Raw genomic sequence first — 59,544 nt, forward strand, 5'->3', positions numbered from 1 at the left:
TCTGCTGGTGGCATCTGACTCAGATGATGAAAATGAACATGCGTTGGTCTGCTCTGCTTTGGATTGTTATCAAGCAGAACCAGTCATCAGCATGGATGCATGTCCTCTAGAATGGTGGTTGAAGCATGAAGGGACGTATGACTCTTTAGCACATCTGGCATGTAAATATCTTGCAACGCCAGTTACAGTGCCATGAGAACACCTGTTCTCACTTTCAGGTGATATTGTGAACAAGAAGCAGGCAGCATTATCTCCTGCAAATGTAAACAAATTGTTTGTCTGAGTGATTGGCTGAACAAGAAGTAGGACTGATTGGACTTGTAGGCTCTAAAGTTTTAAATACTTTTGAATGCAGGTTTTTTTATACATAATTCTACATTTGTAAGTTCAACTTTCATGATAAAGAGACTGCACTACAGTACTTGTATTAGGTGAACTGAAAAATACTATTTCTTTTGTTTTTTACAGAGCAAGTATTTGTAATAAAAAATATAAAGTGAGCACTGTACTGTAGGATTCATAAAGGTTTATGCGCTTGGCAACATTCAGGGCACACCCGGAGTGTTGTGTAGGAGTAGTGCACACACTGCTCCATCCAAGGGCATCAACCTTGGAATCTCGCCAAGATGATATGTATCATGGGAAGCCTCTCAGGACTGGGCTCAAGGCCCGAGAGCAAGGAATGCGGTAGATAGAAATTGGTAAATAAGAATGTTAAACAAAGCCAGTGTATTCCTTTTATCTGTTGGAGAATGTAATGCGCGGGGAGAGAGAGAGAATAAAGGGGAAGGTGGAAAGCTGACAGGCGGAAGCCCGTTAGCAGAGACCAGCCTGCTTGCTTGCTAAAAGCTGTGTTCTGTCTTGTCATGGAACCGCCACACTGTACACTTTGTATTCTGAGTTGTAATTGAAATCAATATTTGAAAATGTAGAGAACATCCAAAAATATTTAAATACATGGTATTCTATTATTGTTTTAACAGTGCAATTAATCGCGATTAATTTTTTTAATCGCTTGACAGCCCTAATTTTTACTGAATCAGGTCTTAAAACTCTTTAAATTCGGTTACAAAAATAAAAACAGCTGTAAAGAGACAATAACCTCGGTAAGTGAGGAACAATAACTTTATTTAATTAAATCCCTACCTTCATGCATGAGCATGATAGAACCCCCAGTTGAACTTTGGCAAAAGTCACAACAAAAACAAACCAAGCAGCCTATATAGAATGGTGATAATGCCATGGGTAAGGACACCCTACAGTTTACTGCAGAGTAAATGCATTTAGAAGCCTCGCTTTGGCTCTGTCAACTATAACCATGTATTTAAATAAAGGCAGTCTTTCAAAATCACTTCTTCACTTCTCCAAGATCTTCAATGCTGTCATCATCCACCTACAACAAACAGATATTACTTTAAGTGGGGGGAAAAAAAAGTGTGCATTCCTCACTATGCCCTGCTGTGCTAGGTTCTTTACAGAAAGTCACTCTCTGATGAGCTTCCCATTTAAGGCTCTCACCCTGTGATGAATTTTACATGAATGGATCTCTGGGTCCATATAGAGCCCCACTGAAATCAACAAGGCCAGTCACAGAATCCATTGCATAATGGGCACCAACAAATGGTCAATATACAAGGGCAGGAGAGAGACACAGATACAAGCCAATAAAAATGTCTGGTTATAATTACATCAGTAGAACTCAAACCACTTCTGAACCATCTGAATCTCAGTCCAACTACTTAAACGTTAACTAATTTCTCATAGGTAGCAACAGACATATGGTTGAGAAGGAACTTGATCTGTCGGGGAAACATTCCACATACAAGGAACAGTGTGGGAGAAGTCATGGAGATGTTTATATCTATCCAGCTATTTGTGTCTTTCATCACTGTAGTATCCAAGCACCTAGCAGCAGATACTTATGTAATTTTTTGGAAGATAAACGGATATTTGGGTGTCAGGTTCTTATGAAGGATTAGGTACTGTTTAGGAGTGGACATATCAAGGTAGACCACTGCCCTCTTAGTTTGGTATCTTACATTTCTACCTGTGGCCAGGGTGGAAATGAAAACTAAAACAATTTTCAGAATCATATCAGAAGAGCATGGGCTACAGCCTTATGACTTAACTAGTAATTTCATGACTATGATGTGATAAAAATAAGTCACATTTACCTCAGGCCACTTCTCCTGGATTACATCAATAATGTCATCTGTAAAGTCCCCCTGAATTATGATTTCATCTTCTCCTGTTACTGAGGCACCGCAAGAGAATTTCTGAGCAAAAAACCTTTGTGCTTCCTTCAGATCAATTTCTGTTTACATAGAAGAAATTTATAGAATTAAGACAGTCAGTATCATAATGTCTTCTCTAGCTTAAACACACACAATTTAAACCTGGATTTAATTAGGAAGATAACAGTAGCAACTAGTTTCATCACAGTTAAGGTTGTGCCAAGGTTTCTAGTTAAAGCAGATCTATAAGTGTGTAACATTTCAGGACCATTTATTCTCTGAATTTGGCATAACTTTTCAGAGGACATTTTAATTTTCTCTAATATTTCTTCTCTGAGTGGTCGCTACAAGTTCCCACTCTTGGGATGAAACAATGCTGCATGGTTGGGGCATCCCAAAAGTGGGACTGTGCAGAACCCATCTCAAATAACTCTGGTTAGAGATGAAAAAAAAAATTGCTTGAAGTTGATTTTTAAGGAGAGAGAGGTCTGGAGAAGCAGAGACAGGAGCACAGAAATAGCAGGACAGTAGAGTGAAATCAAAAGCAGAAAGAGAAAGTGACTCAAAAGAAGTTTAACAAATTTATTTGGGCATAAGCTTTTGTGGGCTACCATAGCAGTCCCGCTGACTTGAAGGTATAAATTGTCCCCAAATCTGAAACAGTTGTGGGTGAGGACAAAGTCAAAGTTCAGTTCACCAACGTGAACTGCAGAACTGGAATTAATTTGCAAACTGGACACCATCAAATTAGGCCTGAATAAAGACTGGGAGTGGATGAGTCATTACAAAACCTAATTTTACCATACTAATTTCCCCCTACTGTTACTCACACCTTCTTGTCAACTGTTTGAAATGGGCCACCCTCATTACCACTACAAAAGTGATTTTTCCTCCCTTGGTATTCTACTGTTAATTGAATTGTCTCATTAGACTGACCCCCCACCTGGTAAGGCAACTCCCATCTTTTCATGTACTATGTATAAATATACCTGCTACTATATTTTCTACTCCATGCATCTGATGAAGTGGGTTCTAGCCCATGAAAGCTTATGCCCAAATAAATGTGTTAGTCTCTAAGGTGCCACAAGGACTCCTCGTTGTTTTTGCTGAAACAGACTAACACGGCTACCACTCTGAAACCTGTCAAAAGAAGTTTGCTGCTGAAATTTTTCCTGCTAATATGAACCAACAAAAATGTTGAGTTAATATAACTCAATGGTCAAAAGCAAATGTGGTTAGAATAATGAAGTGTTCACTTGGCAAACTCACCAAAAGTTGCAAGGCCACACACTCTTGTGACATATTTCTTCTTTGCTCTAGGAATTTTAGCTATTGTAACTTTCTGTGGTACAGTCTTCTTCTTCTGTTTTATCTGACCCCTTCCACCTTTGAGACAGGACAAAATTAAATCAGTATCTAAGTAATCATTTCATATACTGCGCTTGCACATCAGAAAAATAAGAACCTGAAATATGCAAAAAAATTTTCACTTAGTAATTTTGAAAAAGTTGCTGTCACCCTTACCTCCATTTTAAAGCTATACATTCCCATACAACACTTAAATTATAATAAACATTACATATGTTGCCTAATATGTTATATCAATATAGCTACAACATTGCAGCGTTGTTGTAGCTATATTGATAATATAACATATCTCACAGTTGTCTTAATCATGCCATAAAGTTACAATATTACAAGAACCATTAATACACGGTCAGCTAAGGGTGAAACATTAATTTTTATTTCTTATTCCTACTTATGACAGTATTGACTAAAGGACATTAAGTCTGAGAAGGGTTAAAATATTACAGATGCAGGAAACCGGACTTCAGTACTCAGTGTTAAAACAGTTTTGTGTACTATATACACACACACCTAGCCAATCAGAGAGAGTTAATTCCTGTATTAAAATGCAGCATTTACAGCAAACCTTTGATAGTTATAAGCAGGTAACATTTTTACTATCCTAGTACTCACAGTGGATTTAGTCAACCCTGCAGTCTAATACATGACTACAAATTTTCCTGGTTTTTCAGCTTTACTGAAGCCCTTTTATCTCACGCAGACACACGGAGCCTTTAGACCAAGTTTTCTGGGCCAGAGACCGTCAGCCACGTACATCTTTGTACAGCACCCAGCACAAGGGAGCCCCAGTGTTGACTGGGCCCTTTGGATGATAATGATCTGAATGACCAGGAAATACAATTTGCATCTTTTATATGCATTTGGTATCATTACTGCCTTGACTCTTTTGCCAGGCTGCCTGACATTCTCAGCACTGTGCACCATATATCTGCACCAATTTGCAGGAATATTCACGTACAGGATTTGTTCTGTGCACCATTACCTCAACAGCTAATAAATTAGTTTTATAAAATGATCCAAGAGGTTGAGAAGTTGTGCTAGAGGTCACTGTCCCAAAGTAGACAAAGATTCTACAAACTGCATATGTAAGACAGGTTCTAAGTTTATGGGCTAGATTAATACCACAATCAGCTATTTAGACCTTGCCTCTCTTTTGCTTTTTCTTCTCCTCCTCTTCTCCTGCTGTTCCTTGACCTTCTCCAAATCCAGTCTCCTGTTTTGGTGAATTTTCTTATTACATAAAAAAAAAAAAATAAAGGTTTAATAAGTAGGACTCCCACATGTCTGACATATTGCATCTGCAAGGTGATTCTCAGGCTTAGTAAGATGTTACTTTAATGCCTATTCTATCAATGCAGTATCCCATCTGCAGACGTTTGTTTTGTGCATGGCATTATATCACCACATTTGCACAAATAAGACATCAAACATTAAGAAACCTTAGCCTCAGGCTACATTCTTTCCAAAGTAGCCTCTCCATATAATAGTTTTTAAGAGAGAGATTAGTATCAACATTGTCATTAGTGTTCCACTTATTTTCACCAGTAATACTTCTTGTTTAGAATCCCAATAGATAGCATTTATTACTTTTCCACCTATGGGTAGTTTAAAATTGAACTAACTCACCAGTCAAGTTAATAGCAATTCTAGATGTAATCTTAACTGAACAGATGACTGGGTACAATAGGAAATTTCTGTGTAGCCCTGGGAGGAAGCTGTATGTGTCATGTTAAACATTATTTGACAGAATATAGCGTATTCTCACATGTTGTCAAGCTATTATTTCACAGCACCCAAAAGTATACAAGGCCTTCACAGAAGCTGTAAAACATCATACCACCTCCCTTAGGCAGCTTAATCTAAATTTTAGACTTGACATGACCAGAGAAGGGAGATGAATAGTAGGGTGGTAAAGATTATTACAGTACAATTACATGGATCAGAGAATGGACAGAAGTAGAATGTTCAATTTCAGCAGTGTACCATAATATATAATTCTCACAGGATGTCGGGTTTTGTTTACACATGCAACCTTCTGTCTTTAGGTCACAAGCCCTGATCAACTGGAAAAATACAGAAAGATTCTTACCTACAGTAAGTTTTGCAAATTCATTTGGAAAATTCTTCTCTAACCATTGTCTGCATTTAGCCACATCAGGCATGTATTCACAGTACTAGTGGGGAAAGGCCACATATAAATTATCTGAGAAATTACAAAATATACCACTAATACACAGTGAGAATCTGATTAACAGGCAAATTAGCAGCAAGATAAAATGCAAGCTATTTCTTCATTTTCCTTGGGGACATCCACTTCAGTTGATTTCATTTGTTAACTGGCAGTAAAGTTTTAGGTCTGGATTATGGAGTGAAATGGAGCTGGTGCATAGGCAGGATTTGTGGAGAAGTTCTGATGGGGTGCAGGAAAAAAAGCAGAAGCAAGTAACATAGGATCCTGGGGGGAGGGATAGCTCAGTGGTTTGAGCATTGGCCTGCTAAACCCAGGGTTGTGAGTTCAATCCTTGAGGGGGCTATTTAGGGATCTGGGGCAAAAATTGGGGATTGGTCCTGCTTTGAGCAGGGGGTTGGACTAGATGACCTCCTGAGGTCCCTTCCAACCCCGATATTCTATGATCAGACTAATTCATTAGTGACTGTGCTGTGCACCACCTTACAAGAGACATGTTCAATTCTTCAGACCAACAGGGGCTGGGCAAGACAAACTATGAAGACTGTCCGTTTGCTACCCAGGAGGCTGGAGGACAGTCGTCCTGTATAGCTCAATGGTGTCTCCTAGATCAACACTGACTGGTTCCAAGGGAGCTCTGCACATTCTTCTTCAGCCAGATAGTGGCTGCAGCATAGAACTTTAAGGGTTGAATTATAGCAAGCGGAGAAGGGCAGCAAAAATCCCCATAGTTGGTACATGGAGGACCAGGTTGGAGGAGGGGAGAATAAATCCAAATGTGAAATGAACTCACCTCTGTTGGCAATGAACAGACTGGGGAAGGAAAAGAAGGAGATTATTAAGAAATTTAAATTCTTCACCCATTAATATTTCATATCAAAAACAATCTGTCATTTTAATCTTTGGGTGAGTTTTTATGCCATTAAGTTGACATCTATTAACGACATTGCTCTGTTAGCAACTCAGCACCCAGCCCTGAGTTCTGAAAAAGTATCAAAATGTTGTACCTCTCTGCTAAATATATCTACTAAATCATATCCTAAAAACAAGAGAAAGTATATTCTGTCTTATCAACTCTCCAAAATATTCTCACTATTGTTTTTCCCTATCCATTACATTCTAGTGGTTATCTTTCTTTACTACTGGATCATGCTGCCTACCTATAGTCCTAGTACTGGACACGCAGAAACAACAAAATGAAGATGCCACTGTGGATACACAATCTATATTCTATAATTCTGCATCTATTTTACACTAAGGCAATGCATTTGTCTCAGCCTGAATGCCCTAAATTCAAAACTTCAGGAAAGGCAGACCACAATGCATTGTAGAGACCAAACCTGCCCTAGCAAGAGGGATGGACAAAGTGATCCAGTGGGTGTTTGCCCCTCGAGCCCATCATAATACATAGCTTTCAAGAATACACACCATGCATTTTCTTCATATGTACTCTTAATACTAATAAGTAATAACATCGGTGTCTGCATAATACAGAATCAAGAATTGTGAGGTTGGATCTCTTGGAGCTACTGCAGTCGAACAGTTGGTGTCTCAACTACAATTTTTAATAGCCTTTAATATCTGATACTTTACATATAAAATCCTATAGCTATATTATGAGGCTGTAACATAAAAAGATAAAAGCCAGGAAGTTTGCACCTGAGGACAAGAAAACTTCCTTAACTCAAGAGTGCACAGAGTGACCACAACTTTGAATCTTCTCACTTGCTTAGCAATAAGAATGCCACTCTAGCATGAAGCAACCCTAGTATTGCAATCCTGACCCTCCTGAGCTGTGCCAAGCTAGGAAGTGATTCTGTGAGGTACTCCAAGATGAGTGAAAACTAAGAAGTCCAACACATTTTAATTTGTGACCAAAGTCAAGATTTAGACATCATTTAGATTTACTTGAAATGGAAACACCTCAACAGGGCATTTTCCTGTTAAGTCATAAACACATCTGTAGTGCTACAGAACTAAATCATCTTTTAAACCCAGGATCCAGAGGATAAAAGGCCAGTGAAATAACCACCAAGCCCTTGCCGCAAAAATGATGTTTATTTTGTTGAGGTCAACCAGAGTTTCAGTTTTCTCTTACTAGTCATTTGTTCAGACACTATGCATTAGAATCAAGGCTCAGCATGAGAGTAATTTCTATGGCCAGGGAGAAGAGCGAGCAGAGGGTGCGCAGATCTTTCAGGCAAAATAAGGAGACACCACTTCTCCTTGAGGCAGATGATATTTGCCACAGGAGATTACTGGATCATCTATTTAATTTTGCTGCCCCAAAGAGAAGCCAATATCCAAGGAGAAAGGTAGAGACCCAAAATATACCTAGTCAACTAGGTGATTTTTTTAAAATTAATTTTAATTTATCTATATTATATATATAGAGAGAGAGAGGTTTCAGAGTAGCAGCCGTGTTAGTCTGTATCTGCAAAAAGAACAGGAGTACTTGTGGCACCTGAGAGACTAACAAATTTATTTGAACATAAGCTTTCGTGGGCTAAAGCCCACTTCATTGGATGCATAGAATGGAACATATAGTAAGAAGTATACACATACATACACACACACACATTATATATATATATTATATATAAAAAATAGCTCATCTTAATTAGTCTCTTACTCCACCTTTTCATGTTTTCTGTGTGTGTGTAATATATATATATATACACACATACACACACACACACACAGAAAACATGAAAAGGTGGAGTAAGAGACTAATTAATTAAGATGAGCTAATTATATGTATAAACAAACTCAAAATTATTCAGTCCCTTTTTAAATCTGGCCATAATATTTGACTCTGATCTCATATAACAGTGGATAAAGCAGGCAGACCCAACTGTACAGAGAATTTCCTTCCCTTAGTTCTAGTTTTATTACTAGTATTACAGTAATACCTAGATGCCCCAGTCAGGATCAGAGCTGCTTTGCAATAGGCACTTTACTCTGTACAGAAAGGGTCTCAGCCCAGAAGCGTACACAATCCAAGTGTGATGCCCATTAATTTAAGAGAGCAACTCCTTCTTCTTGAATAGGAAGCCATAAACAGACATGCCAATTGAGAAGTCCTGTTTAACCCACCACAAATTAAAAGTACTGTCACAAATGCTCTCGGTAAACACCAGGTGACAGTACTTTGAATACCAACGCTAGGTTAAGAGTAAACTCACAGATATTGTAGCATGAAGCATTACAGAGAGGAGACTGCACAGTGCAAAAAGCAGACCCTTCCCCCAGTTCTGCAAGCTGAGACTTATGACTTGAAAGTGGATCTCTCTATCATCACCTGCACTGAGCTATCATCATTTGTACAGCACCAGAGGCATCATATGTAAGTGCCTCCTCAGCACTTGCCTCCACAGTAGAGGACCCGGAGGGGATAGTCTGCATCTGACCTGGCGTTGCTCCTTAGGTCTCCTTTGTAGTCAGGGACTGTGGACTCAGCTGTATCCGTTGCCATCTCACAAACCTGCAGGCCACAAGAGGAAAAAACATAACTACAAATTCTTGTTTTAAATTGCTGAAATATTGGAGGATGAAGAGTAAGTCATCTTCCCTAATGTGCCCATTTTAGAGGACTACAGAGGCTCAGAGATTAAAGCTCATGTAGCTACAAGGATGGGGGAGGGAGCAATTGGAAAGAGTGGAATGGGACAAGAAACAACAGGAACATATGAGCACTCGGTGTCATGAGGTTGTGGGTGCACAGAGAATGAAATATAAGGAGGGGCATAGATACACAGCATATAAAGGAGGGGTGCGGAAGTGAAACATGCAGACTGGGGTGGAGTGAAGTGAGATGTGGGGTGTTGTGCTGTGACAGTCGAGATGAATAGTGGGTGCGTTGAGGGGACTATAGGTCCATCAAGAGATGGAGTGGTTATAGTCAGCATTAGAGGGATTGGGACAAATGTCAGGGTGCTTGTAGGAAACATGAAGCATCCAGGAATTGAGGGCATATGGGTTAGAGGGGCAGTGGAAAACAACGTGGGGCCTGGGCACGTTGGTGGAAATGTGGAACATGCCAGGGAGGGTGGAGCAGACATAGGGTGACCCGATATCCTGATTTTATAGGGACAGTCCCAATATTCGGGGCTTTGTCTTATATAGGCACCTATTACCCCCTACCCTGTCCCAATTTTTCACACTTGCTATCTGGTCACCCTAAGCAGACAGGATGAGCCATACCTGGGGGATCACACCAAGTTGGGGGGGGGGGGTGAGGAGTGCCAGTAGAGGGAGGATCAGAGAGATCAGGATGCGGAGTACCGAGGGTCAGGTACTGACAGGGCAGAAGCAGGATCAGATCAGATGAATGTGGGGGTGGAGATGGAGTCAAGGGGAAGAGCTGGCAGTGGTGGAGAGTGCTGGGGGGAGGGGGAGTGTTAGACAGAACCAGGGTGGGAAGGGGCTAGGGGGTGAGGAGCTTCTGAAGGGGCAAAGGTGCTGGGGGGTGATCAGAAGCGTCTGAAGGGGAGTGGTGCTGGGGGCTCACAGGAAGTCAGGGTGGGGAGGGATGCCGGAGGGGTGAAAGTCAGGGTGGGGAGGAGGTGCCGGGGGGGGGGGGGTCAGAGGGAGCGAGGGGTGTCTCAGAGGGAGGGGTGTCAGCGAGGGTGTCTGAAGGGCAGGGGTTCCGGGGGGGGGTTTGTCAGAGGGAGTGAGGGGTGTCTGAAGGGGAGGGGTCCCGGGAGGGGTCAGAGAGAGTGAGGGGTATCTGACAGGGATGGACGCCGGGGGGGGGGTCAGAGGGAGTGAGGGGTGCTGGGGGAAGGGAGGAGTCAGAGGGAGTGAGCGGTGTCTGACGGGGTGAGGGGGGCCGGGAGGGGTCAGAGGGAGTGAGGGGGCCCGGGAGGCGGAAGGGTGTCTGACGGAGTGAGGGGTGCCGGGAGGGGTCAGAGGGAGTGAGGGGGGCCGGGAGGCTGAGGGGTGCCGGGAGGGGTCAGACGGAGTGAGGAGGGTCAGACGGGGAAGGGTGCCGGATATCGCGCGGGGTGGGAAGGAGTGCGGTGCAGACTGGGGGAAGGGCCCGGCGGGGAGCCCCCGCGGCTCGCAGGGCTCATTACCCGGTTGGCCCCTCACGCCGCAGTCTCGGGGGGAGGGGGCGGCTCCTCCTCCTGCTGCTGCCTCCGACCCCAACAGCACATGCAGCTTCCCGACCAGCACCGCGAGAACGTCCCGGGGCGCCGCCGCCGCTACCTTATCGCGAGAGCTCGAGGGAGAGGCGCCGCCAAGCTTCGCTCTGTGTGACGTTAAGGAAGGGAGGAGCCTGGTTTTGGAGGGGACGACGTGCGGGTGAGACGCTCGCCATGGGAAGTTACTGAGCTACTAGGGCCTCCGTAGAGTGAACTTGGGTGGGGGCGGTGTAGGAAGCTAAGGTGCATTCTCTAGGTTCGGCACCTGGAGGGGAGACACTTGTTGATACCAGAGGGAGTTAGCTGGGGGCGCTTCTTTCAGTGCTGGGTCTATTGGCACCGCAAGGCGGGAGAAGGGATGTGTGCTGTGCCCCCCACCTTGGGTAAGAGTGGGATCTAGCACCCTACAGGATCAGCATACCTGTGATCTCTGCACCCTCCTGTTCCCTTGTGAGTGTGGATAACTACAGTCTGACCCACTCAGACTTTTAAAAAGTCAAGCAGAGTGTTGCCATAGTAAACAATACACAAAAAGGTTTCAGAATAGCAGCCGTGTTAGTCTGTATTCGCAAAAAGAAAAAAGGAGTACTGGTGGCACCTTAGAGACTAACCAATTTATTTGAGCATAAGCTTTCGTGAGCTACAGCTCACTTCCTCTGATAGATAATCATCTATCCAGGATAAATGAATCATCTATCTATCCTGAATAGATAGATGATTCATTCCTGTAGCTCACAAAAACTTATGCTCAAATAAATTGGTTAGTCTCTAAGGTGCCATAAGTACTCCTTTTCTTTTTCCGAATACACAAAAACTTCTCTCTGGCACGTTTTGTCCACAGGTCTCAATACACTTTACAAAGCAGGTAAAGTATCGTCATCCTCCTTTTACAGAAGGAGGCAGGGGCTGGTGAAGTGACTTTCCCAAAGCCGTTAAAAGTCTCCTCGGCAGTGCTGTCCAGCTAAGGCAAGGCTAGTCCATACCTGTTCTGATACCACACTGCACCCTAGAAGCAGCCAGCAGCAGGTCCCGCTCCCAGGTGGGGGGCCACTGGAATCAGCGCACTGCCCCTGCCCTGAGCACCAGCTCCGCACTCCCAATGGCCAGTTCCTGGCCAATGGGAGCTGGGGGGGCGGTGCCTGCAGGCAAGAGCTGCGGAGAGCCGCTTGCGTGCCTCTGCCTAGGAGCCAGACCTGCTGGCCGCTTCCAGGGCACAGCGTGGTCCATGGTGCCAGGACAGGCAGAAATCTGCCTTAGCACCCGTGCTGTGCCACTGATTGGGAGCCACCGCAAGTAAGCCTGTGCCCCAGCCCCACACCCCAATCCCCTACCCCAGTCCTGAGACCACCCCAAACCTGGAGTCTCCTCCTGCACCCCAAAGCCCACCCCCACAGCCTGCACCCCCAGCCCAGAGCCCTGACCCCTTCCCGCACCCCAACTCCATGCCTCAGCTCAGAGCCCTTCCCACACCCCAAGCCCCTCACCCTCAGCTCCGTTGGGTCGTGGGCATCAACAATTTTCTTCAACTCGTTGCCAGACCACTGTAGTAAGGTATATCTCTGACTCTCTTTTATAGGAGAGATATATAGCATGTGGCGGGGTGGGGCGTGGCTAAGGGGCAGAGGTAAGCTTGCTTGGCGTGCTAGATTGTTCAGTGAGCTCCCTCCGGTAGCAGTGTGCACGTGAGCTAAAAGGGAGGGTGGTAGATGGCAGACCCAGCTCCCAGCAGAATTGCCAATGGGAACAAAGGAGGCTATAAGGATCTTCCTAGTCAAGGTGTCTGTTTTAGGGGGCCTGATCTTGTAAATCTTTACTCACATGAATATTCCTTACCCAGGCAATTCGCTTCATTGTACAAACTACTTAGATGAGTAAAACCTTGTGGGATTGGGTCCCAAGTGCGTATATAGAAGACAGGTATGGAGAGCTGCCCGAAGGATGTATCAGAAATTCATCAAAGCAAGGCAAAACACTGAGCCAAATCCAGCTCGCCTAACTCATGTGAGCAGTCCTGCTGAAGCCAATGAGTCTCAGCCCATGGGATTTGGCTCATTCTTTACATTCAAATACCCCCAGTATAACACAGTTACTGGAACCACTTAGTGATGTATTGATAAGAGGAACCTGGCGAAATCCCCTGCTCTCTATCCCCCGCGGCCCTGGGCTCTAGATGTTCAGTGACTTTCAGTCAGGGGGATGTACAGTCTCGCATAGGTTTCAGAGTAACAGCCGTGTTAGTCTGTATTCACAAAAAGAAAAGGAGTACTTGTGGCACCTGTCAAGGTTCCTCCCCCACTCTGAACTCTAGGGTACAGATGTGGGGACCTGCATGAAAAACCTCCTAAGCTTATCTTTACCAGCTTAGGTCAAAACTTCCCCAAGGTACAAAATATTCCACCCTTTGTCCTTGGATTGGCCGCTACCACCACCAAACAAATACTGGTTACTGGGGAAGAGCTGTTTGGACACGTCTTTCCCCCCAAAATACTTCCCAAAACCTTGCACCCCACTTTCTGGACAAGGTTTGGTAAAAAGCCTCACCAATTTGCCTAGGTGACTACAGACCCAGACCCTTGGATCCTAAGAACAATGAACAATCCTCCCAACACTTGTACCCCCCCTTTCCTGGGAAATGTTGGATAAAAAGCCTCACCAATTTGCATAGGTGACCACAGACCCAAACCCTTGGATCTGAGAACAATGAAAAAGCATTCAGTTTTCTTACAAGAAGACTTTTAATAAAAATAGAAGTAATTAGAAATAAGAAATCCCCCCTGTAAAATCAGGATGGTAGATACCTTACAGGGTAATTAGATTCAAAACATAGAGAACCCCTCTAGGCAAAACCTTAAGTTACAAAAAAGATACAGACAGAAATAGTTATTCTATTCAGCACAATTCTTTTCTCAGCCATTTAAAGAAATCATAATCTAACATGTACCTAGCTAGATCACTTACTAAAAGTTCTAAGACTCCATTCCTGGTCTATCCCCGGCAAAGACAGAATATAGACAGACACACAGACCCTTTGTTTCTCTCCCTCCTCCCAGCTTTTGAAAGTATCTTGTCTCCTCATTGGTCATTTTGGTCAGGTGCCAGCGAGGTTACCTTTAGCTTCTTAACCCTTTACAGGTGAGAGGAGATTTCCTCTGGCCAGGAGGGATTTTAAAGGGGTTTACCCTTCCCTTTATATTTATGACAGCACCTTAGAGACTAACCAATTTATTTGAGCATAAGCTTTCGTGAGCTACAGCTCACTTCATCCGATGCATACTGTGGAAAATACAGAAGATGTTTTTATATACACAAACCGTGAAAAAATGGGTGTTTATCACTACAAAAGGTTTTCTCTCCCCCCACCCCACTCTCCTGCTGCTAATAGCTTATCTAAAGTGATCACTCTCCTTACAATGTGTATGATAATCAAGGTGGGCCATTTCCAGCACAAATCCAGCATGCAGTGCTGTGCAGTCAGTTTACACTGACATTTGCTGAACAAACCTGTGACTCACTGGGCTGAGCACAAGCCGGGGACCCAGGAGCTCGGAGGCTAAGGCTGGCTCTGCCAACAGCCATAAAGGCCTTGGCTGTTTCACCTTCCAGGCAAGTCACCAAACTATCCCCCTCTGCCAGCAAAGATATCAGTTCAGCGGGCCTCGGGCTCCTCCGCAGGGGCGAACTGGGCTGAGCAGCGCGATTCAGCCTCTGCAGGAAGCTTGAGCCCAGCGAGCCTCCGTATACTAGGAACTGCGTGTGTGTGCAGTGTCTGTCCGCCACGCTACGGGATCGCGGAATAGCCAATTCCTGCCGCTCGGTCGCTGTCTCTGCGTTGCGCTGGGCTCGGGGAACGGAGCAGGCAGCCATGCCTCGCTTCGCTCAGCTGGTCATGGGTCCGGCGGGCAGTGGGAAGGTGAGACCGGCCCCTGCCTGCCTTGTACCGGGGGGGTATTTGGGGGTGTAACTGGGGAGTGTGGGGGTAAGGGGTAGTTGGGGGTAATTGGGGGCATGGGTGTAACGGGGTTTGGGGTAACTGAAGTGGAAGTTGCCATGTGCCATTGTCGGAGATTGTTGCAATTTAAAATGATGTAAAGCGGTGGTGGCTCTTCAGATAAAATAATCCTTTGAAGTAACCTACAAATAACCCTTTGCATTGCACTTGCATCGCTCCTTCTGAGGATTGGAAGGTGCTATACAGTGGAGGTATTATCCCCATTTCATAGCCAGGAAAACTGAGGCATAGAGGGGCAGTAACTTTCCAACATATGCAGCAAGACAGGCAGAGTTGGGAGTGGAACCTGGGAGGAGTTCTGATTCCCAGACCCTTGCTTTGACTGCTATACAGTTGCCTCGCCTTTCAGGTGTAAAATTGCAACACCTTTTAGGTACTTTCAGCTGTGTAATAAGGTTTCTATTTAAATTGCAGAGCACTTACTGTTCCACCATGGTCCAGCATTGTGCAGCCATAAACCGCTCTGTGCAAGTTGTTAACCTAGACCCTGCAGCAGAATTCTTCAATTATCCTCTGATGGCCGGTGAGTTGTGCTTGGGATCACTTTCTTAATTTCCCATACTCTCAGAACTGCCAAAAACAGGTAAAAAATATAACACTTCTTACTCAGGATGAATCAGGCTTGAAGATTGAGTTTTCCTACCTTTTAATAAGATACTTTCAGATTTAGTTGTCTAAATTTAACCTGTCTTGATATCAAAGCTGTTCTGGTTTTATTGACAGTGTTCTCCAGGTTCTAAATCTGTTTGTTTGTTTTTTAAATCTAAGTCAAGAAGCAATATATACGTATTTTAGGCATTTGGAGACTGTATTAGTAGGACCTACAAAAATACTTTTCCTGAATCTACAGCAGTATTTAACAAATTTCTTAGAAATAGTCAGCTTTACTGTTTCCCCTGTATATTCAGTGAGTTTCTCTTGTTTGTTTGAGGGGTTTCTCACATGGCAAAGGGAAAAGAAAAACCCTTTTCAACAAAAAAGTAGGAATTTGTGACTGTAAAATCACAAAAATTGTGAAAAAGCTTGTGGGGATGGGGGAGCTGGTATAGCACCTGAAACAAATTTAGTTGGTCATGTTTGTTTTGAGAATTACATTTGTTGTAGGAATTTACCTCTGGAACGTATGTACCCAGTGTTGAAAAAACAAACACACACAACATGCATCTTTTATTGTAGACATTCGAGAATTAATTGAAGTGGATGATGTTATGGAAGATGACTCCTTAAGGTTTGGCCCCAATGGTGGTTTAGTATTTTGCATGGAATACTTTGCCAATAACTTTGACTGGCTTGAGGATTGTCTTGGCCATGTGGAGGATGACTACATACTCTTTGATTGCCCAGGTAAGCAAAATTCTGTACTCTGGTGCCCTCATTTTTTCTTATCTGATGTGTAATTTTAGATGATTTTTGCTTGTAATAGTAATTTGCAGATAAAGTCTTTTTTGTACTGTTGTGTTGTTCAGTGCCAAAAAGTCACTTATTATTTTTATATAAATCTATCCAAGATCAAGTAGAATTATCTAAAAAGAAAGATCACACATTCTGTGCTAGATTTCACTAATGTTAATAGCAATATCCCGTGTCTATCTGTTATAATGATATTTGATTATGAACTAACGTACTGGCACTGTCTCTGCATTAGCGTTACATTCCTACAGACTAATCATGGATGTGTCCTAGGTCAGATTGAACTCTATACTCATTTGCCAGTGATGAAACAGCTGGTGGAACAGCTGCAGCAGTGGGAATTCCGTGTCTGTGGAGTTTTTCTTGTTGATTCTCAGTTTATGGTGGAATCTTTTAAGGTATCAGTTTTAAATCGATTGTAACAATGAAGTTTATAATTTATAGAAGAACAATTAATCTGGGGAAGTGAATAACTATATTCAAAAGCAATCATAATGTTTTTTCACCTATCTGTAACTCTCCATTGTTACATTTCTGTAAACCTGAATATTGTTTATGGCGTAATGGTTCAGGGGCGGGGGGTTTGGGAAGTGGGAGTCAGGCATTCTGGGTTTTTTTTCCCAGATCTCATATTGCTTGCAGTGTGACACTGTCACTTGCTTAACCTGTAAAATGAGGAAAATTGGCACTTGGAAAAATGAGGCTCTGGAAGTAAGGTTCAGGGACACGCTGAGATAGGAATCGAACCCCTGCCCCTCCAGGAGTGGGTTGACTTCTGACCTGGCAATGTTCTTGGACAAACAAATGTCTCCTAAGTTTCATATCTATCTGTAGCTAGTTTTGCCTCTCTGGTAAAAATATCCAGTTCCTGTAAATGAGGGTGTAGGGGTGAGCTGTGTGGAGATGCATAGGGTTGGGTGGAAAAGACTGACGGGGTAAGTTAAAAAGATATCGTGCAGAATGGAGGGGAAGTGAGATTGGGGACTGGAGACACTGGCTATCTCTACGCTACAAGCTAAGGATGTGATTCCCCTGCTCATGTACATGTACTCGCGCCAGCTCTCACCAAGTTAACGCCGATATAAATAGCAGTGTAAACTCAGTAGCACAGGTAGCAGCAGCGGAGACATGGCTGAGCCATGCCGAGTGCATACTCACCAACTTTAGGTGGGTTTAGACTTGGCACTGTTCAGCTGTGCCTCTGTTCATAGTCATGCTAGCTTGATGAGAACTAGGGTGAGCGTGTGTATGTGAGCAAGGGAATCACATCCCTAGCTTATAGTGTAGATGTAGCCAAAGTATAGGGAAGGAGGCTAAGAATACAAAGCAGGAAAAGAGGGCTAATGGGTGTAGGAAAAGAGAAGAAAAAGAGGAAACACACAGAATTAACTATCCTAGGGAAGGAAAAGAGAGAGCATAGTATAGTCACTTTATATGTGGGGCTTAGAGGAGTAAGGGTCGTTTTATCCTGGCTAGAAGGTGTCTGCTATATTTTTTTCAAGTCCTTAGGATACCACTTACATTCTGCACTTGTAAGATCTTCAGACAGAAGGTATTAAAGTGCTTTACAAAGGAGCTTGCCCTTTTAAAAATAAATAACATTTAGAGCATACACCTGTGCTCATCATTTATTTAACTATTTCAAAGATTCTAGACCTGGGGAAGGTGGGGTTGTTACGGTTTTGTTGCGACACCAAAGCTCTATGAGGGCAGCATCACTAACTGCTTCCTTATATCATGAAGTTTAGTGCACTGTTGCAATGCAGTAGCAGTATATTTACTGCAGTGTTTACTGGGTACCTTTTAAAAACTCTTAAGGTATTGCTGTATATTTGTGTGTCTGTATTTAATTTAGCCACTTTTCTTATTTTGTCAGTTTATTTCTGGTGTCTTGGCAGCCCTCAGTGCAATGATATCGTTAGAGATTCCACAGATCAACATCATGACCAAAATGGATTTGTTGAGCAAGAAAGCTAAAACGGAAATTGAAAAGTAAGTTTTTTGAAAAGTATGTATTCTGTGTTTTGACACCATGAGGCAAGATTCAGGACAAATTCAATCTTATGTCCTCCCAAAGTGAAAATGGAATCTCTGGGGACAGCTTGTGGGGAGCAGAAGCCAGACGGAGTTGTTAAATTGTTGAGACATTTACCGTGTAGCCTCTAATAATTTGCAGCTAACTTTGTTGGATGATCTTCTGCATCTATATGTGTATACGCATGGATAGAAAATTGTCTTGGAGAACTGTAAGATCCTTCTGAATCCATTTACAGAGGATTTTGCCTATGTAGTTCAAATCCTAAATTAGAGGTCCTCCTGCTTCATCATATTGTAACTGTTTATAGCAATGAAAATATAGTCCCTTTTCTTTATATGCAAATACCAAGAGCTACATTTCTCCTATAGTCTCTCCAAAAATGTTTTAAATATTCATAGAGCTTTCGTGTGGGTAAAAAACCCACTTCTTTAGCCTAAATAAATCTGTTGCATCTGAAGAAGTGGGTTTTTTACTCACAAAAGCTTATGCCCAAATAAATCTGCTAGTCTTTAAGGTGCCACCAGGCTCCTCGTTGTTTTTATGGATACAGACTAACACGGCTACCCCCTAATACTTAAATATTCATCTAACCTATAAGTAGAAAATTAAAAGTTTAGTGAGCTTGATACTAGAAATCATAATCTTGTAAACTATGATGTTTATACATGTAAGAAAACTCTATTTTTAAAATAGCATCTGCAAATATGTTCCCACCTAAAATTAATTAATTAAAAGTACAAAACCACAAGCAATGGTGGCAATGATTTGAAGGTACCATGCATTATTCAAAGTCTTGACAGATGTTTTTCTAACGTTTTTTCAGGTATTTAGATCCCGATATGTATTCTGTGATCGAAGATTCTGCAAATATACTAAAAAGTACAATGTTTAAGAAACTGACTAAAGCTATATGTGGATTGGTAAGTGATATGTTGGTGTTCTATCCTAACTGGTGCAATATACTTTTTGAAATTCAATCCTTTATGATTTACAAATATTACAGTATCAGGGTTAATTTTTCTGAACATGCTTATTTTTATAGTTTCTAAAATATTTAGATCTTTCTCAAAAATGATGTTGTGATACAACTGATTTACTAGTATTGCTGGGAACTAGAGCAGTGGTTCCCAAACTTTTTTCCATCAAGGACCTCTTTAGCATCCAACCCTAAATGTCCTCAACCCCTTCCGTTTTCAGTGCTCCTGGAACACACCTGTCAGCGTGACCTCTCTCACACACTGCATGGGAGGTTACACTGTGCAGAGGATGCTATTTTGAGAACAAAATGGCATCCTCCATGCTGCAAGAGTGCCAGAATGCTATTTCGGTGCATTCCAGCCTTAGCTTTAGGGACTGACCCCCGAATAATGCATGATGAACCCCGAAAGGTCCAGGGACCCCACATTGGAGACCACTGACCTAGGGAATTCTCAGATTTATGAGTGAAAATGCTGACAAATTGGATTTTTTTAAGCCTAGTCTCTCACCATCACTGGATGCTAGACTGAAACTCAGACTCTCTCATAAGTTAAGCATATAGTCAAGATAACATCTAAGTGATCCTGATGTGTAAGCAGTGTAGTGGATTGAACTGAGGACAGGCAGCCAGGAGCGCCAGAATTCTAATCTTGACTCTGTCACTGGTTTGCTATGTGGCCTTTTATCTTGCTTTCCCCATCGGTAAAGCAACTGATCTGTTAGCATCCCTGTCTTGTTAGAGTTTGTGTGGATTAATGCTTGTTGTTTTGAAGTATTGAGTGTTCTTTATTATTTATTTAACACATCCTCTAAGAGTCATCCTTTTGAAACCTTCCTGCAGATTGATGACTACAGCATGGTTCGATTTTTACCTTATGATCACTCTGACGAGGAAAGCATAAATATTGTGCTACAGCACATAGACTTCGCCATTCAGTACGGGGAAGATCTGGAATTTAAAGAACCAAAGGTAAAGCCCTTTTGTCTTTTAAAATGTAAAGTTTAAAAAAAACTCAACCCAACCAATTACATGTAATTCTTTGAGTTTAAGAGGGTTGGTGTTACTTTGAAGCATGGGCACTGACACTGCCGAGAAGGATTTGTGCAGCAGAAGAGGAGCTGGCCAGCATTTTCAGCACTGAGCAGGGCAGAGTTTAGTTGATGAATTAACTGTGACATTTAACCCCTGCAATGAAAATGGATGGGTATGGAAAAGCTCTCTTGGCATGGTTCTGCAAGTTTGAAAAATGCATTCTGTGGGCTGCATTATTCATCAAACTAGGTTTCAAATTAATGGAATCCTAGGTTTTTAAAGCCGGAAGTGACCCTTGGGATCTTCTAGTTTGACTTCTTGCATGACACTGGCCAAAGGATCCCACCCAACAATTTCTGCATCAAGCCCATACCTTTTGTTTGAGCTATAGAATAATATCTAAAATATAGATTCTAATGACACAGATGCATTAAACTCAGATCAAAGCCATACTTAGTTTTATTACTATTCAGATATTCATGAATCCTGAAGAAATAAATATCTGCCCTTCTTATTCCATTTTGAAATCAGTTGTTCAGTACTCTTTAAATATACAGGGTTTCAGAGTAGCAGCCGTGTTAGTCTGTATCCGCAAAAAGAAAAGGAGTACTTATGGCACCTTAGAGACTAACAAATTTATTTGAGCATAAGCTTTCGTGAGCTACAGCTCACTTCATCAGACGCATGCAGTGGAAAATACAGTGGGGAGATTTTATATACACAGAGAACATGAAACAATGGGTGTTACCATACACACTGTAACAAAATATACAGTATGCCTGGATTCAGATTTGTTACACTCTAATCCTTGGATCTATAGTATCTAAGAGGACTGCAGAAACCAGATTGCTTCTTGGTATTCCTTATTACCTGTTTTAAGGAATGTTGTGATGCCTGTTGCAATAAAAATGCCATAGAATAGATGTAATCATAGAAAAAAAATTGAACCAATATTTACTTCGTTTATTTTGTGGCAGGAAAATGAAGAAGATAAACCTGCTACCTTAGATGAATATTTTCAAGACCAAGTGGATGAGTAAAGGGTGTATATGCCAAAAGAAGAGAGAAAATAGCCTGGTTGTAAAATATGCCTAATTAAGGAATCCTTCTCTGAATATTTGTGTGTTTTTTGTTTTTTTTTTTTTTTTTAAATATCAAAACTAAAACTTGAATAAATGGGTAGAGGAAGCCAGTCATGCATTTCCACATTATTACTTCAAGAAATATTGTCATTATTGTATATAAAATACTTAGCCACAGTCACAATAAATTAAATTCCATGCAGATAATTACAGTTCTTCTTTAAATGCTAGATTGCTTGAAAAATCTGGTGGTTGTAGAGGGGCACTGTCAAAATAAAAATCATATATATTTTTTTCTTCCCCCATTACTAGTAGCTTATTAGTAGGGAGAAAGTTTAAAAAAAAATCTAGTTTATTTACCATTTATGCTGTTGGTTCATATTTTGCATTTCATTCATCTTAGACAACTAAAGGTGGAGTAGTCATTTTCACTTTCTGGTTAGTTGTGTATTAATTTAGTGTTGTTGGGTTTTGGTTCCCAGCACTGCAGAAAAATGTTTAAATGCCCCCAATAACATGTTTTTGTAAACCTCATGAAAATGTTGTGATTGATATATCAGTCACCAAATTCATACCTGTTATAAATTGATGTAGCTCTGTTGAAGTCAATGCAATTGTACCTGGTTATGCCACGTATGAATTTGGTCCATTAGGTTTTTGTTAATCTGCTCACCAATTATTTAATTTCATTTTAAACAACCTACATCATAGACCTATGCAACCTGGCAGTGTCGATCTATCCTCCAAGAGATGTTTTGAAATCCTTAGCCAATGGCAAGTTCTCTGAAAGAGAAATCTGACTTTTAAGCATTGAGTTAATACTTCAGATTTACACAACTGTTCAGAAAGGTGTGAAAAGCTGTTCTTTGAAGGAAACTCTGGCTACTGCTGTAGTACTCTGTACAATATTTAAATATGAAAAAATACGTTTTCAGATGTTTATATTTCATTCCTTGACTATCACAATGTTTAATAAATTGTATGTATAGGAAAACCAACAATTCCCTTGTTTATCCTTCTAACTTCCTTGGGATTTCTAGTTGGAAGATTTGTTGATTTTAGGAGTTCTTGCCTCATTTTAGCATAACTTTCAGACTAGAACACTTGCATGGTATATTTTAAAGGGGCACTCTTAGGTTGTTTAGGTCTGACACTGTTTGACGAAGCGTGTAAAAAATGTGACGGTCACATGACTAATGTGACGGTCACATGACTGCTCCACGGTCGTATATGCACACCAGACAGAATGGTAGTGATATTCATGTGACAAAGTTCATCCTTACCTCATCTGTATTCTGCCCCCTAATCTGTCTCCCCAGGGACTATTTCTAGCGTTCCAAATTGCTGAGCAGCTTCAAAGAGCTGTCACTTTAAAACCAACAAAACAAACGCAGTGAGATATAACTTTTTCCTCCAAAATTAATTACACTGGTTTGGGTTGCAGCACGTGCATCCCGTCCCTTCGCAGCAGAAAAGTCATAGCTTGGAGATATTCGATTTTGAACCTATCACAGGTAGTAAGCTTTACACTACTGGAGGTAACAAACTCTTTGCAATGGGACACAACATCACTTCTACCTGTTTGTGATTCATCGTGAAATATTTGACCTGAAAGTACAATGACATGATTTTAAGGTCATTTTTTTTCTCTCCCTGCAAACCCTGAAGAGTTCACAACATGTGCCATATACAGAATGACCAGTCATACGGTGTGGTATAAAGGTTTGACACTTGTTTGGAATGACTTATAAAACTCATTTGTGACACTATCACTCGTGAATAATGCAGCCACCCTAAACTCATGTTGATAAACATTTCATATCACTCCGTTGTGTGGTTTACATAAATATAGGCATTTCATCAGTAAGCACAGTGGTGGTAAAATGCCTGTGCTCACATATTTGACTCATTGGATTATAAATAAAGAAATAAATAAAAGCAGACAAGCTAAATTCAGATGAATTAATGAGAATTGGATGTGTGACAACTGTAAAAGGACAATTGAAAAAGGAAGAGTGAGTGGAATCCTAACCCTATTGAAAAAAGAAAAGGAGTACTTGTGGCACCTTAGAGACTAACCAATTTATTTGAGCATGAGCTTTCGTGAGCTACAGCTCACTTCATCGGATGCATACTGTGGAAACTGCAGAAGACATTATATACACAGAGACCATGAAACAATACCTCCTCCCACCCCACTCTCCTGCTGGTAATAGCTTATCTAAAGTGATCATCAAGTTGGGCCATTTCCAGCACAAATCCAGGTTTTCTCACCCTCCGTCCCCCCCCACACACACACAAACTCACTCTCCTGCTGGTAATAGCCCATCCAAAGTGACCACTCTCTTTACAATGTGTATGATAATCAAGGTGGGCCATTTCCAGCACAAATCCAGGTTTTCTCACCCCCCCACCCCCCTCCAAAAACCACACACACAAACTCACTCTCCTGCTGGTAATAGCTTATCCAAAGTGACCACTCTCCTTACAATGTGTATGAAAATCAAGGTGGGCCATTTCCAGCACAAATCCAAATTTTCTCACCCCCCCCCCCCCAAAAAAAAACAAAAAAACACACACACACACACAAACTCACTCTCCTGCTGGTAATCGCTCATCCAAAGTGACCACTCTCCCTACAATGTGCATGATAATCAAGGTGGGCCATTTCCAGCACAAATCCAGGTTTTCTCACCCCCCCCCCCACACACACACAAACTCACTCTCCTGCTGGCAATAGCTCATCCAAACTGACCACTCTCCTTACAATGTGTATGATACTCAAGGTGGACCATTTCATATGGTCTCTGTGTATATAATGTCTTCTGCAGTTTCCACAGTATGCATCCGATGAAGTGAGCTGTAGCTCACGAAAGCTCATGCTCAAATAAATTGGTTAGTCTCTAAGGTGCCACAAGTACTCCTTTTCTTTTTGCGAATACAGACTAACACGGCTGTTACTCTGAACCCTATTGAAGTCACTGGGAGTTGTGCTATTGACTTCAACAGAGACAGGGTTTCACCCATATTCTTCATGCTTCCAAGAGGACATTTTAAAAATTCAGTTGAGGAGGAGAAGTAGAGTAATTGCTGGTTTTCTTTTAAAATACATGTGCTTTCCCTTGTACTGCTATTATATAGTCAACCGGTGACATGTTACCAGAGCACGCTCATTTATATATTGCTCCTTTTATTATCTTATTTCAATGCACTAAGGACTAAATCAGACTTTAGAGGCAAAACTCTCATGGACTTTGGTGGGAGAACTGCTTGAATAAGAGTTGCAGGATTTGGCTCTGTGTGATGATACATGCTTTCAGGCAACCTACTCCAGCTAAGATTCCATGAACAGGAAAAAAATAAAATCCTCTCATGTGCTGCGTAAAGTAACTTTTCTGCTGATAAAAACTTAAACACAGTGATGCCCACTTAAGAAAGAAAAGCATTTCTAAATTAGATTAAAATTGCCAAGAGCTTTACAGGGTTGTCCATATTATCTACCAACAATAATTTCAGAGGGCATGCTGTCCAGGCAAGAATTTGGTAGCAAATAAGGCAACTGTATTGTGTCTGTTTCTCTCCATAGATAATTCATATTTCAGTGGTATTTGTATTAAACTTATATAATAAAACCTTTGGTGCTTTTGTACAGACATAAAATCCTGTATGCATATTAACCCTTGAGTAACTTCATGCATATGGAAGCAGTCCCACTGATGTCTCATGAGTAAATTACTCATGTATCTTTGGAACATTGCACATCATACATTTTTAATCACAAATACTTAAAAATGAATGGATATCTTTATGGAAATAATTGTTTAATGCTTTAATTTAGGATTGTATTTGGATCATATCTTGTGACTATGTCTCAATATCTGCTTCTGGAGTTCTAAATGGTTCAAATGATGAGCTTTCTGTCACTTTCCTTAAGAGATAATTAGATCATCTAATACAACACCATATTTATATTCATCTGTGTTTCTGCTTAGGTTTTTCTGCTGATCACATGTAAACACCTGACAAAGTCCCCATAAACTCCCTTTTCTTTAATCTTAAGAAACTAGATTGCTTGCAGAGATTTTTGATGAGGCATGAAGTAGATTTATTTTCTGAATAAATGCCAGACTCATCTGTATCATGTTAAAAGCTGGACCAAGAAAAATATTTTGGCTGAAGATTGTATTTTTAATTTGCCTTTTCAAAGGATTGCAATAGAATTTAAAATCCCTATTCTTGAACCTAGTGAGCATGTCATTGATGTGCTCAGTTTGATACAAAGTGTTAAATCACCATCTTCTCCACGGATTCCTTGGTGAAAAATACAGCACTTTACTATAAAGGAAAACAGTATAGAAACATGTTGATGCCCAGAATTTCTAAACCACTGAGATGAACGTCTCCTTGGAAGTTTGAATGAGTGAAGTACAAATACTTTCTAATAGAGCTTTGCATTCATTAAATGCCTAACATTGGAGAATGTATGTATTTAGGCACTGATAATGGTGCCTATCACCATAATATCAGAGCATCACTCATTTATTTAAATAGAAAACAATGTCTCCCTTCCCAATCCGTAGAAGTATCGTGATTAGTTTATATGTGGTTGTGTGTGAGAATACCTCATTAAGGAAAAGCTAAATCAAAGAAATGGGTTCCACACTTAAGGCTGAGCAGCTGTGAGGCCTGTGGATATTTTAACTACGTAAGCCTGAGTGTATAGTACCAGCTGAGCATAGTTTCTAGGTTTGTTTTTTTACATCAACAGGTATAATTTACTCTCAGTCTGCGGGGTTGTTCTCAGTTTGGTAAAATAAAGCCATAAATTTATCTGGTTGTTGATCTGCCCTCTGCTTTCAAACAAGGAATCTGTCTAAGATGGTGATAGCAAGAGCAGGCTTGCAGGGAAAGTCCAAAGGGGGACAAATCTGGTAATGGTGGGGTGAATCTCAGGAGCAAATCTTCTGTGTCTGGGGGAGAGTGCAGCCCCCTCAAGTCTTCTGCGGGGGTGGCATCATTGCAGGGAGAAGGGAGAACTGCACTTCAAAAAGAAAAATAATCTAGGTAGTGGTTGGTGGCTGGTTAAGGATTGCACAGAGTGGTCCAAACAGGAACAAATAAAAGCAGGGAAACAAAATGTTGCTAGAAAATTGAAATCGTTTCTACAAAACCTGGTCTCAAACAATACCCTGAAGATGTGCCATTTCTGCATTGGTTTTAAGTGTGTAATGTCTTCAAAGAACATGTTTGTTCTCTTGCTAAGTAAAAGAGAAAGTGCCGTTGATGTATCTTTCCCCTTTGGGTTTTTATTAGAACAAATGAAACATTCAGGCAGGGATCTAGGCCCTGATCTGGCACTGGGAGTCTCACAAGTGGGGCTTTGCGTCCAGTGGTGCCAGCTCTCATGATTTTATCATAAGTCTCATGATACTTGGTGTTTTTCTTAATACCCCAGCTCCTGGAGTTAAGTGATTGTAAGAATCCCAACTTCCATTTTTTAAAAAGTAAGTTTCTAACCATCATGATGGTGGAGAAAAGCTGAACCTTCTGAGCTCAAAACCCAAAAGGAAAACAAAAGTACTAAATGTTATTTTAAAAAAATCATGATTTTTGAGTCAATCTCATGATTTTGGGGCGGGACTTTTTGCTTCTATTTGGAGCTGATGCAGGACTGGGGCCCCAGTCTATACATGTCTGTACTTTGAATTCAGCAATCAGCAGCCAAGAACCAACTTAGCTGCACAGTGCAAACCTTAGTGCAGACGAGGAGAGCTGTGCTTTGCACTGGTGGAACTGCCCTCTCTGAATCTCTCTCTTTAAAATGTTGTGGCCTCAGTTCACTCCCAGGCTTGCAGGCCCCTGGTAATAACAAATCCATCTGGAGCAGCGCAAGCAGAGCTCAGGGGTCTGAAGCCTGTTCATTTCAGGGATGTTACATCGGGGGTCCACTGCATTTAGAATGTCAGAATCTTGCCAGAGCCCCTTCCAGGAGCCAAGTCGCTGTGAACTCAGGATGATTTTTACTTGCCAAGGCCAGCAGATGGGAAGGTGCGTGTGACAATATTCTGATGGTGACTCCAAGGGAAAATTGGTCTCTGTTAAAAGCATCCTCCCCTAGGTGTGTGCTGGGCACATACAGGGTCTCTACCCGTAAAGGCTCAGGTGTCTTCTTAGTGCTCTGACTCCCCCTGCCGGCCAGCTCTGGCCCTCCGCCCAGTCACTTCCTGCTTGCAGCAGCCCAGGGTGGGACAGGAAGCGCTGCCTCTTTTGCAAGCCCTGCATTGCTGGCTCGAGCAGCTTCCTGCTCTGTCTCCTGTGAAACTAAACCGTCGCCACCAAAGATGCCGGTAAGGGAAAGGGGCGCATGCAGTTCTGCAATGCACCGGCGTCTGGTGTTGGCTTGTGTTGCATCCTGCCGCCCACTGAGAACAGGCAGTGGCTCTGGGTTGCTGCTAGCCAGGGAAGGGCAGGAAAGTGCTATGCGGATGCTAGGCCGCGGGGTGATAAATTGGGCCTCTTTGCTTCTTCCCCCTTCGCAGTCTGCAGCCCAGTGGGGTTTAAAAGAATCGGGTCGATTATTAAATGTAACAACATGTCTGGGTTTCTGTCGCTGTGTAGAAATAGGAAGAAGCTGAGTGAAACTGTAGCGGCTGCTGGGGGAAGTGTCACCTCGACTGGAAAAAAAGGGGAACTTCCTTTTATGGCAATAGTCAGTGACATTGAAAACCCCACAGCACTAATAATGGTCAATGTCTCCTGCAAAGGATTTTGCTTCATATAGGCTTGTGGATGCAAAATCACTTGGTTGTGATTTTACAATTAGATTGGGTGGTCAGGCCCTTGTTGATTTAAGTGGGGCCTCTCTGCGGATGAAGGGTTCTTCTGTGCTCGGAGAGCCAGTAGCACCATTGGGGCCTTTATATTGCAACTTCACCCCAGTTTAGCTTGTGTAACTTTCTTTACACAGCATTCTTAAGACTGAAAGAATTGTTGTGTTGGGACTGTTGTCTTGCATCACTTAGCATCATAGTGAAATAGAGTAGGAATATATGATCATTGCCCTCACTCAAGCCCCCTCCCCCCTCCCCCCCCCGAGTCCACTACAAAACCTAGGGACCATGTGAGCCTTTCCAGTGACTAAAACTCTTTTAAAAATTAAGAATATTTCCTTGTTTCATAAGATAGGGAAACTATAAGTGAAAATTTATTTTTATATTAAAATATTTAAAAACCCTACAACAAAGCAACAACCCACCCCACCCCCCCGCAGCACTGGGGTTTTAGAGAATCTTAAACATGTATTCTAAGTGCATGTGTATTTTGGAATAAACCTCCTTTATACAGCATTGGCTTGTATTGCAATTGTCAAGAAAAAGCTTATGCACCAAAGTATAATATGACTCTTAAGGTGTGTGCACTGACACTTTTTTGGAAAGTATCCACTGTTAAAGCTTCACTGGGAGTGGAAATAGAGAAGGATCTGAGCATTTTTACCACTAAGTCACTTAGACCTGTTCTGAGTTAGACAATATGGTGATGAAATACACCCATGCACCTGGTCTACATTATAGCATTCACCATTATTGCCCCTGGTGAGACTATGCCTATGGCAGTTCCATGGTATGAGCTTTTCCCCCCAGAATGTTCCTTAGGCCTGATTAGCTAGGTGAGAAAATAGCACTAGACTTACACAAGGTATGGTTGCTGGATCATTGTTAACTGGATAAACTGCGCAGCCGTCGTTTGGAGGAGATGTGGGGGAAGTTTGTGTAACTTTGTTCTTTCAGGGGAGAAAAATGCCTATTTTCTTTTTATCACTCACAATCAGCCTTCCTCTTTGTTGCAGGCTTATCACTCCACTTTAATGGACTCTGATATCAAGTTAATTGGGAACATGGCTTTGTTACCCATTAGAAGTCAGTTCAAAGGACCAGCTCCAAGGGAAAGTAGGTTCCCAACGCTCTTTAAAAGCACTGTTTCCATATTCACATTTATTTATTTATTTTGCAGTCCATTCAAAGCCAGTCTAAAATGCAGCATTAGGCATCTCTTTGATGGATGTTTCACATCGGTGATCTGGAGATGGTTAGAGGACTGTTGTATAAACATTATATAACTGAGGCTTTTGAATCGTTTGTGTGTGTCCAGTTTTCAGAGTGAGGAGAAAAGGGACAGATTAGAAACAGGGGCACTTCCTGGTGATGGAGGAAAATGGCTCTCAGATGATTGTTGATGCAGTTGCATTGGGGTTTGCTTTTCCCAGATAAATAGCACAGCACAAGGAAAATTTACCTTTCCTCATCCAAGCCTCTGAGTGCCTCTTCAGGAAGAGGAATCCTCTGATCCAATTTTTATGATTTGTCCCTCTCAATTGCTGTGTAAAAACAGCCTGTTAAGCTGATTTCAAACTCTACTCAATACTGTCTTGTGAAATTCTCCCCTTTCTTGTACAAAATTATTTGTAGCTTTATTGCTTCTGAATTGTGTTTTTTCTTTTCACTCCATCTTGGTTTCCCCTCCTTCTGCCTCTGGGAGTTGCTTTATCCAGCTCCAAATAATATTCTGTCTCTAGCCCTTGCTTCTGTTAGGCATTTTATCATCTTGGGTCTTCATATGTCACTTGCAATCAAAGATACTAGTCCTGTAATTGTATACACATGCATGCATGTGGAGCCCCATTGATTTTAATTAGCCTCCCAATAGGCGCAAAGGTCTGCCTGCACAGACCCGACTGGGGTCTTAGTGTGTAAGCTTTTTGAATCACGGACCATATTTTCATATGCATTTACACAACATCTAGTGGAATGGAGCCATTATTGTTAATTGTGTTTATTACAGTAGTGTCTAGGAACCAGCCAAGATAGGGTCCCACAGTGCTAGACACAAACACCGAATCCACAGTCCCAAGAGCTTGCAGTCTAAACAGACAGGACAGATGAAGGGCAGGGGAAAGGGGTATAACACGCAAGCAGAGTGAACAACGTGATGTGATCAAACGTTTGCCCTGATCTTGAATGGGGCTTCCAGGTACCATAATAGATAATAATGTGGTATCTTCCTGGTGTTACCTTCAATGGTGAACACATTTGATTTGTTTTCTCTTTAATGCCTCCAGAGTGCATAAGCTTATAAGCACTAAGGAAACCCTGTTGTAGTTTTAATTACATTCCATAATTCTCTTGTGTTTTTTTTTTGTTTTTTTTTTTTTAATTAAGCCTAAATTCACTATTTTCAGGCTAGTTCCTGCTGCATCATGCAGCCATCAAGATTCAGAACTGTGGGTTGTGGGTTTCAGTAGGTTTTAAAATGGTGGTGGGGCATTACCTAGAGCCTGTTTATAATAATTGGATACTGCTTCCATATTTTTCCTCCTGTAAAGTCTTTCACAATGTCTCATGACCACCTGGCAGCATTACAACATTTAAATTTGAAATGGGAAAACATCTCGATTCAGGTTTCAGAGTAGCAGCTGTGTTAGTCTGTATCCGCAAAAAGAAAAGGAGTACTTGTGGCACCTTAGAGACTAACCAATTTATTTGAGCGTAAGCTTTTGTTTTTGAGCATAAGCTACAGCTCACTTCAACGGATGCATGTCGATTCAGATGATTCTACAGCTCTATTAAGGAAACCCAGAGCCTGCTGAATGTAATGTTATGAGATCATTTGCTCTGTGCATTTTTAAAGAGGAAAGTGAGGGTTTTTTTTTTAATTTTCTGTTGTATTTCAGAGGAGTTTATTTTTCCAGAACTGTCTCAAAAGGCATTTTAATGACAACAGAACCCTCGTTATTTCCCATTAATGACTGGGAGACCTATTGAGAATCACTGGATTATTGCCATAATGGAGTGAGCCATTATGATTGTAAAAATATCAAAACTGCTTGATTGTAAAATTTATTTTGACAAGTGTATAGCTTGAATTCATTGATACTTCATCTTACAGTAAGTGTCCTGTACTACATGCTGCTGTGTGCAAGTAATGAGGCTGTGGTCATATGGAATATTACCACAGCACTTGCTTTCCTATTAAATCTTTGCTGGGAAGTGGCACGAAACCACTGTGGCTTTGTTTTTTGTAAGAATGATTGTTTTTGCAAATGAGTGAAATGAAAGATAGTGGTATTATTTGCTGTAGGTCTCAGCAAATATTGCTCATCTGTTTCCATCTTTAATGGCTAGTGATGTTTAAGTGCTACCTAATTTTCCCTTTTCCTACCTTTCTTGCTAGCAAAGGACACAGATATTATAGATGAAGCCATCTACTACTTCAAAGCAAATGTCTTCTTCAAGAATTATGAAATTAAGGTAAGAAATGATGATTTAAGATATTAAAACTCTGTGCACAGAATAGTTATTGGAGTCTAGTACCCTGTTGAAATGTAGAACTACTTCACGGCAATAAGCTTAAAGTTTCTGAGAATTTGTATATTTTGTATGTAGTATATAATGAAAGAAACCGGTTTTCTAGTTAAAACTATTTTTAAGTAAGGTAAATGTGTCTCCTGTACTGTCAATGCCTCTCTTTTGTGAGAAGCCATAGGCTGAACATGTGATCGTTTTTACAGCTGCTGACAAATGGCTGTGGCTTCTGCTTCCTTTTATTTTGCAGAATGAGGCTGACAGAACCTTGATCTACATAACTCTCTACATTTCTGAATGCTTAAAAAAGCTGCAAAAGGTAATAAAATGTAGTTGAATTTAAGCTGAAGGAAGAAAATACAATAAATAGCAACAAAAATGTGCCAGTTCTTCTGATTTGCCAAGGCAGTGTGGAAACCCAGATAGGCAAAAATGGTGTTGTTTAGAACATAATGCTTCAAAGCACTGTACAACTTGGGCCCTCACACGCTATTTCTGATGCAGGTAAGTTTTAACCTCTCTGTAAAAACGGGTAAGTGACGTGCCCAAGGCCATAGTGAGAGAGCGGCAGGAATTCCTGACACCCAGCGCTGTGCTCCTCTTACTGTTCCCTGGCCCTCCGTCCCCCAGTACTGTTGATAATTCTTGGGTCTGTAATATTCTCACCTGGACAGTATGTTTATAGCAGGGCCTGCCAGCACTGCTATGGTTTTAGCTCCTGTCAGCATTTCCATTGTAAACCTTTATTTTATTTTTTAAAAATTCTTTCCTCACTCCCTTTTTCCGGGGTGTAGCCAGGATGAAAGGCAGCATGAAGTACTGTATAATCTTCATCTTTCTGGCCTCTCTGTGTCTTGCCTCTTTCTGTCCCTCCCCACCTATCCAAATACCACTGTTAGTCATCAGCCTCTACCAGCTTTTCCATCATCTGCTCCCCACCCACTCCTCAAATCTGAAAGCACCCAATTCAAGATCACCGTAATCTTTCCCTTGCCTAAATCTCTAGGCTCTTTTTAACTTTCTCTTCCTACTGCGCGTCCCATTTGGCCTTTGATTATATCTATGCACAATACCAATGAAGCTGGTGGGAGTTGTGCATTCATGTCTGAAGAAGAATTTGGCTACTTTATTACATTTTAAGGCTTGTCTATGCACACAAGTTGTACTGTTTTAACTATACTGCTACAGCTAAAGGGGTTCAAACCCCCAAGTGTGGACCCAGGTATACGGGTATAAGGGTTCTTACTCCAGTATAGCCGGTCCTATACAGGAAGGGAAATAAGCTATACTGGTATAAGGCACCTTTATCCCAGTATAACTGTGTTCACACTAGGGGTTTACTCCTGAGGGCATTCTGCACCAAAAAAATAAAAATTCTGCGCATATTTTAAAATATTTTAAAATTCTGCAAATTTTATTTGTCAAATAAATGTGGAGGCTCCAGCATGGTATTGGGGCGCGCAGGCCACTGGCTGCACAGAGGTAGGAGATCACTCTGTAGCTCCCCACCTGGGACATGGCTCAGCAATATGGCTGCACCCAACCCTGACAGCGCAAGGACCGGGCCTGCCCCAGAAACACTCCAGGGCCCTGCCCCTCCATGCCAGGTGCACCAGGTGTGGGCAGACAGGCTCAGCCTGGCAGGATCCAAGTGTGGGGGCATCCATGTGTGGGTTGAGAGGGTTCTGTGTGGGGCAATCTGGGTACGGGAGGTGATCTGGATGCACAGGGGCATGTTGTGGGGGTTCTGGGTGCAACAGTTATAGGATTCTGCAGGGGGGTCCAGGTGAAAGTGTTTGGGGCTCAGTGGGGCAAGGTCTGGGTGTCGAAGGGATAGAGCTTGGCAAGGGGGTCTAGGTGTGGGAGGTTCAGTGGGGGGTCCAGATGTTGGGGGAGTGGAGCTCAGTGGAGTGGGGATTTGGGTGTGGGTGGCTCGTCGGGATAGTCCAGGTGCAGGGGGAGTGGGGCTTGGCGGGGGGGGGTTCTGGGTGTGTGAGGCTTGGAAGAAGGGTCTGGGTCTGAGGGGGTCTGGCTGCACAGGGGTTGGGCGGATGGGGAAACAGCTCCCCATACAGTGATCCCTCCCCCTGTAGCTGAAGAGTGATGGGTGGGGTGTTTGCAGAGCTTCCTGCAGCCCGGGGAGAATTCTGGGGGTGGGTCTGACCCAGTCCTAGATGCCGTGCAGGGGAAGAGGAAGTCCTGTCCTCCCCAGCCCAGCCAGGACTAGCAGCTGAGCCTGGCGCAGGGTAGGAGCCACCAGCTGGGTCTTCCACAGTCTCGCCTCCTGCCCCACAGTGATTTACCTCTCTGCCAGCTGTCCTGGGCACCCAAAACATACTGCTAGGGAGGGTCGTATTACTGCTTTTGTGGCTTCCCTTTGCTTCCCCATCAGAAAATCATTTTTCTGTGGGGAAGCAAAGAAATTTATGGGGGACATGAATTCTGTGCATGCGCAGTGCAGCAGAATTCCCCGAGGAGTAGGGGTTGTACAGGTATAACTATGTTAATGTTTAAAACAAAACACAAAAAAACCCAAACCCCCTCACCAAAAACTGCAGGTAGATCAATCATCAGTCCCAATTGCCAGAGCCACAGATATTCCAGAAAGCCTCTTTATATAGAAGCAAATGTACAGGGGCTCAATACTCTATAAAGACCTTTCTCATTTAATTAGATACAGAAGGACTCCTCAGTACTTTCTCCTACCAGGGAAGCCCTGATATGTATCAATATAACATTTCGGCTGCACCAGCTTGTGTGTGTTTTGTTTTTGTTTTGTGAATGATCTCTCTTGTTTGGTTCTTCCAGTGTAATTCGAAAGGCCAAGGAGAGAAGGAAATGTACACGTTAGGAATCACTAACTTCCCAATCCCCGGAGAGCCGGGCTTTCCACTCAATGCCCTCTATGCCAAACCTGGCAACAAACAGGAGGACGGTAAGAATAAAAGTAGCCAAAAGTGTCTTTTAAAGCCATGCTTTGGCCTGCAGTTCACAGCCTGGATTAATTTTGTGGCTAAGGCCAGAAAAATGACTATGTAAAACAGCACCTTCTTAATTGATGGTTCTGCCTCCTGTGTGTACCTGGATTCAAATCTGCTGACTTTAGGAACAAAAATAGGCTGTGTCTACTTTTCACTTCTACTAGCTCTGTAGAGCCAACAGAACTAAGAAGGAGGGAGCTGGACCCTCTTCTAGCTCTATCAACAGTGAATAGCTAGCTTAGTTTCATTTATAGGGCCAAATTCTGCTCTTATGCTTGTACACAGTGTTGTTGTAGCCGTGTTGGTCCCAGGATATTAGAGCGACAAGACGGGTGAGGTAATATCTTCTATTGGACCAACATCTTTTAGTGAGAGAGACAAGCTTTCAAACTTACAGAGCTGTTCTTCAGGTCTGGGTAATCTTGAAAGCTTGTCTCTCTCGCCAACAGAAGTTGGTCCAATAAAAGATATTATCTCACCGACCTTGTGACTCTTATGCTTGGACAGTCCCACAGAAGACCATAGACATGCAGAGGTGTAATTGCAGGCTGGACATAACCTGTAAAATCTTTACTGCTAATGCATGAACCAGAAAGATCCCAGGTTGAGTTACCTTTTTCACTTGTAAATTGAGCAAATTTACTCTTGCAGTTACGGAGTGACTATAAATGTGGAAATCCACAATGCTCCTTTCTATGCATTTTGATTCTAACACAGCTAAGCAAAGCAGAAGAGCAATAATTGGTAGCGTTCAGATTATAGCTAAGGAAACGCTTACAGAGATCTCATACATGATCTTCAATTAAAATTGTAATGGAAACTTATTAACAACAGAAAAGCAAGGTGCAATCATACTACTGCGTTGACTTTTGAAGGCAGATGTTTTCCTAGAATACTGACATGAGTTCCAATGCATAGAAATGTTCTCAACTGTCTCAAACTGAGCAGTTAAAACCATTTGAGGAATAATAATACATGGCACTTCTGTAACACCTTCATCTGAGGATCTCAAAGCACTTTCCAGACACTAATGAATTAAGTCTCCCAACAGTCCTTTGAATAGGTAAATACTGTTATCCCATTTTGTGGCAGAAGAAAAACCAAGCAAGAGGGAGGCTAAGGGTGGGATCCACAAAGGTTCTTAGGCATCTAAAACTCCCATTTTTAGGCACCGCTGCAATCCATAAAACTCCCAGTTGGCCGTCACCAAGCTTTGTAGGTCCCTAAACTCAGCACCTAAGGCTGCATCTGCTCTATCAACTTACATCAGTATAACTGTTGCTCAGAGGTGAAAAATCCACACCCCTGAGCAACAGTTATACCGACCTAACCCCATGTGTAGAAAGCGCTGTGTTCACTGCCTCCCGTTGACATAGCTAGCACCTCCTATGCAGAGATGAGAAGCTCTTCTGTCGGTGTAGTAGCATCTTCACTGAAGCGGTACAGCTGTGCCACTGCAGCGTTTTAAGTGTAGACCTGCCCTAAGTGGGGTTTTTTTTTTTTTTTTTTTCTTTTTCTCCAGCCAGACACATTACTACCTCATGATAGGCATCCGGACACCACAGACCCAGAGCAATTCACCAACTGGGAAAGATAGGCGTTCGGCTGCCTGTGTCTGATATGGGGGCCCCATCTGGTAGACAGCCTCTGAGCACCAGTACCGGATCAGGCCCCCCAGGCGAGTTCACACAAAATACCTGAGGTTGGGGGAGGAGAAGAAGGAAGACCTCCCTTATAACCTTTGGCCTAGTGGAGCGGGTACTCACCCAGGATGTGGTTGAAGTCTCTCCTCTTTCTGAGGGGGAGAAGGAATTTGAACAGGGACCTGCCAGCTTTCAGATGAACGTTCTAACCACTAGAATAAAAGTTATAGGGAAAGTTTCTGCCCCCCCCCCCCCCCGTCTTGTTTTGGGTCCTCCATGCAGCGTAGGTGACCAAGTGCCTATCTTCCACTGGTTTGGGGATCACTAGCAGACCTAGGTACTACCCAGCATCCCAGACTTAGGCACCTGAGAGAGAGGCAGGGTTTAGCCCATACCTTTCAGGTCAGTATCTCCCATTGGCTAGCTTAGATGGCTCCCTGCCTAGCATGGTGGCTGTTGTGGATCACATTTGTTAAGACTCCTTTCTCTGACCATTCACTGTAGAGGAGGCTAGGCGCCTAACGCGGGCTTTTTGGATTGCAGTGTTGTTCCTGTGGTTTTCTAGGCACCTGAAAGTTAGGCATCACAGCGCTCAGTGTTGCAACGCCTAAGTACCTTTGTGGATCCCACCCTAAGTGATTTGCCTAAGGTCACACAGTGAGGCAGTTGGCTGGATAGAATCTGACCTGGTTCTAACCCTGTGTATTTCACTCTGTATTGGTATATGCTCTGTTTTAGAGGTGATGAGGGCCTACTTGCAACAGCTGAGACAAGAAACAGGTCTTAGGCTTTGTGAAAAGGTGTTTGATCCCCAAAGTGACAAGCCTAGCAAGGTAAGATGCCGTTCTCAATGACTGGGTGATTACTTATCCCAATTACAGGCTGTTTTTCTTTTCTGACTGGTGGATGCTTGAGGCATGCTCCTTCTTAAAAATGTTAACTCCAGAAATAATGTAGTAAATCATGTCAAACATGGCTTGGTTTGCTATTTAAAAGGTGTGTCAGGTGTAGACCAAGGAGTTGAAAGGATAGTTATGGAATGCGGTAGGGCAATAAGGGGGGAAAAAGGAAAAACAACAGGGAGAGATGGGGAAGAACCTGTCAGGCAAGAATCCTGAGACTTAAAGGGACAGTGGAATAGTGAAAAGCGATTTAGACAAACATTTGTAATGTGATATGGCAGCAAATGCCATTTAGGCTGCATAGGTAGAGGCATCCTGTTAAAGAGCAGGGCTGTAACAGTCCCCACTTGTTGGTCCAATCCTATGAAGTGGTGAGCACCTCCTGGGAGCTGAGAACCCTCAATTCCTTGCACTGAATTCAGCAGGCATTTAGAATACTCAGCATCATTCAAGTTGGGTCTGATATGATCACTCCTATTTGGGAAAGCCCTTTGCTACGGATATGAGTAGCAAAAATAGCTAATTGATACATCAGTTCCTGACTGGCTAGGTAGACATTTGCACATAAGCAAGTGTAACTTTACAATGATTAAGCCAATTTATTTTTTAGAATTATTGCCTACAAGTCACTGAGGACTCAGCCACATACCATATCCACAGTCTTGAGTTCATCTGGTTTTGAGTCAAGTGCAAGAGAATAAATTTTTAAAGTAGATCTTGTGTGGGTTTTTTTATGTTCACTTAATTCAGAAGTGACTGAAATGACTTCTTAAATTTTTGTAAAAAAAAGTTGGACTGAGATCAAGAATGAGACCCTTAATCTGTTTTTTTTTTTTTTTTTTTTTTTTTAATAACCAATGGAAAGTAAAAGCTTAGATCGGAATGATCACCTCAGCCTTAACTATGAGTCTGGTACTGCAACCTTATTCTACAGTGTCTTGACTTAACCCACACTTTGGGTCTAATCCTGCCTTCCTTGCATACCTAAAATTCCAGTTGAAGCCAGTGGAGAAAATTGGATGTGCAACTAATGCAGGATCAGGTCCATTACATCTGAGTTGGTTTTAAATCCTATTTTGTTTTGCCTCAAATGTCTTACCTGGAAATTGCTATAGTATATCTTCTGATCCCACTGTATTTCTTTCCCTCAGTGGTGGATCTGCTTCGTGAAGAGGCAGTTCATGAATAAGAGTCTGTCAGGACCTGGGCAATGAAGAGGCAATGAGATACAGTCACAATGTTAAGCATTTTGCAGCAAGATGTATAAAATATTTTGCCTTTGTTTCATATACATTTTATACCAAGGAAGCATAAGTGCTTATGAGGAAAAGCTGTCAATCTGCGGGGGAAGATGGAACAGAAAGCCATTTGAATACTGTACGCAAATGATGTTAAGCTGGTGCTTAATAAAAAATTATTTCTAACATGCTGTTTCAGATCAACGCTGCTTTATGTATTGGTGGGTACGTATAAAATAAGATTTGACTTAAGCCTAAAGAGAGATGTGTAAAGGAGCATCTAAGTACTCTACTGGATAGAGTACTGATATCTTTGTCCCTGGACAATAGGCCACTCATGTTGTATTGTAAAGCACAGTGAATTTTACTGTATCAATAAACTTAGCTTACATTTCAAGTGGTAACTGCTTTATCTCTTATGTATGTAGATAGCTTTAACAAAAATCAACACTTTATTTATATAGCAGTAGTGCCTAGAGACCCAAATGGAGACGGGGGCTCCATTATGCTAGGCACTGTACAGACTCATAGTCAGAAATGTTCTCTGGCCTGAAGAGCTCACAATGTAAATAGATGAGACACCTATGGGGTAAGAGGGGAAAGAAGCACAGGTGGGTGAAGTGACTTGCCCAAGGTCATGTAGGAAGTCCGTAGTGGAGCAGGAAGTAGAATCCCAGGATGAAATCCTGACTCCAGGGAATGAGGCCAGAATGTCACCCTGCATTTTAGTCCAGTACCTTAGGCACCAGTCCATGTTACCTCTCACTCTAGAACGCCAGCCTTGCATTGAAAAGTCTCTCTTCTTGATTGGAAACAAAATTAAAGATACATGGGGCCTGATCCTGAAGTTTGTTCAGGCTACACTCCCTTCAATGAGACTTTTGCCTAAGTAAAAACAGTAATATGTTGCTAGAATTACTGTGTCTATAATATCACCCTGTGGAACAAGGTGTAATTCTAATATGGACTGCAAGCTGTCACAGTGACTAGAAAGGTGCATTATGGTAACTGGTGATATAGATGTGAAATTTGATTTGATGTTAAAGGGACATTTTACATGGCAGCCACGTGTTGTGTCTCTCTCAGTTCCCCTCTCCTCTTCAATATACACATGCCCCTTCCTCCATCTCTGCTGGAATGCCCCACATCTGGCAGGGCTGCAGGAAATCCCCTCCACCCTCAAAGGATCTCCTCTTTGCCACCAGGGTGCTGCTGTGGCAAAAGAATTGCAGGTCTCCAAGCTTAGCATGGGGTATCTGGGTGGTGGGGAGGAGTTGGCTGGCTGACTACATTTAGTATCCTACTGGAAGGAACAGGGAGGGGCAGAGAATGGGGGACAGGTTATGGAAGGGTGAGGGTACAGCACAAGGAGCTGAATGGTTGGGACACAGGCATAGGTTGGAAAGGGAATTCGGAAAGGGACAGGGAGAGCTAATGAGAAACAGGAGCACAGTAGAGGAGTCTGCTTCACGATCTCCTGACACTCCTACCCCCTCAGACCACCCTAGGTTCAATTCAGTCTCCTTGGCTCTCCTCTGCCCTCCCACTGTTTCTGAGGGCTAGAGTGGGGTGCATAAGTTCCTGGTTTGACTGTGTACGTGTGGAACATGAGGGGAAATAGAGACTTGTTCACACTAGGTGCAGGGGTTCTCAAACTGGGTCAGGACCTCAAAGTGGGGTCGCCAAGGCTGGTGTTGGCCCTGGGCCCCAGGGCTGAAGCCTCAGCCGCACCACCCAGGGCTAAGGTTACATGCCCTTCTTCCTCTTCCCCCTCCTTCCTGGGGTGGCAGGGCTCAGTCTTTAGTCCCCCCTCCTGGGGCTGTGTAGTAATTTTTGTTGTCAGAAGCGGGTCACGATGCAGTGAAGTTTGAGAACCGCTGCACTAGTGTGAAATCATGAGTGCAGTCTGGGGGGGAAGGGAGGAGCGTTGCCCCCCAAACTGCGAGCCTTAGGCAGGCGTGGAAGTTGCCCCCCCGCCATGCATGACCACATTGGCCTGACTGGAGCTGCCCCACCCCGAAATATGAAAGTAAAACCTGAAGCTGTGCAAAACTTAGCTGCTCTGCCTAGAAGGTAGGTCAGGCCCAACAATTTAGTTCCAAGGGGAGAAGAAGAGATGTTCTCCTGAATACTTATTTAAAAAGAGCCAACAAACAAACAGTTTTTAAACCTGTAGCTTGAGGAGCAAAGCCTTAATAGGGACTCAGGAGCCTCTCAGCATTAATCCTAAATCTCATCCTGATTGATGAGACTGTTCATCTAAGGACTGCAGGATCAAACCCATACTGTATAAAGGGAAGAAATACAAAAACTTGAAAATACTGTTGTTAGAATATTATGAAAAGCATGCTTCATTTTTAAAGAAAGAAACCGTTTATATTTTTTGTAGTACCATCTGAGATGCCTGCACCTAATTTGTTCTCCTACAGAATTGTCCTTTTCTTATGTGGTAACATCGCATTTATTTCCCCCATACGTTGAGTAAAATGAACATGTTACTTTAACAACTCCTTCATCTCCGATCCAAGCGTAGCATATATTAATCCTGCACTCCTTACAGATCCGGCTCGTTGACTTTAGAGGGAGTTGTGGCTACAGAAGGAACAGAATAAGGTTGATAATATTGTACTGTTTTTCTGTATTAAGTGTACAAAAAGCACGGGAGGCCACAATAATGCACAACGGAGCAAAAGGGGAGAAAAACCAACAAAAGCCGTGAATCAGAACAGGGAGCGGGTTTCGTGACCGAATGCGAAGCCGACCCGTGTGTGAACCATGGCACCATAGTCACCGTGATGTTACTTCGTGGTTAATTTGCTACAACACCCACTGCCTATCGATACCGTAACAGCGAGGCCCCTGCACGGTGCCCGCCCAGGGACTCCAGGGGCCCGCTCCATTCCTTCCACAGCTACTGAGCCCCACAACCTGCCCACGGCCCCACAACTCCCGTCGCCTCGGCAACACGAGGCCCTGACTGGCCGAGACAGCCGCTGCGCATGCGTAGAGTGTGTTTCAGCTGCGGGGGCGACTATTTTGGTGCCTGCTGGAACATGTCATCGCTTTGTGTCCTATACCTTCAGCGGCAGCGATTTTAATGGTGGAGGAGCGGCGAGGCTAGCACCTGGGCGGATTTCCATGGGGTCCCGACGGAGAGGTTTTTAAACTGAGGCGTGAGCGAGGGCCAGCTAGAGCGGTATGATGGACTCCTGCCTGCGAGGACCCCTAGGCGGCGCCATTTTGGAGTCGCCGCGGGCTGAGGAGCCGCTGTCTCTTCCGACCCCGTCCCCGGCCGGCGCCCCGCGCTCCACTCCGGCCTCCAGGATGAGCGTGGTGGAGCATGTGCGGGAGATGGCGGCTGCCGGGCTCCACTCCAACGTGCGGCTCCTCAGCGGGCTCCTGCTCACCATGAGCGGCAACAACCCGTGCGTGCCGCCGGCAGGGGGCTCTGTGGGGGCGGCAAGAGACCGGGGCTTTGGGGCTGAGGCCAGGGCGCTCCTGGCGTGGCGTGGGGGGGCTCGGGGGTTGACGCAGGTGGCTGCAGGCTGGGGGGGGTTCTGTGGGGTGACCGGGGGGAGGGGGATGAAATAAGGAGCTGAGCGCTTCGTGGGGCCCTGCGGGAGCCCCCGTGGGAGAAGGTCCTGGGGGAGCAGATCGGGGCTGCAGCTGCTTGTGGTCTGTACCTGGCTCTGCCATAAGACTTGCTGTGGGATCATTAGCAGGCCCCGTCGTTTCTCGCCGTCGCAGTTCCCCTTTGTGTAAAAGGCGAGCAGCAATGTGCTCCGGGACGAGGCACGCTGAGATGTGCGTATGAAAAGCCCCATAGATGCTAAGAGTTTCAGCTTCCCAGGCGGGGCAATCGAGAGACAAGGTGACTTGCCCATCACTTTCTGATGGATCATCCCTGAGGATCTGCCACCCACATCATTCTCCTCCTGTTGACAGTGATGATAGCGGACATAGCATCTTTCAGCACTTAAGCTACAGTGCATCGTTTGTGTGCAGTGTAGTTTGTGAATCATAATTGTTACTGACAAAAATTAAAATACGGTCCTAAAACTGAGTTCTTGGCTCTCAAATCTGCCTGTTGCAGAGGATGGTTAACAACAGTTCCCATTGTAAGGTCTTAACAGATGATCAACAACTATCCAACAGTTGTTCTAATTGGGGCTACTGCGTTTAAGATGGAACTTGCTTGTAGTCGTGCTTATCGTTTAAGGGTACAAATATTGTACTCTTAGTTCTTCCAGATTTCAGGCACAGCTAGGGGATATAATCACTAATACTGAAAATATAGCATTTAACAGTTTTGCTCCTATGGTGTAATCAGCCAGTTTAAGCTTATATCTTTTTTTAATTTCTTCTAGTGAGTTATTCTCGCCATCACAAAAGTACCAGCTTCTTGTATATCATGCAGATTCCCTCTTCCATGACAAGGAATATAGGAATGCTGTAAGTAAGTATACAATGGCCTTGCAGCAGAAGAAAGCATTAAGTAAAACTTCAAAAGTAAGACCCTCTACTGGGAATGCTGCAGCCACTCCACAGAGTCAGGTATTTGGAACTAGAGTAACATACTGCATATAACTCTTATTCTCCCTGTAAAAGGAAATATTGGTGAATTAATGTTGTAGCGGTAGACTACAAAATTACCACAACAAAGAAGCCTGAATTTTGTGGCTATTTAATTTTGAAAATGTGTCTGACCGCTACTTTCTAATGAAAAACTTAACTTGGTCTCAAATGTCAGAGAGAATGCCCATTTAATTTGTAGTTTTCATTAGCAAGAGAGAAAATAGTCTGCATTATAAAAGTACAACCTACTGTCATCTTTACATTTTATATCTTGACTTTGTTAATGTAAATACAAGCTTTTCATAAGATTTTAGTAATTTAGATTCTGGCTTTTATTTAGTTAGAACAACATTTTGAGAGAGATTACATTTTAGTGATCAATTTTATTTTAGTGTCTGCCATCTGAAATTGAAGTGAAATACAAGATGGCTGAATGCTACACAATGTTGAAGCAAGATAAAGATGCTATTGCTATACTAGATGGAATTCCTTCAAGACAGAGAACCCCCAAGGTAGGTTCTGGAATTTGATTTGTGGCAAACAGTAGTTCAGGTGTTTTTGAAGTTGTATAATCATATTTGCTCAAGAATGAAAATGTAGTATATAGAGGTAAAGCGATTCAACCTTGACATTTGTGCTTATAGTATTTAAATGAGTTATTTGGAAACACTGGCTAAACACTTCTAAATTATCTGAGTTTAGTAAGCATATCTTCTTTAAAACCAGGTAGTCTCTAAATGGAGTTTCTTTGTTTGAAAGAGTTCACCAAACTAAATGGGAGCTAAGTGTTTTTGGATGTCTTTTAACAGGTAATTCCTGTGAAAATTACCTGGGCAATTTTATTAGTGCTAGTGGGAATTACAAAATCTTCCTTATGCGTGAGGAACAATAGACACGTTGACATGTGCCGATAAGCTGTTGAGAGCATGTATACGTAACCTATTTAGGACTGAAGTCTCTGTTAGGCATGCAAAATTCCACAATCCCCAGCTGACTACTCTGAGGTTTTTGGAAGGTAGCATAACTAGTTTTTATAATTCTGGGAAAGAGTAGCTGCTGCTCTAGACAAAAGTGATAAAAATGCCTTAGCTCTGACTATGCTAATACTCCCACTGGTGCTACCACCAGAGGTAGTAAAACAATGGACGGTTCTTGAAAACAGTCCCCTTGTATTGTCACTCTACCAATGGGAGTCTCTTAAGAGAGAACTCTTTTTTTTCCCTTAAGATTCTTCTCACACTTTTTAATTAATTACATAGTGCTAAATGTTTAGGACACTTAGTATTTTTGGCACTGAACAGTACTGAGACTTTGCTTGCTGGTTCTGTCATCTAGGTAATCTCTTAGGCCATTTACACGTCATGCATAACAACTTGCATGTTAGCAGCATCCCATCTTGGCCAGCGAGTGGTAACCACAAGGAGTTCTACCTTTAGCAAGGCTTGCTATACAGAAAAGGAAGAAAATTGAGGAAAAGAAAAGCAGCCTTCTACCCCTGCAAGCCAATAAACCAAAAATGCTTAAGCACTAGAGCAGCTAGCTGCATTGAGGGGGGAAGCTTGCTCAAGCCACTTCTGCCCTTTCGTGAGCTGTGAATTCAGTCAGAATCTAAATGCAAACCTACTCTTCACCTCCCAAATACAACTGCTCTGGTAGACTTCCACTGGTATGTGGAGAGAGCAAGTAAAAGGAAGCTATAAGGTAATATATAGGCCTTTGCAGACATCACTTCTACTTACGTAAACACTTGCCCATCTTTTGAATGAGTGTTCATAAACCATTTTGAGATTCCCAGAGGCACTACACTAGTGTATAATATTAGGATATCTCCACTTTTTTGTATTCTGAATCAGAAATGAGAAACACTTCTCATTTTATAGGAGTTGATGACTTAAGAAGCAGGGCTCATAACTATTCTCTGTCCAGAGAGCTGGGAAGATGGGGCTATGCTTGATAACGAAAACATGACTTTTTGGTGAGGAACTCTGCTTTTAATAACTCTTGATTGGATTGTTCTCACAATCAGATTTTTTGATTACAGATTAACATGATGTTGGCAAATTTGTACAAGAAGGCAGGTCAAGAACGCTCATCTGTTACCAGTTACAAAGAAGTGCTGAGACAGTGTCCATTAGCACTCGATGCCATACTAGGTAGAGACTTTTTCCCCACCAAGTATCTAATATTAAAAATTACATCAAGCAACATTATCACTAAAATATGAGATGTGTAAGACATATTAGTAAACTAGCTCATTTGCATGTAGTACAGACTGCATGCAATCTACAAGTTGTACAGGAGTATTGTAGCTAACTGCCTGTATAAATTCAAAGGCATGGGATTCTCTGTTTTTAGACATTTTAACGAATTTGTATGACACTGTATTGGATACTTGGATTTGACTAGTGTATTTTTCTGAATAGGTTTGCTGTCACTTTCAGTAAAAGGGGCAGAAGTGGCTTCCATGACGATGAATGTTATTCAAAGCATCCCTAACTTGGACTGGCTTTCAGTGTGGATCAAAGCATATGCATTTGTGCACACTGGAGATAATACTAGAGCAATTAACACCATCTGGTAAGAATCAAGGTGAATTCAATTACTGTTCCTGAGTCACTACTTCACATAGTGTTGTGACAGATTTAAACATGCTGCTTGTCACAGCATGATGCCTATTTTGTGCTGTTTGAGGACCAAGCAGTTGATCTGTAAACATTGCTTGGATTTTGTCAGATGCTGAACATAATATTAAAGATTTTTTTCCTGATTGGGGAAATATCTTGATTTGGAAAACTTTAAAACAGAAAGAGTAACAATATTTTTAGACTTGCTATCCGTTTTTATTATAAATGTTAAGGTTCTGACAAACTATTAAAAAATCATGACATTTTTCTGTACTGGTCTTGGATTGTACCACAGCATATAAATTAAGAAAAGGAGTACTCGTGGCACCTTAGAGACTAACCAATTTATTTGAGCATAAGCTTTCGTGAGCTACAGCTCACTTCATCGGATGCATACTGTGGAAAGTACAGAAGATCTTTTTATACACACAAACCATGAAAAAATGGGTGTTTACCACTACAAAAGGTTTTCTCTCCCCCCACCCCACTCTCCTGCTGGTAATAGCTTATCTAAAGTGATCACTCTCCTTACAATGTGTATGATAATCAAGTTGGGCCATTTCCAGCACAAATCCAGGGTTTAACAAGAACGTCTTGGGGGGGGGGGGGGGTAGGAAAAAACAAGGGGAAATAGGTTACCTTGCATAATGACTTAGCCACTCCCAGTCTCTATTCAAGCCTAAGTTAATTGTATCCAATTTGCAAATGAATTCCTATTCAACAGTCTCTCGCTGGAGTCTGGATTTGAAGTTTTTCTGTTGTAATATCGCAACTTTCATGTCCGTAATCGCGTGACCAGAGAGATTGAAGTGTTCTCCAACTGGTTTATGAATGTTATAATTCTTGACATCTGATTTGTGTCCATTTATTCTTTTACGTAGAGACTGTCCAGTTTGACCAATGTACATGGCAGAGGGGCATTGCTGGCACATGATGGCATATATCATTGGTGGATGTGCAGGTGAATGAGCCTCTGATAGTGTGGCTGATGTTATTAGGCCCTGTGATGGTGTCCCCTGAATAGATATGTGGGCACAGTTGGCAACAGGCTTTGTTGCAAGGATAGGTTCCTGGGTTAGTGGTTCTGTTGTGTGGTATGTGGTTGCTGGTGAGTATTTGCTTCAGGTTGGGGGGCTGTCTGTAGGCAAGGACTGGCCTGTCTCCCAAGATTTGTGAGAGTGTTGGGTCATCCTTCAGGATAGGTTGTAGATCCTTAGTAATACGTTGGAGGGGTTTTAGTTGGGGGCTGAAGGTGACGGCTAGTGGCGTTCTGTTATTTTCTTTGTTAGGACTGTCCTGTAGTAGGTGACTTCTGGGAACTCTTCTGGCTCTATCAATCTGTTTCTTCACTTCCGCAGGTGGGTATTGTAATTGTAAGAATGCTTGATAGAGATCTTGTAGGTGTTTGTCTCTGTCTGAGGGGTTGGAGCAAATGTGGTTGTATCGCAGAGCTTGGCTGTAGACAATGGATCGTGTGGTGTGGTCAGGGTGAAAGCTGGAGGCATGTAGGTAGGAATAGCGGTCAGTAGGTTTCCGGTATAGGGTGGTGTTTATGTGACCATCGTTTATTAGCACTGTAGTGTCCAGGAAGTGGATCTCTTGTGTGGACTGGACCAGGCTGAGGTTGATGGTGGGATGGAAATTGTTGAAATCATGGTGGAATTTCTCAAGGGCTTCTTTTCCATGGGTCCAGATGATGATGATGATGATGTCATCAATATAGCGCAAGTAGAGTAGGGGCGTTAGGGGACGAGAGCTGAGGAAGCTTTGTTCTAAGTCAGCCATAAAAATGTTGGCATGCTGTGGGGCCATGTGGGTACCCATAGCAGTGCCGCTGATTTGAAGGTATACATTGTCCCCAAATGTAAAATAGTTATGGGTAAAGACACAGTCACAAAGTTCAGCCACCAGGTTAGCTGTGACATTATCGGGGATAGTGTTCTTGACGGCTTGTAGTCCATCTTTGTGTGGAATGTTGGTGTAGAGGGCTTCTACATCCACAGTGGCCAGGATGGTGTTATCAGGAAGATCACCAATGGATTGTAGTTTCCTCAGAAAGTCAGTGGTGTCTCAAAGGTAGCTGGGAGTGCTTTCAAATCCAGACTCCAGCGAGAGACTGTTGAATTGGAATTCATTTGCAAATTGGATACAATTAACTTAGGCTTGAATAGAGACTGGGAGTGGCTAAGTCATTATGCAAGGTAACCTAATTTCCCCTTGTTGTTTCCTAACACCACCCCACCCACCCCCCGCCCCCAGACGTTCTTGTTAAACCCTGGATTTGTGCTGGAAATGGCCCAACTTGATTATCATACACATTGTAAGGAGAGTGATCACTTTAGATAAGCTATGACCAGCAGGAGAGTGGGGTCAGGGGAGAGAGAACCTTTTGTAGTGGTAAACACCCATTTTTTTTCATGGTTTGTGCGTATAAAAAGATCTTCTGTACTTTCCACAGTATGCATCCGATGAAGTGAGCTGTAGCTCACGAAAGCTTATGCTCAAATAAATTTGTTAGTCTCTAAGGTGCCACAAGTACTCCTTTTCTTTTTGCGAATACAGACTAACACGGCTGTTACTCTGAAACCTGTCATATAAATTAAATGTCTGAGATCTGTGCAAGATCTGGGTATTCTGTGAAGAAAGCCCCAGTTAAAGTAAATAGTTCTGCAAAGGCTATACACACTTTCATAAGAGAGAAGGTACCTTGAGTCTCCTTAGACTAGAGTGCTTAATTTTAAAATACAAACTTGTTTTAACTTACAGGATTGAAAAGAAGCTTCTTAAATTACAATCTTTTTGTAACTGAAAACACCAGTGCAGCTACTTTTGAAAACTGACTGCTGGAAACTAGTTTAAACTTTTTGTGACTTAACTATACATTTCTAGAACTTGAATGGAAATTGAGAACCCCTTGATGCTGTGCTGTTGGTACAATTTCTTTGCTCAGATGCTCTTATAAAAGCTACAAGTTTCAGTCAGTGCAGATAAACCTAACTAGGGCATTACATTTAAAAAACCATATTTCCTTTCGGATGTCTGTTGCATTGTGCTTTACTTGAAGCTGCGTTTGAAGTCCAGGTGATATAGATTCCTACTCCCTATCTCCTAAATGATCATTGCCTGGGGTTAATGGTGTGAACTGGCTGTGGGTGCAGCTCAACTTGCTGGTGATTATCTGTAAAGCCCTGGACTGGTCTAAGACCTCAGTCTTTGAGACACGCGCCCGCCCAGTTTATCATGCCAGGGAAGATTATCTAGGGTGCAGCTATTAATTTCTGGCATCGAACTTCGGGGCTGGCAGCAAGATATCTTCAGTACAGGGTCCTTGCTTAAGAACTCTCTCACTCTCCCAGTTTGGCAGCCTTCAAGGAACAATGTAAGTTGTATGTATGTCATCAAGTAGTTTTTTGGATGAATGTTCAAATGGTGGGTGTATGGTCACTCAGTAAAGAGTGATACCACGTTTTGTGGTAACTGTAGGTCTTTAAATGAATGACATTTTAAAATCATAATTTTACAGGTGTATTTGAGAGAGAGAATTTACAGGTTCCAAAGAGTGTTTTAGCATTCAACCAGTACATAACAAGATGCTAGTTTAAATGGCATTTCTTTTCTCTTAAAGCTCATTAGAGAAAAAGTCTTTACTGAGGGATAATGTGGATCTATTGGGTAGCTTAGCAGACCTGTATTTCCGAGCTGGAGATAATAAAAACTCGATTCTGAAATTTGAGCAGGCACAAATGCTGGATCCTTATCTGATAAAAGGTAAGTAATTGTAAATTCTCAAAATTGCCCCAGCATGCTAAACCCTTGAATGACACTAGCACAGCAGGGGCGTCCAGTTCACATTCCACTAAAGACTTAACAGCTACATAAATATTTATCAGCACAGCAGGTGCATAGTTTCTGTCCATACCCAGAAGCAGTTGGTGGCAGTCATAGTAGAAAGTGGGTATTTGTCTTACATCTCATTAAAAATTACAGTACTTCAAGAAGTTAGTATAGCTGTACATCAGGCTTTCCAAAGAGGAACATAGTACTAATAAGAAGCTTGTGTGTTCTGTTTTTCCTTCTAAATGAACTATGTCTTCATTGTAAGCTGACTAGAATTCTTCATGCTCTCATTTTATACCTGTTTTTCTTGATTTCTCCTCCACCTTTATGGTGAAAGTGCAGAGTCTGGTGCTCAAACTTAGTCCCAGAGCATGTATGATCTAGGAGTAGCTACGATACAAGTGCTGTGAAATCACTGGCCCTTATGGTCAAGTTCTGTTATGACCTTAAATCTTCATAAAGCTTTTAAGTTTCATAATTAGGAGCTCAGCAATAATACAACCGATCCCAAAGTATTTCATTTTTAGGAATGGACGTATATGGCTACTTACTGGCACGTGATGGTCGACTGGAGGACGTGGAGAACTTGGGCTGCCGTCTTTTCAATATTTCTGATCAGCATGCAGAACCGTGGGTGGTGTCAGGGTAACTTCCACTTACTTTTCACTTCCTTGCATCCCTGGGCTCCTTAGCTAACCTGTGTTAGGAGCTTGAACGTGTTTGGGGCAATGTGTTCAGGTTTCATTAGTTTGGAAGCTGTACTTATCTTGTGAGTCTGCTGTTCTGTTTAAATATTTAGTTCTTGGTCTAACTTTAAAATATCTTGCTAGAAATACATATTACATTTTTCAATCCTTTTCTGGCTGTAGTTAAACACCTTGGAGTTGTTGGGTCTATCAGATAACTAATGTTGCTGTAACCAAGTACCTGAATCACTAATTTTGTTAAAGGCTAATAAGCATCCTATTTTGTTAATATCTTTTAAAGTAACTTTGCATCCTGTAAATCCATCAGTTGCTTTTCTTTTCAGCTTTCCATGAATGACTTTTGGTGGTGCACACTTACCACCATTGCTCTTCTTTTTGTAGGTGTCACAGTTTCTACAGTAAACGATACTCCCGGGCCCTGTATTTAGGAGCCAAAGCTATTCAGCTGAATAGTAATAGTGTTCAAGCTTTGCTGCTGAAAGGGGCTGCTCTTAGAAATATGGGACGCGTACAAGAGGCAATTATACATTTCCGAGAAGCAATACGCCTTGCACCTTGCAGGCTTGACTGTTATGAAGGCAAGTAAAGTACAATGACTATTGTATACAATTTTGATAGGGCTCTGATGTACGATGTTGTCATGGTATAGGAAGAGTATAAATTGCCTCCCAGAGTTCCCTGCAGGTGAAGTAATATTGCTTATTACCTAGTAGGTTAATTAATTATATTGAAAAACCCACTAAATAGAGCTGGAAATAGGGAGAAGAGGGGGAAATATTAAACATTAAACGCGTGCTTGTTAAACAAAAATAGCTGAATTTGATGTACTGAGAAGCATGCTTATTAAATTCTGATAGAGTCCCTGTACACAGATTATTAGTGTGCAAATATTTTCTTCTTTTTGGTCTTCAGGCCTCATTGATTGTTATCTGGCATCCAACAGTATCCGTGAAGCAATGGTTATGGCTAACAATGTGTACAAAACCCTGGGAGCAAATGCACAGACGCTTACTCTGTTAGCAACAGTCTGTCTTGAAGATCCAGTCACACAAGAGAAAGCAAAAACCTTATTAGATAAGGCACTGACACAGAGACCAGATTACATTAAAGCTGTGGTAAAAAAAGCGGAGCTTCTTAGTAAGTTTTTTTTTTTTTTTTTTTTTTTTCCTTTTGAGATGTCTCTTCCTTGTCCAGTTTATTTGAATAATTTCTTACATGAAAGTGAGTGTTCCACAAAGTCGCTAATATGAAAAACACTATACAAAAGTTACAGCCAAAGACTAATCAGTTCTGTGTAAAAGAGAAATCACAGGATGCCATAAGATATGAATTGCTTAGATATTACCATGATTGGCCCTATAGTAATACTTCAGATGGAAGAAATTATAACTTGCTAATTGTTTAAGAGATGATCATGTGTGTATTGATTTGGCTTAAAATATAACACTAAGAGCAAGAACTACATTTTAGAAGATTTAATCATCACCAACTGCAGATGGTTTTAGGAATAAAGATGAAGATTGTGATAGTGTATTACATATTATTCAAGTTATTTTGTGGAAGATCTATCTAAACCATTAATAGAACTGTAGCTCTGCGTGTCAACAGGTAGAGAACAGAAATATGAAGATGGAATAGCTTTGTTGAGGAATGCACTGGCCAATCAGAGTGACTGTGTTCTGCATCGAATACTGGGTGACTTTCTTGTAGCAGTCAGTGAATATCAAGAAGCCATGGACCAGTACAGTATTGCCCTAAGGTAAAACTTGTAGACCCTTGAGTTTGCTGTATGCTTCTTAGAAACTAAAAATTGCATGGCTGCTGAAAGATGGCTTAGTAGCACATCTTCAGGCACTTTTGTGTGGGGGGCAGTGGGTTAGTTTGTTTGATTTCCCTCCCCCCCCCCCCCCCCCCCAGCACATACACTCTTATCAGTGGATTTGGGATTGACTACACTTGAAGTTCTACAGTGGAACAACTGTACTGTTGTAGCACTTCAGTGTAGGCACTACCGATGCTGACATGTGAGGGGTTCTTCAATCAGCTTACCACTGTCTACACGGGGATTAGGTCAGCTTAACTACGCCGCTCAGGGCTGTGGATTTTTCACACCCCCTGAGGAATGTAGTTAAGACAACTTGATTTTTCTAGTGGAGACCATGTCTTACTCTGTGTCTTATGTAATGCAATTCCCAATTCAAAGTCTCAAGGACAAAAATTTACAATCGTAAACTTTTGTGTTAATGTTAAGTATGTTACCAGGCAGTCAATTGCTAGACCAATAAGAAGGATTAAGGCATGGATTTGTTTATAATTTCTTAAACTGTTCTATACTCTGTCAGGCACCTTGGGCTCCACCTTTAGGCTGGAAGGTGCTATATAAATGTAAGGGATTAACTAAGTTCAAATGGAAAGGTTTTGAATTCAACTGAATCAACGTTTCTTCTTACAATAAAACAGGTCCCTCAATCTCAGATAGAAAAGAATTATTTCAAACTTGGGTAAAATTTAGCATGTTTCAGAATAAGATGCCATATGTCCTAATAAAAAAATCTTATGTTCTCTGTATTTTTAAAAGTTAAATACCTATCTTGACTGCAAGACCTTGTTATACACACAGTAAACTGTAAGGTCTGGTAGATTGGCTATTTTTGCCTGGATGGAGGTGGGGGAAAGAGTGTTTTTAGTGCTAGTCGCTTAAATTACATTTATCTGTCTTCTGCTGCTTTAGTTAGTGTTTCCTAGAAGAATTGTGTAAGCTTCGTTGGGAGGCTCATGGAGTTCAGACAAGTGCATTCTCAAAGGTTAGGAATTTGTATATAGATGATGTAATTAGTGTTAATTGTGCGCTTTCATCTTTTGTCAAACGGTTATTACATCAGTCTGAGGTAAAGTTGCAACATCTTTGAGTTTAAATATCAGTAGCAGTAAACAGGAAGTGGGGGAAGCAAGATGGAGATGTTTTGATTAGACATATTTCTAATGTTTAGGTTTCAGAGTAGCAGCCGTGTTAGTCTGTATTCGCAAAAAGAAAAGGAGTACTTGTGGTATCTTAGAGACTAACCAATTTATTTGATCATAAGCTTTCGTGAGCATCCGATGAAGTGAGCTGTAGCTCACGAAAGCTTACACTCAAATAAATTGGTTAGTCTCTAAGGTGCCACAAGTCCTCCTTTTCTTTTTTCTAATGTTTACTACCTTAAGTTTGAGTTAATCCTTTTTTCTCCCCCAGCTTGGATCCCAATGATCAGAAGTCTTTAGAAGGAATGCAGAAAATGGAAAAAGAGGAGAGTCCAACAGATGCAACCCAGGAGGAGGATGTGGATGACATGGAGGGAAGTGGAGAAGAAGGGGATTTGGAGGGCAGTGATAGTGAAGCAGCACAGTGGGCAGATCAAGAACAATGGTTTGGCATGCAGTGAAGATTTTACTTAAACTGATATGGGTTTCAGTTCTTGAATGTGCCATGAGGTCCATTGTTCTCTGAAGGAAGAACGTCACCTGCAATTTTTGTATTAACAAAGTGGACTTCATAAAACAACCGACTGAAACCATTTAATAGTTCTCTGCATCACAGTTCTGTTCATTTTTGTGATGCTTCCTATTTATCAATTACAAGATTGAGCTGAACTATGCTGGAGATTATTTGTAAGAGTCGTTCAGTCTTTTCTTGCTAAAGCTAGAATCTTGAATATAAAGCATTTCATATAATATACCTATTGCTAGTGACTAAAATGTCAAAATTGGGTTCAAAACTAAGTAGTTTTAATCCTTAGCTATAGATGTAAATACAAGAGATTTTTATTCCTTTGTGAAAGGCTTTATTCTTTTGTCTGGGCTCATGCATGATTTCTTGCGGAAGCTTGTAGGAGTCACTTGTATGTATTTGAAAGGAGCAATTTTTCCTCTCTCTTCAGCCAATTAACCTGTTTGGTGTAAGTCATTACACTAACTTTAAGGGTGGAATTTTATCTCCGGCATCCTTGACTTATAGGATGCTTTGTAACTAATCCGTTTCTATGTACGAAGAACAGTACGTTGTTAGAATTATAATAATTTCCCCAATCCATACAAAGCCCTATAATTACTTAGCCTATATGTGAACATTTTCTTCTAAATAGAGTTCAGTATTATTTAGGTAAATTACTAAAAGGCATTACAACAGTAGTGACATAAAGCCACTTCATATCCTGTGTGTGGCACTGTCAGTTTAAAAAAAATTAACTTCTCCATTGCATCACTAGTAGAAATTTTAAATTAGAATGGCTGTCTTGGCTTTCTTTATATTTTACACGTACAATTTAGCTTTACCTATTGAAAACAGAATCTCGTGCTATCACCTACTAAAACGATAGTGAATTGTCCACGGTAAAAATTCTCACAGTGGGCATCTTATTTAAAAGTAAATCTTTCACTGAAACCAGAAAACCAAACAAAACTATTTCTGTGGCACTTAGATTTTGCAAAAGAACTACCCTTGTCCTAGTGTTTCACTCTTGATTTACTTGCTTCTTGCTAAAACATATGTCTTTATAACGCTTTCTAATGGTGCTATAGTTCACTTTGTCTTCAGTCCATGGTCATGCATAGCCTTGTAATTCTGCCTGTGGCTGCTCAAATCTATTGTACTCTTCAGTGCTGTCATAGCAGCTGAAGCAGAGGTTGACAGTTTTTTGTATTGGAACCTTTTGATACTCTAGAGCAAATACTTGACACACACAAAAGAAAACAAGCTTTTCACTAACTATAGTAGCATAGCACATACAAGAATAAAATACATGAAATATCTTCAGTCCCAAAATCATACATAAAAATACATATTAAAAGGAGGGGATGCTTAGTCCTAGAACACATATTGTATCCTGTTGGTTTTGGGATGTTTAGCATGTGTAAGCATTACAGAGTCTGAACAGCTTCTTCCTGTACGTAGCCAGACAGCTACCCATAATGGATAGTCTCCTCTTTCTAATCTTTTAGCTATGTTTTGAGGGTGGGGGAAACCACTAGCTTTTCTCTAGTGTCAATTGATTTGCACTAAAGTAATTGAAAATAAGCAAGCAGGTAGCCTGCCTTACTGTCCTATTATTGATGGTCTTAATTAAGAAGTCTTTTGGCTTATTGTCTCATTTCACTAAACACTGTGCAATCCAAATGGGCTACATTTAAACTAAAAACAAATCATATTTAGGTATCTGCTCTCTGAGATTGTGATCAGTCCCTTCCTGGCTCTAGTCTACTTCATGAAGAATTCAGCTGTTTGTCATTCAGCAGTGGATGGTGATAAGTTTCAGCTCCTTGCATGTTGTTAATTCTTTACAGAAGGAAACTGTAAAAACCAAACTGTTCCTTTTGCAATCTGTCCATTTCTTCCTTTCTGTGCAATAAGCCTCAAAATCAGTGCTGCTTCTGAAGGTTAACCTAGGTTGGCTGTTTCAAGTCTCTTAATTGTATGTCAGACCCAAGTTGTGAAGATCAGATTACAAGTATTAAATGCTCCCTTAGGAAGTAAAGCAAAAAGGCATTGTGTGTTTAAAAGCTGACGAGAGTATGTGGGAGACACATGGTGTATGTTTTAAATTGGCAGCTGCTCAGCTGAGGGTTTTTACTTCAAATGACTCATTCAAATGCCCCTAATCAGAGCTGTTCTTATAGCTTCCAGCTGTGTTAGCACCATGCATTGCAACACTTCTTTTCCTCTAAAGCAAGGTTGACGTGGCACAAGAAACCTGAAGTCTAGAGCCCAGTCATAGAATGGTTCAGTGCGTTTGCAGGTAGGAAAGCCTGTTAGTTTTCTCACCTTAGATCGCTCTCTTTGGTTAGATGTAGCCTAACTGTTGAATCACTACAGCAAGGGCTATGAATGATGAAGAGTTTTGAAAACCTTTATCCTGTAGTAGCATAAACCAGCTCCTGCAGGGTGGTCCTTCTTTCATTTCACCCAAGGCCCAGCCCTGATCCCATTAGTAAATGATGGAAGGAACCCAATTAAACGTTAGGGAGAGGTGAAATTGTATTGCACTTTTGCTAATTTCAAAGTAAGATCTTAGTATCCATATGCAAGCAAATTGTTATTGGGTAAGACTTCCGTTAAGACAGTCTCTTTGACAAGAATAGAGGCCAAATTTCAAGAGGAGTTTCTGCTGTAAGAAACTTTCTTGTAGATTTCCTTTATGGGCAGCTGTGGAAAGCTTAATTTAGACACCTTTTTACATCCAAGAATAAAACAATATCAACGTCCAAGAATATGGCTCCAGTTTTGTTGTGGTATGTTTTTTGAGAGAGAGTGCTTTGTTCATTATCTAAAATATAGAAAGCTCAGCCAGATTCTGCAGTAATGGGTACCTCTATCAATGTATGTAATAATGTTAGAGCTGTACTGATCATATCATGTATGCTTTTGCTATTGAGTGTACTGTGGCTGGATATGGAATTATTTTAGAGTATTTTAATGTTTGTTTCAATTCTAAGGGGATTCTTGGTCTATTAAAGACCCTTCATTAACAGTCTAATTTTAGAATATGAGCTGTTTTTACAACCTTGTGCTCCTGAATCCTGTGGTTGGTTCATAGTTTAGGGAACATAGCTAATGCAATTAGCCCATAACAAGTAGTTGTCCTCATTCTGTACCTTAATCTTTTGATATGTACGCTCAAAGAGATAATGAAACCCAAAACTAAAGCTCAACCTATGTCAAGAGCGTGATGTAAACTCCCTAAAGTGGTGATGCAATTCATAGGTGAGGTTGGAATGTCATAGCTACCCAATTGCTTTTTGCAGTACAAATGGTAGATTATCTACTCTTTCAGACCACCTGCAATTGCTAATCTCTGGTAAAGGGCAAAGACAAAATCTATGTATTTGCTTAACTTCCTTGCTGTTTGACATTAAATCACAAACTTCATTAACTTCAGCTTTTACTATGGTGGAAAGACCCTGCTATGATGTGAGGAGACCAAAGTTCCTTCAACCCTACAGCTCCCCCCAAAGTCCTGTAACCATTACAAATCTACTTTGCCAGCACCTCAAGGCAATGTGTGTTGGAGGAGTCAGGCAGTCCTGGAGCTGCCAGATAACAGCTGTCCTGCAGCAAGTTACTGAACCTCTTGCCAAACTTTCCTGTCTGTAAAACGGGGATAGTGCTTATTTCCCTACTGCACAAGGATGTGAGAATTTTAAGCAAAGATTATACAATGATGAGAAAACCATAAGGTGCTATGTAAGTGCTGTTTACCCAATTAAAGTGTCATATTCTTTCTACCCTTCCTTTCCTGTCATTCCAGATTAGGAGCTTTCTCCTTAATAGCTTCTTCCATAGGCTTGTTTCACTTAGTGATGGTTAGAGCCTTCCTTTTTCATGACTCTCTGGAGCTGACATTGAAGTTTAAATCAGCCAGAGTAGCAGCAGTGTTTTTGTTACACAAAAACTCCTAGATGTGGCCTCAAAGGGAATCCCATCAGCTCTATATGCACTGGCCTTGTGTGTAGCTGTAGCGTGGGAGTATTTTAATCGCCTTGTCAAAACCTAAATTGCAACAATTTAATTCAAATCTGTTGGTGCCAACCCCTGTGTGGACACTTAAACTTGAGTTTATAAATTTACCAACACAAACTAACCAGCTATAAACCAAATTTAAATCAGTTTAACGTCAATGTTTTCACCAGTTTAGCATGCCTTTAGTTAAATTGGAACAACTGTGTGTGTAGACCAGGCCTAAGCTTGCTCAGAGCAGATCGAGGCAATGCTGCACCAGAACACCAATTGGATGTGGGCAAACTGTTGCACTTACTAGTGCAGCTGTGAAAATGGGAGACTAAGAATGTCAGTTGCAGTTTGGCTATTGCCAGAAGGGAGAGGGGTAACTGGTTTGTGTTTGGGGCATAGTGGAAGCCCACAGTAAAAAGCATGAGAAAGGTTCATGTTGGAGAAACGCATGGGGACAGTTTGTAAAAGCATTTGAAATGTATAGAATTGTTTTTGGCTAGTCCATATCCTTCCCCTTATTGTTAACATACCTGATAGTAATAAAATAGGGAGTCTAGGAGGTCTGTGCACTTGGACTTGATGTACTGACTCTTCTACTTCTGTGACTAGCCTCAACACTAACGCTTTAGTGTTGGAAGTTTCAGTGAGGTTAGCCACTGACAGACGTTTACATTGTGAAATCCTCTATTAAAACTGCTCCCCTGCTTCATTAGTAAGCTCATGAGAGACCAAGGACTGAAACGGTTTCGAGAACAAACTTCCTTCCCCCAACCCCATCTTATTCTCCCCAGGTTGTGCTCTCAAAGGAATGAGGAATGCTGGTAAATGCTGTTTTGGAGCTTGCTCTGCTACTGTCCCGGTTGTACCTGATATGTGGAACTGAAAGGACTTTGTGCTCCATAAGTGTCAGTCCTTTCACAGGCAGCAACACTTCTCTATAAAGAAAAGGAGGAATTGAATAACTTCTTTTGAATAAGATGTCCTGGAGGTGGTTTTTCTTGCAGAGTGTAAGAGGTTGGTTTGGTCAGTGTGTGGCATGAAAGGAAGCGATGACCTTGTGTTTCAAACTCTGCCCTGATAATGTCTTGAACTCTTCCACCTTTTCAGCTGTGCATTCCAGGGCCCCAGTGAGCGTTAGAATGTGTCGGGGAGGGGGGGAAGAGGAAAAATAGCCTGTCCTGAGACAAGGACTTGATCTAAATCTTAAAATAGAGCCAAAGAACAAAAAGTCCTATTTACATCAAAGCTGGCCTGACCAGGAGGTAGCAGCAGCGCTCTGCTTTGCTCACTGGGGTTTAGAAACTTGAAATGCTCCCAGCTGAGAAGAGCTTAACAGTTGGCACAAGTGAGATACTTATGTTGGCAGCTGATTCGAGAACTTCATGCTGCCTGTATCAACCCAAGGCCCTCTTCCTAATTTGGCTTGAGGTACAGTACATTGCCATGCTGCCTGTGACAATACCATCTTTTCATTTGAACTATTTTAATTTATTTTTTTTTCCCCCCAGTGTTCAGCATATAATGTAGGTAGATTTCAGAGTAGCAGCCGTGTTAGTCTGTATCAGCAAAAAGAAAAGGAGGACTTTTGGCACCTTAGAGACTAACCAATTTATTTGAGCATAAGCTTCCGTGAGCTACAGCTGAATGCATCCGATGAAGTGAGCTGTAGCTCACGAAAGCTTATGCTCAAATAAATTGGTTAGTCTCTA

The 59,544-nt window shown here is 41.9% G+C and overlaps 4 protein-coding genes across 6 annotated transcripts; 3 read left to right on the plus strand and 1 right to left on the minus strand.

The window, feature by feature from the left end:
* Positions 1 to 1,133: 1,133 nt before the first annotated feature.
* DENR (density regulated re-initiation and release factor) lies at positions 1,134 to 10,873 on the minus strand. Its single transcript, XM_074972332.1, has 8 exons — positions 10,869 to 10,873; positions 9,160 to 9,274; positions 6,584 to 6,603; positions 5,692 to 5,776; positions 4,749 to 4,832; positions 3,504 to 3,620; positions 2,175 to 2,314; positions 1,134 to 1,393 (listed from the first exon to the last, which is right to left on the minus strand). Exons 2-8 carry the CDS (start codon positions 9,263 to 9,265, stop codon positions 1,349 to 1,351), a joined length of 597 nt encoding a protein of 198 aa, XP_074828433.1. The 5' UTR covers positions 9,266 to 9,274; positions 10,869 to 10,873; the 3' UTR covers positions 1,134 to 1,348.
* A 3,800-nt stretch (positions 10,874 to 14,673) lies between these two features.
* GPN3 (GPN-loop GTPase 3) lies at positions 14,674 to 21,556 on the plus strand. The gene is made up of 8 exons (XM_074972329.1): positions 14,674 to 14,847; positions 15,361 to 15,469; positions 16,123 to 16,290; positions 16,630 to 16,754; positions 18,233 to 18,348; positions 19,218 to 19,314; positions 20,214 to 20,342; positions 21,383 to 21,556. The coding sequence occupies exons 1-8, from the start codon at positions 14,800 to 14,802 to the stop codon at positions 21,443 to 21,445; spliced, it is 855 nt and encodes a 284-aa protein (XP_074828430.1). The 5' UTR covers positions 14,674 to 14,799; the 3' UTR covers positions 21,446 to 21,556.
* A 6,140-nt stretch (positions 21,557 to 27,696) lies between these two features.
* ARPC3 (actin related protein 2/3 complex subunit 3) lies at positions 27,697 to 38,956 on the plus strand. The gene is made up of 7 exons (XM_074972741.1): positions 27,697 to 27,834; positions 29,334 to 29,433; positions 31,715 to 31,791; positions 32,096 to 32,164; positions 34,654 to 34,780; positions 37,208 to 37,302; positions 38,523 to 38,956. Exons 1-7 carry the CDS (start codon positions 27,829 to 27,831, stop codon positions 38,583 to 38,585), a joined length of 537 nt encoding a protein of 178 aa, XP_074828842.1. The 5' UTR covers positions 27,697 to 27,828; the 3' UTR covers positions 38,586 to 38,956.
* Positions 38,957 to 41,854: 2,898 nt separating this feature from the next.
* Positions 41,855 to 57,551, plus strand: ANAPC7 (anaphase promoting complex subunit 7). 3 transcript variants are annotated; one of them, XM_074972471.1, is made up of 11 exons: positions 41,855 to 42,034; positions 42,977 to 43,163; positions 43,577 to 43,696; positions 45,226 to 45,337; positions 45,608 to 45,761; positions 49,434 to 49,576; positions 50,173 to 50,290; positions 50,734 to 50,930; positions 51,265 to 51,489; positions 51,961 to 52,111; positions 53,585 to 57,551. In XM_074972471.1, exons 1-11 carry the CDS (start codon positions 41,934 to 41,936, stop codon positions 53,772 to 53,774), a joined length of 1,698 nt encoding a protein of 565 aa, XP_074828572.1. In that variant the 5' UTR covers positions 41,855 to 41,933; the 3' UTR covers positions 53,775 to 57,551. The 3 variants fall into 3 exon arrangements, with proteins under 3 accessions (XP_074828572.1, XP_074828573.1, XP_074828574.1); XM_074972472.1 differs by lacking the exon at positions 41,855 to 42,034 and adding an exon at positions 42,464 to 42,480; XM_074972473.1 differs by lacking the exon at positions 41,855 to 42,034 and having other exon boundaries at positions 42,977 to 43,065.
* Positions 57,552 to 59,544: the final 1,993 nt, after the last annotated feature.

This window comes from Natator depressus, chromosome 15 (genome assembly GCF_965152275.1).
Source record: "Natator depressus isolate rNatDep1 chromosome 15, rNatDep2.hap1, whole genome shotgun sequence".
Taxonomy (NCBI): domain Eukaryota; kingdom Metazoa; phylum Chordata; order Testudines; family Cheloniidae; genus Natator; species Natator depressus.

What these genes read in the sequence shown, in the direction of transcription:
- ANAPC7 (XM_074972471.1), top strand. Translation starts at nt 41,934, where the DNA reads ATGAGCGTGGTGGAGCATGTGCGGGAGATGGCGGCTGCCGGGCTCCAC. An exon ending in AGAGCAATTAACACCATCTG is followed by an intron (nt 45,762 to 49,433) that starts GTAAGAATCAAG and finishes TTTCTCTTAAAG; the next exon opens with CTCATTAGAGAAAAAGTCTT. An exon ending in CAGTACAGTATTGCCCTAAG is followed by an intron (nt 52,112 to 53,584) that starts GTAAAACTTGTA and finishes TTTCTCCCCCAG; the next exon opens with CTTGGATCCCAATGATCAGA.
- ARPC3 (XM_074972741.1), top strand. An exon ending in AGGACCAGCTCCAAGGGAAA is followed by an intron (nt 29,434 to 31,714) that starts GTAGGTTCCCAA and finishes CTTTCTTGCTAG; the next exon opens with CAAAGGACACAGATATTATA. An exon ending in TGGCAACAAACAGGAGGACG is followed by an intron (nt 34,781 to 37,207) that starts GTAAGAATAAAA and finishes GCTCTGTTTTAG; the next exon opens with AGGTGATGAGGGCCTACTTG.
- GPN3 (XM_074972329.1), top strand. Translation starts at nt 14,800, where the DNA reads ATGCCTCGCTTCGCTCAGCTGGTCATGGGTCCGGCGGGCAGTGGGAAG. An exon ending in GTCCGGCGGGCAGTGGGAAG is followed by an intron (nt 14,848 to 15,360) that starts GTGAGACCGGCC and finishes TTTAAATTGCAG; the next exon opens with AGCACTTACTGTTCCACCAT. An exon ending in TGGAATTTAAAGAACCAAAG is followed by an intron (nt 20,343 to 21,382) that starts GTAAAGCCCTTT and finishes ATTTTGTGGCAG; the next exon opens with GAAAATGAAGAAGATAAACC.
- DENR (XM_074972332.1), bottom strand. Translation starts at nt 9,265, where the DNA reads ATGGCAACGGATACAGCTGAGTCCACAGTCCCTGACTACAAAGGAGAC. An exon ending in GTGTGGCCTTGCAACTTTTG is followed by an intron (nt 2,315 to 3,503) that starts GTGAGTTTGCCA and finishes CTATGTAAACAG; the next exon opens with AAATTGATCTGAAGGAAGCA. An exon ending in TCCAGGAGAAGTGGCCTGAG is followed by an intron (nt 1,394 to 2,174) that starts GTAAATGTGACT and finishes TGTTTGTTGTAG; the next exon opens with GTGGATGATGACAGCATTGA.